General features: G+C 39.1%; 1 protein-coding gene and 1 pseudogene across 3 annotated transcripts; both read left to right on the plus strand.

The window, feature by feature from the left end:
* Nucleotides 1–421: 421 nt before the first annotated feature.
* Nucleotides 422–30,847, plus strand: LOC138224129 (cytosolic phospholipase A2 gamma-like). Of its 3 annotated transcripts, XR_011182471.1 has the most exons (18): nucleotides 422–509; nucleotides 1,391–1,448; nucleotides 3,275–3,306; nucleotides 3,582–3,696; nucleotides 5,203–5,345; nucleotides 5,548–5,746; nucleotides 8,466–8,574; nucleotides 9,999–10,139; nucleotides 11,586–11,639; nucleotides 12,902–12,979; nucleotides 14,495–14,614; nucleotides 14,755–14,874; nucleotides 19,129–19,167; nucleotides 19,678–19,800; nucleotides 20,667–20,821; nucleotides 22,463–22,631; nucleotides 24,160–24,407; nucleotides 30,393–30,847. XR_011182471.1 is itself a non-coding variant. In XM_069180564.1 (17 exons), exons 1-17 carry the CDS (start codon nucleotides 454–456, stop codon nucleotides 24,348–24,350), a joined length of 1,902 nt encoding a protein of 633 aa, XP_069036665.1. In that variant the 5' UTR covers nucleotides 422–453; the 3' UTR covers nucleotides 24,351–30,847. The 3 variants fall into 3 exon arrangements, 2 of the variants coding, with proteins under 2 accessions (XP_069036665.1, XP_069036666.1); XM_069180564.1 differs by having other exon boundaries at nucleotides 24,160–30,847; XM_069180565.1 differs by lacking the exons at nucleotides 22,463–22,631; nucleotides 30,393–30,847 and having other exon boundaries at nucleotides 24,160–24,277.
* Nucleotides 30,848–61,155: 30,308 nt separating this feature from the next.
* On the plus strand, nucleotides 61,156–63,493 carry LOC102699117 (NLR family CARD domain-containing protein 3-like; annotated as a pseudogene).
* The last annotated feature ends 5,957 nt before the right edge of the window (nucleotides 63,494–69,450 follow it).

Below are 69,450 nucleotides of genomic sequence, written 5' to 3' on the forward strand. Positions count from 1 at the left end.
GAAATAAGAAATTGTAAGAATTAATATGTATTACCTACCAAGTCCTACATTTTGCCACCTGAGCTCTCAATTCCTCCAGCTAGGAAGTGTGATGTTGCATCTAAGCAACTATCTTTAATGCTAAGATTTTGAACAATCAACTGTGCATGACCTCAAAAATATATTTGCATCTAAATGATAAAACAATAATACGTTTTGAATTGACTACTCAGGTTAGAACAAAGCTAAAAAAAATATTAGAAGAAAGGGTGAGACGAAGGTGTGTTCAGGGATGAAACCGGGAACTACTTTTCAGTCTGGGCTTGCCTTATTTGTCACACATTTTGATTAAATAAAGATTTAAAGGTTATGGTGGAAATCACAAACTGGCTTCCAGCCCAGGACTTCCGCCTTGTATCTCATGACACATTGACGTCCACAGCTGGGAGTGTTTCAGCCTCCAGATGAGTATAAATGATCTGTGTGGAACAGTTGGACTACATCTCGCTCCTCAGGTACATCAGAGACAGGTGAGTATGTACTGGACACATTATTATAACCTGCTACTGTAAAACTGATCACATACGAACCTACTGGAGCAACATTTCTGAGATTGTCTGTGACTACTACTTATTCTTTATGTAATTTCTATAGTTCTATAGGCCTATACTTTAACTTACTGATGAATCCTCTTGACAATTAAAATCAATAATCTTCAATATAAATTGGGTGTTAAATACTGTCTGGTTCAAGGTCTTTTTTGCAATGCGCAATTATTCATGTCTGATATCTTAGTGGAATATATTAAAAATATTGCACAGGGTTTTAGGAAAACTGATTTAGAAGTGACATTCTAATGTGTCTTTAAATATAATTCACAGTAACAATGTAAATATGCCAAATATCTATTTAAATAAATGCAATTATTAAATACTTCAGAAATTGCAGGATTGCATTTGTTTTGTTGTCAAGCAATATTTTTGTAATATTTATGATGAGAAAATGATCTTTTAAAAACTGACACAGAGAACTAGGCAGTAAATTTCAGAAATGAATGCATCTAATGATTGAAGGTACTGGTTTATCATTAATATCATTAATTGATAAACTCTATTACGCTTCAGAGATGTAAAGCAAAACATCTTTTTTTTTGTGAAAAGAAGTCAAATTGCCAGGAGACACTTTTCCTGCACCATATTCAGTCCAGACTGAAAGCGAAAGAATATGACATGAAGCTCATCTTTTAATTATGTGGCACTGGGAAGTACTGTATGTGGTTGAAAATCAGTGTCAGGAAGACTGTGCCTCTCTTTATTCTGGTCTAAACCAGCCTGTTCTTGGGTGCTTGTATCCCAGTGTCCTCTAGATGTGCAGAGTTGTCTCCTGACAAGTTGAATTTTTACTTTGGCAGATCCAGTGAAGCAAGCAAACAGCACACTTTCTTCAAGAACAATATGGAACTCCTCACGGTACATTAGTATTTATCATCTTAATTACTAAAAGTTAATTTTGGAAAAGATCTAGCAAAAAAGCAAGGGTTCAACTTACTTTTGAGGCTTAGAATGTGATATTAAAATTATTACCTGATGCTTCAGCCTTCTACACTGATATGTACTTTTACTTTTTTAGAAATTCCCAGAAGTGCCCTTTAATTAGGCAAGGATGTTATTTGCTTTTAAAAAGTGAGTAACATGATACAACTCAAACTTGAAGGCTGATAAGAGTGCCTTGGTAATGTGTTTGGGGTAATTTTGTTTTCTTGGACAGTCCGATGAAAGCAAACAAAAAACGGCGATTCTGAAAAGCACCGGCACCTTCCAGAGCTACTCAGACACTGTGATAACAGGGTCTAATAATAATAATAATAATAATAATAATAATAATAATAATAATAGGGTCTGATAATGTGTACAGTACAAACACTCAGTGAAAGACACACAAAATGAACCATAACTTGCAGTTCTCTCCCTCTGACCTAGCAGTGCTGAACTCCCTGCATCCAACCTGCCTTTAAAGAGTTTTATTTTTTTTAATTTACCTTTTAAAAATTCACTGCAGTATAAGGACCACATATCAAAAAGGAAACCCAAAAAGCAATGAAAAATGGCATCAGATGCAGGATATAAATGTACAGCATATCCATGAACACTCCACTCCACTGATTGAGTGTGGATGTACAGTATATCCATCCACACTCAATCAGCAGAACAACAGGACTGCAGAAAAGCTGTTTTCGTTGTGGAAATAAGAACTATGCAATGTTATGCACCCATTTCTCTCCTATCCTTTAATACAGAAGCACAATTACGATTCCACACACACAACTGTATGTTTTGCTCTCTGTATTTAGTTTGTTATAGTCAGTCATAAGTGAAAACTACACAGAATTACATACATTTAAAATTGAGAACAGGAGTCATTTCTGTATACAAAGTGAGTATGGGACAAGCTACAGATCCATGTATTTGAGGCCAATAGCCTGACTTCATTTGAGATACGGCAAAATAAGATCCCCCAATCTAAGAACTACTGACTATGACATGGTAGATGGGCTTGACTCCTCTGAATTCTAACCTTAAAAATGAAATTTGTTATCTAATTTTTAACTTTTCTGATTATCTTGTGTCAATGAAAGACTCTCTGCTCCTCTAACTGGTACTAACCTGTGATTGCAAAATCTATTTGACACCCTACCTGTAAGCAGGGTGTGGAATACCTCTGGCAAGTGGACAAGTCAGAAGAGTGAGTCTGCAGGTTCTCATTTTCCCAGTGTGAAACAGAGGTTGAATCACGAAAGTCAGAAGTAACTGTCAATCAACACAGGAGGGGGAGAAAAAATTAAAATATACATAACCATATACATTTTTTTCCCAAAAAATAATATTTAATACATATAGAAACTGCAGAAAGTCGAACACCTTAACACTCCACTGAGGTCTGGAAATAAGATTAAGAACTGTAATAAGATAAGATCACTTTATTGCACATATACAAGTTCTTCTATTAGGAAATTATCTTTTCACATACCTCAACTTGCTCTTCATGAGACACACAGACAGGGGGAGAAGCTTGGGGTCAGCCATTTATACAACAACCCTGGAGGAGTTGGGTTTAAGGGCCTTGGTCAGGGGTCCAACAGCGTAGGATTCCTCTGCTGGCCACAGGATATGAACCAGCAACTTCACAGCCACATCTGCAGATCCTTAGCCACAGAGCCACCGCACCGCACCACCCCAATCTGGGAATAATAATATGGAATAATAAGAACTGCTTCTTTATTTGTGTACCATTACAGGCAATGAGAAGGGAAACCACACCAATTGAAAAGTAAGTTTCTTTAAATTTAGCTAAAATATGGGAAACTGTTACCTGGCAGTAGGGCACTTACCTGTATATGTCTCAATTTGGTCACTGTGTGTGTGTGGAGTTTATCACAGTGATGTCACTGTGTTTATGTTCAGTGCTGTACAGTATATCACAGAGATGTAATTGTGTCCATTACAGTATATCAACAGTGAGGTGAAAGCGGGGTTTGTGTGCCACACATGTGACAGTCATGTTTCCACAGTATCTTCTCACTGTCACTTCACTCATTGTTTCAGTGCTTCTTACATCCGAGTTGCTCACACTCTCTGTGAGGGGGAGAGCAAAGCCATTAAAAAGAGAAAACTCAAAATTCAGAAAGCCCTGAGCAGCCTACAGATTGTTTGTGATGAGGTGAGGAGTTTTGATATTCCATTCTGATAGGTTTTTTTATCTGTATTGTACAGTACTTCTGTTTTACAGTGATTTAAATTGTGATGTGTAATGACTTGACATAATCTCATATATAGTTATTAGTTTCACAATATCTTGAAGTGCAAAGGCAGGAATGGTATGTTTTTTCAACATGGAATTAACCTACTGTATATTTATTCCTATACAGTATTCAAATTCTAATAATATTTCAAGTAAGATGATTTGATAGATTCCAATAGAGTTCAGTGTCATGAAATGTGATAAATGGGCAACGTGGGAGTCAGGCTGATACAGAAGAATGTACAGGAATTACTGTCAACATACAAGTAACATACAGATACTGTACATGTAGCTGATTTATTTGAACTCCTAATCAAATGTTTTTTTTGGCATTTGAAAATAAATGATTTATGAGAACGTCGTTGAAAAATACCAACAAATATATACGTATATATTAATAATAAAGATACTAATTATTAATTATAATCCGCAATATGGTACAGCTACAGTATAAACCACAATGATACTACAAAACTTTACACATTACTCCAAACAACAACCTGAACTTCAGTCATATCAGCCCAAATAGAATACTGCCTTAACTATGCTCAAAGTAGTCAAATGAGCAGTTTAAGAAAATAAGGATGCACCTCGCTGCATCTCTAAAAATCATTTTACAATATTTGCTTCTTTAATCACTCCAGAATGTACAAATTCTGTCTTTAGACAATGTAAGCACTCTGTGTGTTATCTGAATAACTATAAAAGAGACAGTCCATCCCAGAGCCACAGCAGCTCACTGGACCAGTTCTCATCCTGCTTTCTATAGCATCAAGCGGACTAGAAACTACATGACTCCCCTACAGGGCTTACCCTCTACACTACACCACCCTATACTGTATGCGGTGAGATAAAGTTCCCACTCTAGTCTAACAGCTGCTTATGCTCAAGCTCCCCCTGGTATCCAGACTGATAAAAGGTCAGAAGGTTCTCCTTCTGGACTGGAAGCCAGTCTGCCACAGGGTCACCCTCAGCAATGCTGCACCCATTTGTACAGCTGGGAGGACTGGAGCAGTACAGGTGAAGTATCCTGTTCACATATAGCAGCAGGACAGTGCAGTAATGGGACAGTGATCACACAACCCTCTGTTTGCAAGACCAGAGACTTTGCTGCACACTGACTGTGTGAGATATAGAGGCATACTGAAGCAGAACAGTAAGACTTCAATAATAACCAAAATTTCCTGGTAGAAGTGTTTTTGGGAGAAAAAGAAAGATAAAGAGAAATCAGATTTTAAGCTTTACAATATATATTTTTTAAATATCAGTATTTTAACACAAAGCATCTATAAGAATCACAATGGGCTGCTATATCTGAAAACCTCTAACTGAAAGAGCGAGTAAGTAGCAAAAGAGCAGTCACTATCCTGGTCCACATAACCTCCCCTGTGTTAGATTCTGTCTTCACCTCTCTTCCTCAATCAGGCCTGTGTTCCCCCCATCGCTGTACTGGGCTCTGGGGGGGGTCTGCGCGCCATGGTGGCTCTTACGGGGACTTTAACTGAGCTGGGGGCTCAGAACCTGCTGGACACCATCATGTACCTGTGTGGAGTATCAGGATCCACCTGGTGAGTCTGAGACACTGGGCTGCGAGATCAGATGTGAGCCTGTGAATTCAGCTCAGATTTAGTGTAATGTAACCCAGGATATTCATAAGGTAATCCAGAATGTTGAAAGAGAACTATAGAATTAGCTGCAGAGAGTGGATACCTTGTTGAAATGTTTTCAGTTTCTTTCCTAATCTGTGTGCTTGTGTGTCTAACTCTGCAGGTGTATGTCCTCTCTGTATCGTGACCCACAGTGGTCCTCTCACGTGGAGGAGGCAGAGACAAAGATGGTGGAAACACTCAGCATGGACAATTTCAGCTTTTTAAAAATGAGGCAAAAACTCCACGAAGCAACAGAGGATGAGAAGTTTTCCTTAACAGATGTATGGGCTGCAGGTTTTGTTTACAAAGTGGTGAAAGAGGTCAGTATTGCTTCTTGTGTGTATCGGTCTCTATGTGAGTCCAGCTCTCATTCTTTTCTCATTCCTCAGTGTCTCTTTGTATCTGGCTGGTTGTGTTTGTGAACTGGCTTTACAGAAGTCCTTAGGTAATACAGCTTGTTGTAGGAATCTATTGCCTATCTCTACATGATCAATACTTCTTTTCCTAAAATAATTCACAAATTTGTCTGTGAAGGGAAGAGATTGATTAAGTAATCAATTGCATGTGTTCAGAGATAAAATGAACTAAATAAAATATCATTAATGATAAAATAACAATGAAAACATGATGATTCTATAAAACACTGCAGCAAAGTAAGACATTTGGACAATGAGGGAAAGGGTGTTTAAGAGAGTGCAGTAAACAAGAATAGTCACTAGATGTCAGCATGAGACAGTTCTGTGTTGATCAGATTCTGGAGAGTTAATCATTCAAGAGAGATTTGGCTTGCAGGGAAGCAGGATTGAAAAATCGCAGTTTTGTGTCAATTGTTTACACCTTAAACAGATGACCTACCTGTAATCTAGCAAAACGGGATCTCTAGCTGAATTTGAAGTGTGAGAATCCCAGCTACCCTACAGATATCAGAAATCGCAGACACACAGTAGACACTGATTGCAAAATACACAACTGGAAATACTGGTAAAAATGTATATTCCCGTTAATGCAGAAAAATACAAAACTAATTTTCTGTTAGAGACAGTTATTGTTCAGGAAACTGCTACAATTGCTATTATTGTATTAACAAACACAGCTCATACATTTTCAAGCTGTAACATCCATTAATTGGATGGATGCTAAATTCGAGTTGCATTTCTTGCACTTAATTAACAAGTTAAGATTCTCTTCAACCTCACTGTCATCGCTGTTCACCTCCTTGAATGTGTGCCCAAGCCAGGCCAACACCTGCAGCATTGTGCTTTGAGAACTTCATCTGGTTTACAGTAAATACAGTGTTGTCGTGCCCAACAAAATGACAGGAATTCAGATGTCTATGTAGCAGAAGTCTTCTTTGTTACATATACATACGGGAGCCCAGCTCTCGCAAGCCAGACTCAAAGAAAAACAGTACAAAGGTGATCTTTTATACAGTGTAATCAAAACAAGTTAAAAAGCACTCCCACTACTTAAAGTATGGCTATGTATGGTCTTATTGTGTGAAACTTCTATGCAAAATTCTGTAATGTGGGATATTCAGTACACCTCCCATGTGATTGATGACAAGCTGCCTTTATGCTAGAGTTCCTTGTGTTAGCTAGGAGGATGAGTACAAGGCACAGTGACTCAGTCATGTCCCTGGGAATACAGCCAGGGTCAGGTACCGTCTTCTGTTCTGAGCGCGTAGACACAGATAGGAAGCAGCTGCACTAAGCTATAGCAACAGGAAAAACACATTATAAAACAAAACAGGACAGGACAACCCTTTATGCCTTCAGTACTGTATATTCATGAGGACAGAATGAGACCAATATATAATAAGACACACAAATACTGTAAAATGACATTTACTTTGATGTTGTTTTAAGAACAAAGCTTTCTATAAACACATTGTTTTGTTAATAACTATCTTCAGTGCTCTTTAAGTTTTCCAAAGTTAAAAAAAAACAGTAAGAAAAAAAAGAATGCAATGTGCATATACAGTATAACCATTACATAACATATAGTTAGATGCTGGGATGCTTGCAACTTCTTCTGTATTTTAGGATCACACATGCCTTGTGTAGTTTGAGAAAAATACTACTCAAACTGTGAACTGTGAGATGTTTTGAGAATTATTAATATTGTGCCAAAACCAACCCAAGCAGCCATCATTTTGAAGTACTTGTCACTTTCAAGAACCAAAACACAATACAGTAACAGGCAATTGTTTTATTATTATTATTATTATTATTATTATTATTATTATTATTATTATTATTATTATTATTATTATTATTATTATTATTATTATTAAGAGTGACAAACCTGATATAATGGCATGGTGGTAAAATGGTTACCACTGCTGTTTTGCAGTGCTGGGGTGCTGGGTTCAATTCTGGACCTGGGGTGCTATCTGCAAGAGGAAGGGAATGTTACTCTGACTTGTCTGAAACGATGAGTATGGTGATGAGGAAGTAGTGTTACTTGGAGCTCCTGAGAGGAGCAAAAAGGAGAAAGGCCTGTTGTGTTTTTCTGTCAGTCTCCTTTCACTGTACAGCGGTCTCCATCTCTAGGGGTTTCAAAATACATTGTATCCAAATCCCGGTCAGGTCATGTGGCAACTTGTTGCAATGTTGATTCTAGTTCTCCAGGACAGACAGCACCCTTACAGGCGGTTAAATCCAGATTTTTATCACCCATTGTCAGCAACATGTGGAATGTGTTTCTGGGTCTATAGGATGTAAGCCTTTTGAGACTCTTGTTTTGATAGTGTAGCTGGTGTTTGTGTTTTATTAGAGAGGTGTGAGAGCCAGCTGATAAACCACGTCACCCAGCTCACACTGAGCATATTGGTCTCCACCTTCATTGGCATATGTGTGTTTATGTCTCCATACCACCATTAAAATCTAATTTCTCAGAAAGCGTACGCTGCATATTTGTAGTGTTAGTCCTCCGTAGCTCCTTCAGGCTTTTATCATAACTGATCTTCAGATCTGGGACATGTCTTGTGGCTCATCTATGGACTTTAATGTTTATTCACACATGCTTGTCTCTTCCCAGATGGATGACCGCAAACTTTCAAAGGAAGAAGATGTGGACATGACCAATCCCTACCCCATCTACGCAGCTGTGGACAAGTCACAAATGAAAAAGGAAAAACACAACAAAGGCACATATTTGTTCTAGAGGCCATAATTCTGTAATACTGTATATTTTATACAATTATGATATTTTATTAGGATTAATCTAAGTTGCAAAGTAAATGCAACAATAGCAGTAGTGAGACATAACATCAATAGTAAATTGTTTTCCATAACATTTTGTGCTAATACAGCAGGGCACTGAAGAAACCTGAGTAAACTATCTTATTAAAGACATAGCTGCAGTGTCTGAACTCCCAGTCTCCCTGAGAGAATTCCAGAGCACTAAACACTGCTCTACGCTTCCCTGGTAGTGCTTATAGAAGTGTTAGTAGCCAGTGCTTCAGAAGCAGCAGCAGTGAAGTAAGCTGTTTTGTGTTTGGGAAAGAAGATGGAGAGTTTTGAATTCACCATAAAACAGCCAACAGATTTCTTAGATCAGAGGAAGTGGCATAACTTTACTTTAGTGAGAAGATTGCAGTGGACTGGTGATGTCTATCTTTAGAACTATTCTAGTTTCGTCTGCCCCACTGCAACAAAGCAGGGCGTTTTGCAGCTGCAGCAGCGGGCGGCCACATCTCCGCTCTGCCTGGAACACTGAAGAGACAGGATATTGCAGAGCACCTGGCTGTAGTGAGAAGTCACACGGTACCAGGTGCTCTGAGCCATTACAACCTTTTCTGTCTCTCCTTGGAAATGACCTTTACAACAGTTCACTTCTGAGTTATCTTCCAGCTTCCCAGGTGGAGCCCTTCCTGTTCTTAGTTTCCAGTTCTCCTGGGCTCTGCTTGGGAGCTCTGCTCACAGCTATGATGTCCAGGGCTCCTCCTGGCTGCTGACTGTGGACCAGAGGTCTTGACCCAGCTTTGTACTGGACCTCAGCAAGTGACCCTTGGCCCAGCCTGACAGCATGGTCAGCCCAGCAATCAGCATTGTGGATGACCTCCCTGACTGGGAGTATCCTGCCCAGCCCAAGGGTTGGACCCCTCAGATCTAAACTGTGCCCTGGAACAAAAAACAGTTCCAGGATCTGGTGGCCTTCCTGCACCTGCTTTCCCTATACTCCTGTCCTACATCCAATTTCATCCCCTTTCCTGGGCAGTCCCAATGGACTATTCGATATCCGAGCGATCCCTGCTCCTGGAGCCTAGTTGTTAGGAATCCGGACAATGTAGAGTCTCCGATGAGTCGGGTGGTCCCTGCTCCTGGAGCATGGTCGCTAGCAACAGATCCACATCAGGCTGTCACTGCTCTGCGTGAGCCTGTCTACCACTCAAGGAGCAGTGACCGGCCACTCCCCCTGAACTGTTATGCCCTTAATCTTGGGTCCATTACACCTCCACATCATCCCCCGTTTCCTGGGGAGGGGGGCTGCGTGGTCATAACAATTCTGAGGAGTTTCTCGAATTCTGTTTCTCTGTCTTCCTTTCCTTCCTGTCTTTTCCCTTTGCAGGGATTTGGTTTGAAATAACCCGTCATGAAGCAGGGTACCCTGAGTATGGAGCCTTTGTAGACACCAGTGTCCTTGGGAGTCAGTTCAGTGGAGGAAACAAGATAAAACACAAAGATGAGATGGACATTCTATACTTGCAAGGTCTCTGTCTCTTCCTTCTTGAAACACTGTGTCCTCTCAAACAGCTCATCTGTGAGATTTAGAGACAGAAATCTTACTGTCGGGCAGCTGATTCTGAGAGAGGTTTAGACAGAGCAGTGTCATGCCAAACAGATGTAAACTGTGTTTCACTTTACGGCTCTAGAGAGAATCTCCAGCTTTGAGTTCCATGTTATTTCAATATCATGGTTTAGAGGTCATTTTCCGTCTGTCAGGAAGGTGCTTCTGGTGGGTTTGTAGATACTGGAGCAGTGGCTCTTTGGCTAAGGATCTGCACTTGTGGCTGGATGGTTGCCGGTTTGTATCCCGCAGCTGGCAGCAGAGTACTATGCTGTTGGGCCCCTGAGCAAGGCCCTTAACCCCAACTGCTCCAGGGATGCTGTATAAATGGCTGAACCTACATTCTAAGCCCAAGCTTCTCTCCCTGTGTGTCTCATGGAGAGCAAGTTGGGGAGTGTGAAAAGACAAATTCCTAATACAAGAAATTGTATATAGCCAATAAAGTGATCTTATCTTATATTATTTACGTGACCTATTTTCAGAATGTTTTTTGTATAGGATGCCAGGCATAATGACATCTATGTGATGAACATTTAATAATATCAGGGTTTATTGTTTATTTATTAACCCTTTACAATTTCTTGCATTAGGAATTGTCTTTTCACATACCCCAGCTTGCTCTCCATGAGACACAGAGAGGGAGAGAGCCTGGGGTCAGAGCACAGGGTCTGCCATTGTACAATGCCCCTGGAGCAGTTGGGGTTAAGGGCCTTGCTCAGGAGCCCAACAGAGTAGGATTCCTCTGCTGGCTGTGGGATTTGAACTGGCAACCTTTCAGCCACAGGCACAGATCCTTAGCCACAGAGCCACCGCTCCACCCCGAAATTTATAGTCATTGTCTATATTTTTATATTAAAAACTGATACTAACACTTCTTTAAAAATGTGACAGATACACACTATACAAATTTATAAGTTAAAGAGTTTTTATACATTTGAAATCTGTTCTGGACATTTTCATTTGCTGCATCAAATTGAAATCCAGGGATTTATTGATTGATGGTTAAATACATTTCCTCATTATGTATGTACAGTAAAGTGGCCTGCTGTTTTAAGAAGATTAGAATATAGAGGTGTTTAGTGCTTTATAAATACTTAGTAATGTATCAGTAAATATAAGTGACACATTTCTCATGGGAAAAACCTATGAAATGATATAGCTAATAAAACTGAAAAGTGTGCAAAAGAATGCGAACAAATCCAAGTATTTCTTTAGGAAGGACTTTACAGGTGTAATTGAGTGACAACTTCAAAACAAGTCACTGCTGACCGTCACGGATTGCTAGCATTCATGTGGGGTGAGGAAGTCAAAGTTAGTTCAAATCCAAATCTTTGTCATTCAGTTCATACTGTTCTCTGTTTTTTTCAGGATTGTGTGGCAGTGCAATAGGCGATATGGAGCAGAACATAAAAGTTGTTAAAGGTATTTTTATTTTTGTGCATTTTATTAAGCAAAAATCCATGGTTTGTTTAATGACCATCCAATTTGTAATTAACGTGTGTTAGTCAGGCTGACACACTTCTAAATCCCTGGTAGCAGCACAGCAGAAAGAGGGACAGTGGGCTTTCTTCTAAGCCCCACTATGAGGACATACATGTATAACACACCCCAGTGTCCAATCCACTCCACAGCGATGCACAGGGTATGACAGGAGCAGTGGTGCTGCTCTCAATTAAGAGCACAAGAACAGCTACAGTGGAGGCAACTGGCCCCTCCAGCCTGTTTGGCAGTTAGTAGCTACAGTATAGTATTTAATCCAGGAAACTCATCCAGCTTTTTCTTGAAAAAACAGGGTATCAGCTTCAACACCATGGCTGATACCTCACTCTATACGTCCTGAATAGTAGTGTTGTGGAGGCCTGTACCCCAGATTCCCTAAGGAAATAGCTGGATAAGAACGCTGGATCATTTAGAACAGAACACTGCAAACTTTCAGACACAAGACAAATTCTAGTACCCTAATACATCACCCTGCAACCCACTGAAGCTAAGCAGGTGTGAGCCTGGTTAGTACCTGGATAGGAGACCTCCTGGGAAAACCTAAGGTTGCTGCTGGAAGAGGTGTTAGTGGGGCCAGCAGGGGGCGCTCTCCCTACTGCCTATGTGGGTCCTAATGCCCCAGTATAGTGATGGGGACACTGTACTGTATACAAATATGTGCCGTCCTTTGGACGAGACGTAAAACTGAGGTCCTGACTCTCTGTGGTCATTAAAAATCCCAGGGCATTTCTTGAAAAGAGTAGGGGTGTTACCCTGGCTTCCTGGCCAAATTTCCAATTGGCCCTTACCAATCACAATCTCCTAATAATCCCCATCTATCAATTGGCTTCATTACTCTGTTCTCCTCTCCACTAATAGCTAATGTGTGGTGAGTGTTCTGGCTCACTATGGCTGCTGTTACATCACCCAGGTGGGGCTGCACATTGGTGGTGGAGGGGGAGTCCCCATGATCTGTAAAGTGCTATATAAGTGTAAGCAATTATTATTATTATAAAATATAGCAAGCTGAGGCTAACCTGGTAAATTCACTTATTCCTTCCAGTATCGCATCTGATTTGATTTTCCAGTAAAGCTCAAGGAATTCCTGGTCATATGTGGAAGACGACACAGACTTGATGGAAACTGGAACATCTGAAACACTGGATCAGACCTTGAAGTCTAATCAGAAGCTCTTTTTGTTCCAGATACAATATTCAGCTTCTTATCCTTCCATTCTGAAACCAGGGTGATGGCACGTACAAGATGCGCAGAGATTCCTGCAGGTGAGATGCTCTTATTTTCTGTTGCTTTTCCACAATTAGTGGCCTGATTGCTTTTACAGTGGTACTGTAGCCTTTACATATTGCAGCAGGTGTTGGAGTTACAGTAGGTATTCAGTGATGTGGAGGAAAATGAGGATGACCGTGCTCCAGGTAAAGGGGGCTTAGTGTAGGTGTTGTTGTTTAGGGGAAGGTCTTCAGATAATCCTGAGCAATCCTTCACCGAGCCTCTCTCATTCAAGACCAGACTCCTTAGCAGTGGCTCCCACTCTTGTCTGTCCAGCAGGGTCAATACTAGCCAATAAAGACAGAATCTAGACTGGTACAAGGTTTGACCTAATATCCTTCAGAAATGTAAATCCACCCAGTGCCAGGCCCAAACAATCCTAAGTTAAAAGTATATTCTTCTGGATTCTGATTGATCCAGAAGAATATGCCTGTCCCTGAATCCTGAGATCTACATGTTGGCTCAGTGGTTCCTATTCCTGGTCTCCTGCACTGAAGTCTTCACACCTGGATCAGCTACTGATCAATTCTGCTGGTTTGAAGACTGGAGTTTCTAGGTTACCTAGAATCCTAAGGGCCCTGTAATGATATTCTGTGGAGCAAGAAAGAATGCCAGTGAGGCTACAGTGCTATTAAAGCTATTCTTATGTATTATGTAAGGTTTTTAAAATAAGTTGCTGTTTTTTATTTCCATTGACCAACTGGGACAAACATGATAATTAACTGAAGAAGCTTAAGTAACTTTCACTGTCCAACAATCCACAAAATTCCAGAACACCACAGTTGTTTTGCTGGAATTTGTTTAGAAATCACCTTACAAGAGAAGAAGCCACTACCAGGGTTCACAAATGCCTGGTCTTCTGCAAACACCCCATTAATATTGTGTTTTCTCTGGGACAGATCTGTACTTCATAATTTGCAGGCCCTAACCTGTTCCCAGATCTTTCTGGGAATCTTTTTTTTACCACTTCAAGGCTAATTTATTTGAGAATAGGTCTGCTGTATCTAACATAACTGTAACTTAAACTTAATCTCCCTACTAATACTGTATTTCCTTTACAAATAATATTTTGTTCTGCCTACCCTAAACAATTGCAATCTTTTCAACCACCTCAGTTACCTCCTCAACACATGCCCAACATCTCTCTGTGTAAAATTATGGAAACAGCAAGAGTGACAGTAGTCAAGTCAGCAGTAAGACATAGAAGACACTCTTAATGCAACTCCATAGGGAATTAATGTATTTGCTGCTTCTTATAACCAAATTTTTAAACATAAGTAATGAACTGACAGATTTAATTTAAATTGTGATAATTTGCAATTGCTTGCACATTTCATAATTTCATTATTTGCTTTGGAATTGTCAGGCCTATGTGTAGGTAGGCAGAACACTGACATTTCTTTTTAACTAGTCACTTTTTAGCTCTCCAGGAAAGTACACAAAATGTGACCTTTTCTTTTTCCATTCTAAAATTGTACCTTTTTGTCCTGGACGGTGGGTCTCATTCACAGGTAAACGGTGTAAATGTAAAAGGTGCAGTACCCTGCTTTGCCTGCTAGACCTCCATGAGAACCTCTACTGTGGCAAAGACTGCAAACCCATTCTCAACTCTATGAAGATCATTTTTAAAGGTACAATAAGTACATGTGAAATACTGCAACTTCAGAATATAAGGAGGATTACAAATCGAAGGGAGTCTTTTCCTCCATCTGACTCTTACAGTATTCTTGGCTCTTACCTCTTGTTTCGTCTTGATTTCTCTGCCTCCCAGATGAAAAGGTGGTATACGAGTTGATCTCGCAGTTGTACGATACATGGGACACTGATGGAAAGGATGTCCAGCAGATGAAGATTTCAGCTCTTTCAGATATTATCTTTCAACTTTTCCAAGGTACAGTAATTGGATCTCACTGGAAATACAGATTCCAGTTTCTGTAACACTGTCAGAGTTCTGAATCACAAAGTGTTTTTTAGAAGGTACAGTGCTGAGTAAATGCATGTAAATCCCTTAACCCTCTATGGGAGTAATTATTTGAATGTGTTTTTTTTCTTTTAAATTGCACTTTTTCTTCTGTCATTTCTAAATGACAAAGTCCCATAGAGGGTATTTTCATGTATTTTACATATTTGAAAGCGTTAAGTGTTATTAGAGCTCTGAATCTAAGTAACAGATAAAGTTAACCTGATTAAACAAATGATGCAAAATAAGATTTTCTTTCAACCTTTATTTATTCTCAAACTACAGTATGTAACATTTAATACCCAATAAAGGATGTGAACCTTTTGATTCAGTAACTGGTGGCACTCTCTTGAGCAGCAATTACTGTGACAATTTTTTTCCTGTAAATGTAGTTCAGTCTCTCACATCATAATTGTCCCATTCTTCCTTACTGAACTTCTTTAATTCTGTTACATTTGAGGGTTGCCTTGCATGGACAGATAATTTCAGATTCTGCCACAACATGGAATTTCTTCTTCTGCAGAACCTAATATTTCTCTTTGAGGCCAAAAACTTATATCTTTGACTCATTTGTCCAGAGAACATGGTTTCAGATGCCTTGGGTACATAATCTTTGACGAACATGGACAACAGTGTTCTTTTTGGAGAGCAAGTGGTTTTCTCCAGCTGTAAATGGCCTGCAGTTTCTTTGTTGTAACTCTGGGGTTCTTTGTGACTTCCTTGTTGATTTTCTGGTTTGTTCTTGGAGAGATTTGAAAGGATGGGTAGGGTGAAGATGGTCTTAAGAGAAGATCACTAAATTGGCCATATACAATTTCTTGTATCAGAAATTTGTCACTTTACCCCAACTTGCTCTCCATGAGACACACAGACAGGGAGAGAAGCTTCGGGTCAGAGTGCAGGGTCAGTCATTTATACGGTGCCCCTGAAGCAGTTAAGGGCTTTGCTCAGGGTTCCAACGGAGTAGGCCAAGGGGATATGAAACGGAAACCTTCCAGCCACTGGCACAGATTGTTAGCCACAGAGCCACCGTACCGCCTGTGGTCTTTCTCCATTTATAGAGTATCTGCATGACATTGGATGAGTGGAGACGCAAATCCTTTGAAATGGTTTTATAACTCTTTTCCAGGCCGATGAGCATCAACAACTCTTTTTGTGAGGTCCTCAGAGATTTGCTTAGATTGGTGTATGGTGAAAACCAAACTCACAACTTTTCTGAATTTTACTTAAGTTGGAATCTTCGAGACTCAGTCCCCAAGATCTAATTATATAGGTATATAGGCACCTGATTCTATAATTCTCTTAATTCAGCTACTGAAAATAGGAGTTCACTTACTTTTTCACATCCCCTGTACTTTATGTATTCATTGTTTGCTCAATTCATACATTATTTTGTTTCAAAGGCACAGAACTAGTTAATATAATCCCTATTGGATATTTTAAGACTGTGAGGGATTTTAATTCAAGAATGCTATTATGGCAATTTTACATATTTATCTTTGGGGTTCACAAACTTTTTCTCAGCCCTGTAAATCATTGCAAAACACTTTCACACCTGTATTTCACATCTATATTCTGAGTTGGTGTTAGTGGAGATCACATGAAACTAGTCTGCCCACAGAGAAATCAGGTTGAGTTTTTGTTATTCATTATAAAATAGAATATGTCATGTACAGTACTTTACCACATTAAGCACAGAACTCCCCAAAATACAAAAATGTGCAAAATAGATAAAAAAACATTCTCTTCCATTTCCTTATACATCAGATATATTTAGTTTTACCCCTCTTATGATTTACAGTAAGATAAAACTAAGAGAAGAGACATTAAGAGAAAGAAGTTCTTATTTCATTATTTTAATATTTCCTATTGCAGACAGCTGGATCACCTAGGAGAAACTGACCAGGGTTTAAATGCAACAGTGTCAAGCTCCACTGAGGTGTATAGAGGGGGCAGGCATAGCAATGAGCATAACACAAGTCTTATGACCTTTGAGAATCTCCATGGAGCTACCACAAGACACTTTAACACAGGAAGAATTGAATCTCAACAGCTAAAATACAATTATCTATACAGATAGATATTTTGCGCACAGCTTACATTCAGAAAATAAGTCATGAATAATCCTGACTGCATTTCTTTACATAAAACATGTTTGACCAGTCTTGAGTTTAATTTACAAACAGTATTTTGACATTTCATTTATTCCTTCTTCAGCGTGATCTAATCAATAGAATAGTGGTACAGATTCAGCAATTCAGTTTCACTTGTGTCCTCTGGTCACTGTTTATTCTGAAGAAATGTAATGAGTTGACTTTGCCCTTTAAAAATTCTGAATACTTGATCCAAGTTCCCTTTAAATTCTCGTGTGCTCAAGACTAAAGAGGTCCACATTCTTCAGCCTGCCAGTACAGGGCATTCCTTTAAGCTCTGGACTTGCATCTGGTTACTCGTCTCTGGACTGTTTCTATCACATAATGTGTTCGACTTTCCCTGTTCCAGGAAATCAATAATTCAGTCTCACATGGACACATATGCGGCAACATGTTTAGTCACTTTGTTAAAATTTCTTTGTTAAAACATCTTGCTGTTCTTTCTCGTCTTCAGACTGTGTTTGGAGTTTCTGACACTAAAAAGGTTCAAATCTTACCTCACTGATCGCTGTCACTTTGTCTCTCTTAAGGGGTACAGGTCTGAAATTGGTCTTGTTAAGTCTGGTGTTCCTCTGGGCCCCTTGATCTTCAGCATTTACATGTTTCCACTTGGTCAGCTTTTAAGATCACATGGCCTCAGCTTTCATTTTTAAGCTGAGGATACTCAAATATACATCCATACCAAACCTGACACTGATGTGGATGTCTCTATTCTATCTAATTGCATCTCTGACATACAAATTGACTCAAAACTCCCTTCATCTTAACTGTGACAAGACTGAAGTCATGCTTATTGGCACCTCCCATCAACTTCGTGAAGCCAGTCCTGTAACCGTATCTGTAGATGGTTCTGTACTTGAGCTTCAGTCTAAATTGAAAAACCTTGGGGTTATATTCGATTCTGGCTTAACATTCGACGCACATGTATAGCATATTGTCAAAACATCTTTTTTTCACCTCAGAAATATCACTAGACTACGCCCTATGATAACACTAACTGTGGCTGAAAAGCTGATCAACACAGTTGTGTTCTCTCGAATTGACTACTGGAATGCCCTACTCGCTGGGGTATCTAAATCTACTTTGAACAAACTACAGTATGTCCAAAATTCAGCAGTCAGAATCCTGACCAGGTCTAGTGCAAGTAATCACATCCTATCCTAGAGTCCTTGCACTGGCTTCCGGTCAAATTCCATGTAGACTTTAAAATCCTCATGCTCACCTATAAGGCTCTGCATGGCTTGGTACCTGTCTTAGTACCTGTCTGAACTATTATCGCCCTACTCCCCACCTCGCAACCTTCACTCTTCTAACTCTGGTCTCCTTACTGTCCCCCAAGCCCATCTACATGTAATGGGTGACAGGGCCTTCTCCTGTTATGCTCCCAAGCTCTGTAACTCTCACCTCAAGTATTTTAGAGAGTCACCTTCTCTAAACTCCTTCAAATCCAGACTCAAAACCTTCTTCTTCAGAAAAGCCTTTACTTAACTGTTCCATTCTTCACCCCTCTGTTTTTCTTAGTACCACCATCCATGGTCTCCCCTGTATATTGTAATTGTGTTTTATCTTGTGTATTTTTTTATTTCTTGTTGTTGTCATTCTGTAAACCTTTAAAGGTGCTTTATGAAATAAAGTTTATTATTATTATTTCATGTTCATGTGTTTGCATATATATTATACAGGTAAATACAGTACATATACTATGTGTATATAGTTGGTTCCAAATTGCAATAGTTAAAATGCCGTTATTTAGGACTTTTTTGTTTTTTTGTTACCAATTATTGAGTGTCTTATATTTTTCAGGTTTTCATTTCAGCAGTGTACACTTTTTGCTGTACATTTTGCTGTTAAAAACAACTTTCAGGTTGCAGTCATATGTTTTTATGAAAAGTAGCACAGCAGAGAATTTTTTGTTTACAAAAAGTCAAATTCTGAAATTGCACCGATATTTCCCTTTGGTGTTTCCAGAGGTCTGTTGGAGAAAGTCCATTTTCAGAATCAAAATCAACATATTTTTTCTGCTTTTTTCAAGCAACTGCTGATACACATTTGGAGGGAATAACTCTACCATGTAAGTGATTCCACAGAGAGTTTATCATGTATACACTCCCAAATGGACTGGGGTATTTCGGTTTAACCTGACATCAGTACAGTTTGAGGTGCAGGACATTCTGGCTGATAAAGAGGCTCTGATGATGTTTATTTGACAAAATGGCCATGTGTCTCAAAGAGTTTTCAAACAGATGTCTATCATGCAATTAGTAAACACAATTAAGACAGGTAAGGTGTTGTATGAGTTAATTTCAAGGTCGATTTTCAGCGAGGCAGACATATACTTTATTAGCTTAAATGCCAATTGTCCTTATAGGTTTAAGTGAATGCTGCATTTTACTCACAGAGAAAAGGCTGCAGGTTAGAGGTCCTTATTGGTTGCACCAATAATTGGGCTTTAAGGTCAAAATCAGACATTAAGAAGATCAAGAGACCAAGAGATTAAAAATTCCATTGGGAATAGTAATTGGTTACCACAGCAATACTGTGTACTGGATTAAAGCACTCACATTTTTTTCTCTTCTTCCAGCTAATCCTGAATCTAGGGTGCTCCCATTCTTCAATTTCAATGCACATGCTAAACTATTAAAGGCCTCTTCTTCCTGGACCTGGGGATCCAGGTACAACTTCCTGTACAAGCACCCCAATACAGGTGAGAGTCCAGTACAGTGCAGCTGCACAGACGATGCAATACCTGTAAGAGTCCAATATAAAGTAGATGTTAACTTGTTGGCCTCCTAAGGCTCTGTACCTTTAATAGTGTTCGCTTAGTCCCCTCTGATCCAGTCATCATCATCCAGTGATTCAGGATTAGAGAAGCGGTGACAGCAGGACACAACTGGCCAGGGGCCCATGAAGTTGGATGGACTAGTTGGTTTAGGTTTCCATTGGGTTTCCATTTGTCTTTGGCTCAACAGCTACTCAAGACCTACAAGGCACCTCACAGAGAAACTCTTCTCCTCCCATCAGCTCAAACTATACTGTAAGGCACTGTGGAAAACAAGTTAAATTAGTGAATGGCCCCAAGGGATGGACATGTTAGAGGAGCTTGTCCATTGATCTTTTTTCAACTCATTGGAGAGGAGCTGATGGCTGAAACCCTGAACTGAATAAAAGTTATATATATTTAACACCCCATAATATGACACAGTATTATTATTATTATTGTGGAATATGAAAATGTCGTATGATGGTGAATTTATCCAGGACTGTAATTCAGTTACTATAAAATTGAGCAGGGAAATGTTGTACATCATAGGGTGGTATAGTCAGAGAACTCAACACAAATATAATAACAGACCAACCTGCAACATTATACCGAATAGTGTTAAACTGTTTTTCTTAATAAATTGTCTTGATACCAACCTTTTCTGTTTTTCAAAGTGTGAGACCCTTCACTATGTATGTTTTTGTTTGTCTGTGTGGTTTTGAATTGAATAACGTCTTGTGTCATTATAACAGATCATGTGATTCCTTCTTGCCATCTCCTGAAAACTTTCTTGTTTACACATTCCCCAGATAACAGCCTCCCCAGTGAATTGCTCAGTGAGGACACAATCTACCTCCTAGATGCTGGTCTGTCCATCAACAGCGCCTACCCTCTGGTCCTGAGAAGAGACAGGGGAGTGCAGCTCATTTTGTCCTTTGATTTCAGCGCTGGAGACCCATTCTTGGTAAAGTACATAAAACTACAGTGAAGTCCAGCCAGTGCATTGCATGATATTAGCATGAATTTAAATTGTGCACTATTACCTGCATATGCAAACATTTGGTTGGTGTTTTAGTAACTGCCTTCAAAGCAGATCACACAGCCATGGGTACGGCTCAGACTGCTTTGTAGGAGGTCCTGTGGTCTACAGAGTTATTCCCTCAGTGAAGTGGGCCAGTGCCAGATCTGTATGTCACATTGCTTTTAACAGGGATTCACGCAGCCTGATTTTCTAATATTGGGTACTGGGATACTGAAGTACCTATTGCTAAGAAGTGTTGCCCACATGAGTGGCGAGGGCGGGCAAGGAGGAGATACGTGCCCAAGAGCAAGAGCTTCACAATTCCATGTAGGGGTAGAAGCCAACGTTCTCCAGAAGGGACTCTGAGTTGCTGAAAGGAGTGCAGGGAGGAGATTCAGGGACAAGACTGGGCTGGGTGCACCAGGAACCAGGCTGAACTGTGCAAGTGGTATCAGGACTGTGCTAAGAACATACTATCAAGGAGGTACTGAAGAGAGTGTGCCTGGGACTGGGCTAATCTGTGTGCACACTGATGATCGGAATCAGTGCAGAGTTCCACAGGCAGGTCAGGACAACGACAGATGGAGGGGTTGGCAGGCTGAGGCAGGTAGTGTCCATGTGGTAAGCAGGTTGGTGGGTTGGTGGGTAAGGGGGCTAAAATGCAGGCAGAGAACAAGGCTAGAGTGCAGAAGAGCTGAAGGAATGAAGAATCACCAGGACCATAAGATGTCCTGTAATCCTGCGTGCAGGGCTGAAGATCTCAGCGATTGGGCCCACAGACAACAACAGCATCACACCGGGACTGTGGGTCTGACACAACACCAGGGGAACTGAAGTGTGTGTCAGGGGACAGAAGTGTAAATTGCGGGCAGCTGCCACACCAAACCCACAGAAAAATGTGGAGCCGCAGCTATCTTGAGACCCAACCACACTGCCACATTCAGCAGGCAGGATCAGATCAGGGGAGCACAACATCAGACAGTACAATCCTGGCAGGTCAGGAAGCAGACAATCAAAGGGGGAAATCCAGACAGGCAGGGGAGTAGTATAAAATGGGCTACATGAGGGATTCAGGGAGAAAAGGAACAGGAAGAAAGCAAGAAGAACTCTGCTGGGAACTATGGTGGTTTGTAAGTGACACAGTCCCGAATTTCTGAGCAGAAACTTAGCAGGACTTACATAACCAGACCACCAGATGCAATATGACTTCTAGGTGAAACAGCCCCTGAGGAAATAACACCCATCTTTTATGTTTTTGCCAGATACACATTTAAACATCAATCTCTGATAAACATGAGTATAATTTGTAAATATACTCTTTTATTCAAATCATGTTAATGCAGTACATATAGTACATACTGTGCAGTACATTCCTTATGGTAACTTAACATTGAGTCTTTGCATTCATTTTATTTCATATGAGCATTTCCACTATTTGCCAGGATAATGAGTGAGAAATAGTTTTTTTTTTCCTTTTATTGGGATGTAATGAGACAAACAGATACTGCAGATTGATAGGTTGAGGACAATGAGGGTGGACTTAAATTTATTTCTGTTCTCTTCACCTTTCCACTCCCATCTCAGACTGTCACTGAGACAGCTGAGTACTGTGAGAAGAACAATATTCCCTTCCCACCCATCCCACCAGTGAGTAACAAGGAGAAGAACTGTCCCTCAAGCTGCTACATCTTCCAGGGTGAAAACACCCCCACTGTCATGCACTTCCCTCTCTTCAACAAGGACAACTGTGGAGGCAAGTGAACCACAGCCAGCAGGCATTTTAGATTCCAGCTACAGGATTCGTGTCACCTTTGGTTGGTGAAGAATGCAAGGCGCTGGCAAGGTGGCACTATGGGTTTACATATGGTTCATTGAGACTACTCAAGATGGGCACTGAGAGCTACCAAAGAAAAGTAGCTTGAGTCTGGAGTCCGACTGCACTCACTTACTGTAGACGTTTTGGGAATTACATGATGTAAGGAACTGGCAATGCTGTCCAAATTTCTGTGAAATGACTGAAGAACTCTTAGATACTGACACTCAGAGCCCTTTGCAAGATCATTGGATCAGGAGTCAATCTCAGCAGACTCTCAGCCAGTCTCCATTTCATCTCATTTTCTCATTTCATTTTCTAACTGAGGATCATGGTGGTGACAGGCTGAGTAGGACAGACCAGAGTTCCCTTTCCCCAGCAACAGTCTCCAGGTCCTCCTGGTGCTCCCAGGACCTCTGAGAGATACAATCCCTCCTTGTATACAATCCCTCCTGAAGTTTGCCCTGATGTCTCTTCCCAATGATCCATGCTTGGTATGTCTCCAGCAGGAGGTACTCTGGGGACAGCATTCTCACTAGATACTACTCTGTACCCTGTAACAGAAAGTAAGCCCAACAGCCCTACAGAGAAACCTAATTTCTGCTGCTTATAGCCATGATGCCATTCTTGTGGTCACTTCCAATATACTATATTCCAAAAGATCATCCACAGATGAAGACATGGCCAGATTGAGTAGAAAACTGACAAGTTTATGCAAAAACTCAGCTTTCTTTTGCCACTGCATTATTGCAGCCACTAAACTCACGAGCCACTCACAATCTCCTCTTCCCTCACCTGTGAGCAGCAGAGGAGTCAACAACATATACTGTATAAACAACAGAGATACAAACCGCAGCTCCCCAAACTTCCAAACTTTCAATCCTGCTGTTTCACTAATCCTTACAGTCACCAGCCCTCCTGTCCATTCCTTCAGTAGATAGGTGTTATTAAAAAACAAGGACTCTTAGTCTAAGACTATCCTCCAAACCTGTTCACTTATCACAGAGTGCATGAACTGTAATATCAAATTTTGCAACAAAATAGTACACACACATACCCCTATTCCCAAGGCATGGTCATGCTTTTGTTTTGGAAATTAATATGCTACAAACACTTAACCCATTATATATAGACATTAATTCACCATTGATTGTCATGGGTTAAAGTATATAAAAGCAAACAGTGTCAAAGACTTGATACACTTAAGGTATGACTTTCACCTTCATGTAAATATTGAATGACAGCAAACAGGACAACACCATTCTAACATTCTATTGAGACTACCTTCCAAACTTGTCCATAGCCCTGAAGAGACAGGAAAACAGACCTGTCTTAACTAATGATCTGCTAAGCTTCTAAAGTCAGTGCAGACTCTCAAATTAGACTACAGAGCAATGATGTCTGTGTGTAACTTTTGGGTCAAGATAGAAGATCCTCAGTCTTCTAACCATCAACATTCTTCTCACAGGTGAGGAAAAGGTCAAAGAGATGAGGAAGACCTACACAACCAGCAATACATCCTACAGTAAACAGGAGCTCCAGGACCTCCTGAAAGCAGCTAAGGAGAATGTCAGGATCAACAGAGATAAGATCATCGCCAAGATGCAAAACGCTGTGGATACTGAAACCAAAGATTCAGTGATTCGCTTGAACCAGTAGTCTAGAAGAGGCTGGGGTGCTAGGGGATGTTCAACATGCTGTATGGTATCATAACATGTAAGTCACTGAATTATTATTTTTTAAAACATTTAATATTTTTTTCCAGCAATAAAGACAAAACACATAAAACACTACAAAACACAGCAGATAGTGAAATATAATGAATCAATTGCTGAACTGAGAATATTCTAAAGATTTATAAAAGACAAGGAATCTGCATTTAACACAGATACCAGAAAATCTTTTTGCACACAAAAAATGATAAAAAAACAGAACTGGTTTCTGGACCATGTTGTAGAGAATGAGACACTCAAGCTGGTGCCACACAGAGATGGAATAACTAAGTGTAAGGAGATCCCAATGAAGAGATATGTGGATCCTGTGCAAACGTAGGAGTAGGTAATGTCGAGGCAGGCAAATAATCCAGAACGTCAGGCAAGATCGTGGTCAAAAGGAGAAAGGTGATTCGAAATCCGGGAAGTACAAATAGAGGCAAACAATCAGAATCGAAAGGCAAGGGCCAAGGTCAAGTGGCAAAAGGGGAGTCCAGTATCCAGAAGAATGCGAAGTACAGAATAAACGCTAGGTAGAGCTCTCAAACAGTAGACTCAATACCGAACAGCAAGAAGCGGGTTTGAATGGCTTACTGTAAGTACTGCAGCCTGCCGCACGGTGGAGCATCTGGTGCTGAGTTAACACATGCGGTGGCACTTGCAATTATCGCCCCGGTCCTGGCACTGGTTAGCTCTCTTGGGGATGGTCTGGGCAGGTTGGCAGTTGTGACAGTACCTCCCCCCCTCACGGGTGGCTCCCGACGGACGAGACGTCCGCTGGGGAAAGTCACTGTGAAAGGCGTCGATGAGTGCAGGGTCCAGAATATCTCTCTCTGGGACCCAAGATCTCTCTTCTGGGCCATAACCTTCCAGTCCACAAGATACTGGAGGGTACCACGGTGCCATCTTGCGTCGAGGATCTTGTGGACCATATACACCAGATGGAATAGTACACGGGGGTGGTTGGCAAGTCTGGGGAGCCACGAGGGGCAAGCGGTGGAACGGTTTCAAGAGAGAGACATGGAAGGAGAGGTGGATTTTGAGGGTGGTGGGAAGTGCGAGACGATAGGTGACCAGGGTGATCTGGGATAGGATCCAGAAGGGACCGATGTATCTAGGACCTAGCTTCTTGGAGAACAGGCGTGGAGGTAGGTTCTTAGTGTCTAATCAGACAAACTTTTCTCTCCGAAAACGAGGGGCTGGTCCTAGCCACTTTCCAGGTCCTCCATAGTTTTGAAATATATTGTCGTAGAGAAGGGTTTTCCGTAACCAAAGGGGTGTCAGGAATGAGAGAAGGTTGATACCCCAAAGAACATAGGAAGGGAGAGAGGGAGGGAGTTGTGGGCATAATCTGCCCAGGGGAGCAGCGACAACCAGTCATCCTGTGAAGAGGAGGTGAAGGCTCTGAGAACGGAAAGGAGACTTTGGTTAGTTCTTTCTACCTGCCCATTGGCTCATTGGGTGATATCCAGATGAGGGTGGATCCAGAGGTTAGAGACACACGAGTCCCCAGAGCTTGACAGAAGGCTTTCCAAAAGGCCGAGACAAATTGCGGGTGCCTGTCGGAGACCAAATCACTGGGCAAACCGTGTATACGAAAGACCTGCTGAACAAACAACACCTCCATTTCCTGGGCTGTGGGTAATGCTGGGAGAGGGACAAAATGGGCCGATTTGGAAAACCGATCGGGGACCACCATGATTACCGTATTGCCTTGACTGTTGGGGAGATCCGTGATGAAGTCCACAGCGATATGAGACCAAGGGCGGTAGGGGATCCAGAAGGGGGTGAAGAAGACCAGTTTTCCTGGCCAAAGGAGTCTTGGTTCTGGTGCAGATCGGACATGCCCGAATATAATCAGCGACATCAGTTCTCATGGTAGGCAGGTTGGCGGTCATGACACTAAATAAACAGCACAACTGGAACATCTATGTTCAATGTACTGTTATCTCACTTTTATTATGTCTTCTTGTGTTAGACATCTCACCAGTCTGTAAAATGTATAATGTGTGTGGGGTATTTGGATATACATTTTATCTGCATCTTCATTGTTTTCTTGTTTTTACTGTAAATTGGCTATATTGTGAGTGTGAGTGAGTTTGTGTGTGTCCTGCAATGTCCAGAGTGTATATTTCCTAATACTGTATGTTAATAGGCTATGACAATCATGGGCGAAGGTATCTTCTATTTTTCGTTCTTCAGCACAAGCTAATTGACCTTACGTTTGTATGTACAGCATATTTAGAAACTGGCATTCAACTCTGAATGTTGAATGGAATCTGAAATTGTAATGGGTTTTGTCAAATGGGTTCTGGAATAGTTACAAAGTTTCAAAATATCCCCCTCCTGTTCACGTGGGTTTCCTTTAGGTGCTGCATTTTCTTCCCACAGTCCAAAGACATTCTGGTAGATAATTTGGTTTCTGGAAAAAAAATGGCCCTTTTGTGAATCTGTGTGCCCTGCGATGGACAGGTGTCACATCCAAGGTGTTCCCTATCTTGTGCCGGTTGCTCTCCAGCAACCCTGTACTGAAAAAGGGGTTTGATGATGGATGGGTGGATTGAATTATCTCTATTTTAGAATTTTCCGAACAGGACTAAATAGATTACAAATAATAATCAGATGTGTTCCAAATATGACATGATTAAAATGTGCCTGAAACATTAAAAATGGTTCGGACTCAACAATTCACAAAAATAAATTTAAAAAAGCAAACTAATTGCCCAATTCAAGCATTGCTTACTGCAATAAAAGACTGACATTTTTTTACTTACAGCTTATTTGAATTTGTTCAATGATTTTATGAACTGGCAAAAGTCATCCCATTGTTTCAAGAGAGTGGGATTCATGTCAGGAAATTAGCTCTGTTAAGTTGGTCCCCCACAAACGGCACAATCAATGAAACCAACCTCATTCATTAATGTGCCAGTTTTTGCTGTTGAAAGTAGCATCTACAAGTATTTGTAGTATTTGTAGTAATCATGTATTTTCAATTACTTTGCTTTCTCAGCCTGTCCAGAGGGGTGGTGGTGGATATTTTGCATTTGAATACCAGGATTTTTCATGCATTTGTGTAAAGAGTAAAATTAAATATGTCTCCGATATTTTAATGTCATCACAAGAGTTAAAGATTTAGCCTTAAAAAAGGAACATTAGCATACAATTGCATTTCCTTAAAAAAGAGCTTTAACTAGCATGTCACAATACTAGCTGTGTCAATATTTTTTTTTTAAATGAAGAAGTAATCTAAGGAGTCCCTCATTGTATTATAGCAGGTAGTTAGTAGTAGTTAGTTATAGCAGGTACTTATTTAGTAAAGTTAATTGCATGTTCTGTTGAATTTGGTTACACTATTTTACATACACTGTAGCATGTCCTTGTAGTGTAGAGTCTGTTTTGTGTCATTTGCTTTTCCAGTGAAGCTAGAGAAGAAAATGATATGGCATAAGATCTTGCTCTTCCTCTGTGCCTCAATTGTATGAAAGTATGCCCTATTTCTGGCATAATACACACTCGCTTGCTGTTATATGTGGATCTCATCGCATTCATTAAAATCCACACTAACAGTATCTTTTTTTAAATAAATAGGCAATTCAAAGGACGTTTAAAATTTCAATCCCTCTTTGGAGCTATGTGTTTTTAAAGGTTAGTATGTGCAACTTCCTGCATTAAAAGACCATTGTTGTACTATCTATCTGATGCAAAATAAACGTGAAATATACTGTAGCACAAAAAGGCTAAGTGCAGCTTTTGTCCTTATGTGTTACATAAAAATTTTTCAGGATTAGAAAAGTGGAAGTTACTGAGAGATAGAATGACTAAGCATTAGAAAACTGAAAATGCATGAAAGTTTTATGTTTATTTGCTCAATATTCAAAAGATTTTGTACTATCGTTACCTAGCACAAGGCAATTGTGAGTAATGCCATTATAATTATTCAGATTCTGAAAGTATTGGTATGTACCTATCGCTTGTTATGGACAGTGGGGAAGATCACCTAATCCTTAAGGAATTCTTCTGTGTGAGGAGCAGTGTAAGCCAGGTTTTGTAGTTGATCCAGTGATTTTCAAGAGTGCAAGTAGGTCTGTTACTGACAGGGTTCTGGTTGGCGAATTCAAAATGGAAGTATTAATTCCCAGCCTTCAGAATTTTTTATTTTCATCAAGAGATCTTCGCAGAATGTTCAGTCTTTGTTAATACCTGTAACTAACTGGGTAATTAGGAGGATCTGCTACTGAAGGACAACATGTACAAACCTCTTGTTTCATATGGTAAAGTAGTTAATAGGCTGTGATTGGATCATCTCTGATGTTTCAAACCTTTCTTCCTGGTTTGTTCCTCAACCTACTGCCCATTCACCTACCCTGTTCTCTGCTGGCTGATCCTGCTTTGCTAGGTACAGATATCAAATCTGAGATATTGTGGCCCCTGATATAACAACAGTCAGTAAGACAAATTACTATTCTAGACCTAAACAACATTTAGTTTAACTTTGAAAGCGGTATAGTTTATAACCAGTTGATGTCTCACCAGGAGGCATTTACAGTCCTGCATATACTGTAGATCAGACAACCTGGCTTGTGCACTAACCTCTGCTATAGCATGAACTCAGCTCATTGACAGGTGAATCTGATTTCAGATGTCAAGATCTTTGTTGAAGCAAATGTGCATGTTCTTGTGCTTTTTGTATTGAAATTGAATCAATGTGCCTGATCATTTTAAACACCATATCAAAGTACATTGCAGGAGATTATTCCTCAAAAAGGAGGCTGTAGGAATTCAAGATAATACAGTATTTATTTTTGGAGTGACATCTAGTTAATGGATAGAACAGAATACAAATAAGGATGCTCAAATGCTGAAATTAAGGTGTAAATAGTGGGGTACCACAGGGATCTGGGTTAGGACCATTGGTCTCCTAATTTTTAGCATTAATTTAAATTCAATTATAGTTAAAAATAGTCCTGTTTGTGAATTTACCAAAATACAATGATCAGCAGAGAATGTGTAAACAGTAAAGGAAATTTCAAAAAAAGTTTGGTAGAATTCAAGTTTGGGAAAACATTTCACAGTTATCTTTCAGTATATCTATATAGCTATATTCATCTTTAAAAAACTGAACATTTACAGTGTTTACCAGAGTATTTAAAGAGAATATTTAAAGAGAATATCACAAGTACTTAAATTCCTGAGTATCAAACCTCTAACCAGAGAGAAACTGGAAGCATACACAAACCATAGTAATATAATCAGTATACCCGATGTATTGTTTTCATTCCCTAGATTTATTAAGATAGGTATAACAGAAGTTGGGTTGAACAAAAAATGTATATAAGAACCAGAAAGCAAGTACTCTACAGCAATTCTGCTGCAGTAGTTTGCTGGTTATAACTGTTCCAAATGACTTTTGGGGGATTTTCTACAAAAGTTGCAGGAAATTAAAAGAAGGTTTTTTGTATCCCTATATCCAGAAAGACATTTATTCTACTTCAAATAGTAATATACTGTATAATGCAACATATGCTTTATTAAGATCTCAGTATTGTTTAAATACTACATCAATTTCGCTACTGTATGTGCACACCAGGAAAAAGATTATTAAATGGTTAACAGCAGTGGACTAAAGAGAATTGGTAAATGTGAGTGCCAATACAAACCACTCTTTGGCTTAAAGTGTGTTTATGAAGAAAAGTTGAGACCGGGTGATTTAAATCTATCATTCACATCAACTAATATAAATAATAAACTAGCTAGTTTCTGTTGAATCTATCAGGATCAGTAATCAGAGTGTTTGCATTTTTTTCTTGGAGTAACTTCTATTCTCTGACTTCCACTTGAGGGGTTCAAGATTGCCAGAGACAAGTCATCAATTGTCACGATTGTCATCACTCCTCTAGGGGGCGCTCCTACCCTTTTGTATTTTAGTTTAGTTATTACATGCACCTGCCCCCTGTTTGTCGATTACTATTTAAGTGTGGCATTTCCGTAGCTCTCGGCTCAGCATCTGGAAGTGACCCGACGGCATAGGTTTCAGAACGGCATCCTGACTATCTGGGTCCGGGGCTTGGAGTGCCTGGTCTCGTTATCCTTTTAACCTCTGTGTTCCTGATTGGGTTCCCCCTTCCGGTGATTTTAATCGTCCTTGACTTGGATGGACATCCCAGTTCTGGATTATGGACTGCGCCCTGGCTTCCCTTTTTTGGACTGCGATGGATTTGTTTGCCTGCGCCACGCCCCCAGAGCACCGGATCACAGCCATCACACCGTCATGCCCCCCTGTCTGTCATCCCATCCCGTTTCTGCCGTGTTTCCCCTGATGTCCAGTCCAGTCACTTCCGGATTATACTGTCTGCAACAACCTTTTCTTTCAACCTTTTATTACTTCCAAAGACTCTGGGAAGCTTTTGCCAGAGTAATTCTTTGTTATTAAATAAATAAAATATATATATTTTCTTGGTCTATCATTAATTTCCATGTGTGCAGGCCTCACAAGAGTGGTAGGTGTGTCTCAGGGACTGTGAGAGCCACATACATCTCCAGCAGACTTGAAAGGTTTTGAGAAGGATCTGCATATGAACATTCCTGTTCATCGACATTCTTGAGAATTCCTGTAAAAGGAATGAACCTTCCTTTAAGCATCTCAACCAAGGTACACCCCCTCCCCCTACACTTTTTTACAGAGTACAATAGTTTCACTTTCAGTCTCAGACACACTCCACCAGAGAGCACTAATTAGAAAAAGAGTCTGACCATTGATTTTACATACCTCTGCCAATGAGTCTACAATATATTCTTCAAGACAGAATGCCTGTCCTACCTGCAGTTTTACACACCTCCCACCTGAGTGTCCACACTTTGCAAAGGAGAGTGCCAATCTGTCCTCATGCACTCCTTACAGGATAGTATGAACTTTTCATCAGAGATGACACTCAGGCTATCAATTTAACACACTTCACGGGAGAGTATACTGTCTGACCATCCCTCTGAGCATTCCTCTCCCAAACTCAGATTAAAACTCAGTTCTTTAAATTAATCCCTAAACATTTTGGAATTCAATTCAATTGGAGGATATTTTTAATTGACAGGAATGTCAGCTGGTTTTTCTTAAACTTCCTGCTGATCATATACAGATTTGCTCTACTGATCCACTGCTTCGAAGTCTCTTAAAAAGTAGACTGGACGTTTTGACGTTTTTCTTCCACTTTGCAAACAGGGTGGTGTTAAGACAGACCATGACTGGTACTGAAAAATATTATTTATCTTGACTTTGTAAGATTAGGACAACAGAAATTTAGCAACATATTCGAGTTTGACAAGATATCTCTTTCTAAATTCATGTTGGCTGACAATATATACAGTGGGTGTAGAACATATTGACTCCCTTTGGACTTCTACCACATTAAGCTGTGTTGCAATTTGAAATTCCTAAACAATTGAACAGGATTTTCTGTATGATTAACAATATATGGATAATATTTTAATGGGGATTAAACGTTTTCATTGTAATAAATTATGAAAGATAGAAAACTGAAATATCCAGCTTGGACATGTCTTCATCCCCCTGAGACCTTAAGCATTCAACATTTAGTTTTTACCCCTTTTGCAGCAATTACAGCCTGAAGTCTTTTGCAGTATGTTGTCATCAGCTTTTCACATATTGTAGATTTCATTTTCACCCGCTCTTCCATGTAAAAATTGCTCCAGCGGGTTGTAGGTTACTTAGGGACCACTGTTACACAACAAACTTTAGGTCCTGTCACAGATTTTCTATGGGATATTAAATCTGGAACAGCCTATATTTTTTTCCATCCACTCTGCCCTCTATTTTGACAAGCCTACCCGTCCTGGCTGATGAAAAGCAACCCCACAAGACCATGCTTTAATGTGGCAATAGCGTTTTGTGAGTGAAGATCAGCGCTCTTCTTTCACCAGGCATAACACTTGGCATTAAGGACAAATAACTCAATTTTTGTCTCATCAGACCACATTTATTTCCACATTGTTTTAAAGGCGCCTACATGCCTTTTTGCATATTTATGTGAGCTTTCATTCCAAATATGGCTTCCTCCTCACCACTAACATACAGGCCAGATTTTTGAAATACCTAAACTATTGTTGATTTCTCCCCGTGATACAGTTTCTCCCCGTGTCTCAATCATGAGATATTGTAGGTCATTGATGGTTGTTTTCAGGCTCTTGACTGCTTCTCTGATAGTGTCCTTCTTGCACAGCTGCTGGGTTTTGGAGGACAACCTGATTGTTGAAGATTCTGAATTGTTTTATTTGTCCTGGGGTACTCAGTTTTTGAAATCTTTGGTATCCCTCACCTTCTGTCTGTCCACAATTCCTTAGTTCCTTAGTTGTTGAAGATGCTGGTTGGTCTTTATATCTTTATATTGCTTTCTTTGTAAGTCCCAGTTTAACCTTACAAAGGGAAGTGTGCTCAATCTGAATGATTAACCAGTTTTATTTCACACAGATGGATTCCAAACAACATTTGGTTGAGGCAGAGATTATTAAGGAGTGCCAAATGGGTGAATTATTTTCCCATGAAGAGTTTTATTGTTCTTATCTAGATATTTTTTTAGCTCCAAACACATTGATATTGTAGTGGAAGTTCTATGGATCAAAAGGGGAAAGGATACGTACATCTGTCAAGTTTTCTGGTTGTAACACAACAAAATGTGGAAATATCCAGCAGGGGAAAATACCTTCTCCATATATTATAATTCAGCTACAACTACTGCATAAATGTCCATAATTTCAATAGTTGTGTAAGAAAAAGAGACATCCTGTAATCAACAAATGAAGTGGCTTCTAACTGCAATTTCATTTTGCCATTTTATTATAAACTCCTTAAACCAGCCCAAGGTTCCAAAATAATTTTAAATGCAGACCTTGAGTACTTTTAAAAACATAGTAAAAGATGAATGGAAGTTTTAAAGGACCACAAAGCATGAGAGAAAAACGGTGACTTTACACTGTTCTTTACAATTTCACAAAAATTCTCATGATTCTTTGCAAGATGTTATTAAATATGCAAGGCAAGACAGAGAGAAACTATGTGAAAAATGAAAAGGCCTAGAAGATCAATTTTTACACTGCGTGTGATAACTACTGTATAACTCTGTTTATCTAACACAATGCTGCAGTAATGAAACATGTGGGATGAGTTCTGACTTCTTGCCTTGTGTGGAGCTGCTGGTTCTGTTTGCTCATGAGGAGGCATGACACTGGGAAGAGTCTCCAAGCACAAAGTTTGAGAGGAAAGATAAAGCAGTTCAACTCTGGCAAGAAAACATAGACATTTCAGTTCCTATACATCCTACAGTATTTACCAGAACACTGGGAGCAGTAATGGATTGACTGCAAGGCAGAGGGGTTGCATCATGAGAAATCAATGAATTATAATCCACTGTAGTACTATTAGTGTTTTCCACCACACACCATACTTTAAAAAGAAATAATTAGTAAAAATGACATTGTTTCAGGAATATAGCCATCTTAACCAGTGGTCATGGTAGTAAATTGCAAGTATACTTTTGTAGCTACAATTGGAGAGTCAGACAACACAACAAGCAATATCTGTGCATGGATATATTATATATAAAATACAATTTAATTACTATAATAACAAAACATGCATAGGAAGTCAACACGAGTAATGATACAGTATTTACTGTACTGTACATGAATCATCCTGCCTTGAGTCTAATGGCTGATCCTTCACTCAGGAATTAAAAAAGAGATTAACAACATGAGGGTTAAGCATACCCCTGACTATAACATTTGATATGGTTTAATTTGTAAACTAAATTTCATTTTATTAATGTGACTAAATGTGATTAATTCATATAATTCATTTGATTATTAAGCCTCATAATACGTCAGAATCGATATTCTCCGAACCCAATACTGTTACTTACTGTCACAAACTAACCTTTGTAAAACGTGATTGGACAAGCAGTCTAACTCTGGAGGGTTATGTTGTGAACATAAATTTTATTCTCATCTAAGCTACCCTTAGCGAGGCCAGTGTGTGAAGTTGAAAGTCCTGTGCCGAGAGTGAAATGATTGGCTTGGTTTATCAGGGTGGCATTGCATTTTCTCCCTTTGTCTGGACTCCAAAATCCGTAATGCTGGTGTTGGGAAAAAGATAGAGAAGGCAGCTTAAGCCTCATGCTGGATGCAGAAGGGGAAGGAGGGATTTCTTGCTAGCAACCTCTGGTGTTGCAAGGAAGCACTGAGTATCAGGCACTTCATCACTCGAGCTGACAAGACTGACTAAGATTAGGACAATAGCAGGAGCTGTTGGAACACAAACATGCTTGTAATAGAGGCCTGTCACAGATAATAATAATAACTCCTTACACTTATATAGCACTTTTCTGAGCACTCCACTCCACTCAAAGCGCTTTATAGGTAATGGGGACTCCCCACCACCACCACTGTTCAAGCCCACCTTAATGATGTGACGGCAGTCATAATGCACCAGTACACTCACCACACACCAGCTATCAGTGGGGAGGAGCACAGAGTGATGAAGCCAGTTCATAGATGGGGAGTTTTTGGGGGAGGCAATGATTGGTAAAGGCCAGTGGGAAATTTTAGCCAGGATGCTAGGGTAACACCTTTACTCTTTTTGAGAAATGCCCTGGGATTTTTAATGACCACAGAGAATCAGGACCTCAGTTTAATGTCACCTCCAAAGGACAGTGCCTATTTTTACAGTAAAGTGTCCCTGTCACTACACTGGGGCATTAGGATTCAGGTACTCAACAGGCTCGCACCCACTTAGTTTCAGTAGGTTATCCGTTGTAAGTTGTAGGCTGCTGGCTATTCTTTTATTATACAGATGCATTCTTAAGACTTGAAGCAGTGGAGCTCTGTGCTCTGGGTTTAATTGCAACTCAAGGCAATACTTGAAAAAGTATTCTGACACTCCCACAATTTTTTACATTTTGTTAGTTTAAAGCTTGCAGTCATATCACTTTGAAGTAGTATAAATATTTGTTATACGGTACAAACTACTTACTCCATACATTCAAAACATAAAACAAGAAGAAAGAAGTAAATAATAATAGGAAAGAAAAGGGGAAAATTCCTGATTTCATAAATATTTAAATTCTCTTTTGTTGCAATACAATTAAGTGTGTGTTTTAATATTGCTTCCCTAGATTTCAATAGACACTCCTGTATCTGTGAGATTCCTTGGTCAGGCAGTAACTTTTTGATCAACGACTTAAACAAATCCAGTATCTCAACATTGAAGCTCTATTGGATCTCAGAATAACAGTGTGTTTTGATGGAACAAATCATATAATCAGATATACAGTATGTGCATTGAAAAGGTGTCAATTTCCAGAACACTTAGTAACATTCACAATATTTTTTTCTAGAGAGAGAGGCTTTCTGGATATTCTATCAAGAAGTGATATCAGTGGAGTTTCTGTCTAAACCCCAACTGTACTGTTTCAAACAGTATGCAAAATAAATATACTGTTCAGACACAACCAGCATTTCCACAATTTCTGCACGAAAGACCAGGGTAAAAATCAATTAGTAGTTACTGATCAGGTTTCAACACTGGGATCAATATACTGTAGTCATTCACTTCATGATTAAAATATAAAGTGAAAAATTTCATAGCTAAGGCAATTTAAAAATATATTGAGTTACACTGAACAGACTTCTGACTTTTTTCTTAAACCTGAGATTTCAATTTTAAAATTGTCACTCATTTCAGAGTTGTAGTAAGTGTTTTTTCTTTCCCTGGATTTGGACCACAGTGCCAGATGGAGATCCTTGTGAATGATGCTTGACTTGAACTTGTCTTGTCTGTGGTGCACAGAAGAAGATATTTCCATTTTCAGACCTGTCATAGTCCATTCATTTTGTTTTGATTTGGCCACACTGTTCTGATCACCAACATACCGAAAGAAGAGAAACAAGCAGAACAGGATGTGATTACCTTGGCTAACAAATCAAACTGCAGATTGTACCCAGCTTCCTTAATTTTTGTTCTTTATAATCTTCATATGATTTCCCTGTGCAGTTGTTGTCTGTTGTCGAAGGAGTGAAAGGCCAAGAGTTGTTGCTCAATTTGTTACAGTAGGTGAGTAATTCTGGTTGAAAATTGTTCCATTCATAAAGATTTAAGTTAAGGTCCTGGTTATAGAATAGAAACAGAACAAAAATGATGTGTTTTAACAAAAAGAAGACTGGAAATAGCACAGTTTAAGTAATATGTCAAGTAATGCATTTTAACTGGTGTATCAGGTTATTAAATGTGGTCATCAATCTTATTACCTTAAATACCTTATTACCTCTTTTTAACCTTAAATACTGTTAAACAGTTATCTAAACTATTTAAAAAATGCAATTGGATAAATTACACTTTTGGCATTAAAAGGTCACTTCAAATCTAAAAATGAAGACATTAATTTCAGGCTGTTTGAAGAATTTACATGTAAAGCAGTTATCTGACAGTTACAGTGCTTTTCAAATTAAAACTTCTCTGCTGTCCAAAAATGAAGACGCTTGAGAAAGTAGTTCTTCTGCAATCTTCTGCAATCTGAAAAGAAAGGTTATAAGATGAATCTACATACAGTATAAAATTCCTGTTCCATTCCTGTTCATCTAGTTTCTCAAGACTTTCTATATGCGCTGTTCTCTTGCTTTTGAATCCAGCCTTCAGACATTGACTGCTGCACATTTACTAGTAAGTTCAGTGGCATTACCAATTCCTTCTGGATAGCTGTTGCCTTCTTAGTAGCTTGTCAAATCATTCCCTGCTATTTCAAGCAATCCGGAAACTGGCCTCCATCTCTCGCACAAAAATCTAATAACGATATCCTTCAACAAGCATTCCTCCATCCATAGTTCACTAGTGTTAGAATTCAGAATTTGTTTTCTCAGCTTTTCTCTGTGTTTTTTCCTGTATTATAATTTTGGGTGGTTTGTAGTTCTATTTTTAAGCCAAATCTTACAATGACTGAACACTCAACAAAAACTTTTCAAAACTTTTAATTCTTTGGTACTATTATTCTATACAAAACAATGTCTATAACAAACATTCAGGAGGGATGACATCAGCCATGTTCAATATGTCACTGCTGCTCTAACTCAATCATTTCTGATCTCCTATTTTAAATGTATAAAGTGTATAAAGTGTATGCTCAAGCCGTTTCTCCTGCAAGCTAACTCCACCTTTGCAATGAGATTTTGTGCCAAAATGGATTATATCCATGGTTAAGACAATACATGCTGTATATGGAAGCAGCATACAGTACTTGCCATTGGTCTGAAGATTCCTAATGTTTAAGTGTTAAAACTTCTATTTATTTGTAAATATATTATTGTGTTTGTGTCTGTGTTTTATTGTTTTGGTTAGTGTGCGGGGTAGCATAAGAGGAAGTAAGAACCATGACTAAGATCAAAGGTGTCTGATAAAGGAGACCTTCAGTTCAGTACCTGAATAGTCAATAATCTGGGATAACGTACAGTAGGTATCCTGACCGAGGATTTAAAGATAAGAAAAAAAAGGAAAGAAAAAATGTGTATATACATATATTTGTAATGGGTGGTGAAGTGGGGTTATAATAAATAGTTTTTGTGTTTTACTAGACCTTTAAGCTTTATTTGACTCAAGGAGACAGAACTATTGAATGCTGTCTTTTTTGTTTTTTTAATAAATTTTGCTCAGACTCATGACTATGATCGGTTTTTAAACTCCTGACTACTCTGTTCAGAAAAATCAAAGCAGCTTTCCTTTGAAAAAGGTGGACTCAGGGTTTATTGTTGCACTCAGCAGACAAGCTTCCCAGCTACATGGAAGTGATTCTAGCCTACTTGCCCAGGCAAGTTGAGCCAAATCATGCAACGACTGAATACTCTTTCAACACATGTAATTCCTAGGTGTCATTATTCCTCTTTAACTATGAGTTTTAGTACCATTTATGTTCTTCTGTTTAAGTATAAAGGTTTGGAATAAAGTATCTAGTTTCAAAACATGTATATGCATTTTTAGCTTCATAAACTGGGACATCTAAGGAAGAGTGTGAATAGATTTGCAAAACACTGTAGATTAGGACCATCATGGATCTCAGATTAATTGTTTACATGCATACAATCAGAGGCTCCTGACTTTTAAGATGGCATGCTGTTTCCAGTTCTGAGTAAATGTAAAGACTTCAGTCTGGATGACAGTTCATACAGTTTGGAAATCTATTGCCATTTCAAGTGCTTATTAGAATATTATAGAATATTAACAATAATGCTGCTGTATGGTAGTTTTCTATTCACCTGGTAGTCACAGTTTGGGATTTTTTCTGTGCATACATCAGTCTGTTGCACTATGTTTTTAATTACTAACTTTCGAAATCCAGTTATTTTAGTTGTGTGTGAGAGTGTGTCAATGTTGTAGTGCAGTACAATGTGTCAGTGTTGTTAATGTCCAGTACAGTGTGTGAGAGTGTGTCAGTGGTGTTAATGTGCAGTACAGTGCGTGAGAGTGTGTCAGTGCTGTTACTGTGCAGTACAGTGTGTGAGAGTGCATTGTTGTTAATGTGAGAGTTTCTCACTCTCTGTTGTGTGTTGGCAGGTTTTGCTCGTCTGGATCAGATATCTGTCCTTGAGTCCCTCTGCTGATCCTCAGGAGGGGAGCAGCTTCTGAAATGTATCTCTCTTGGAGGTATGAGGATGAAAATGAAGTCATGGTCCCTGAAATTGAGAGGTAGGGTTTGAGGAACTGTCTCTGTCAGAGTGTCTTTCTGGTTTGGTAGCTGTGGGGGTGTGGCTGGGTAAAATAACACACTCCTCTACTGTGTCATAAAGAATGTGTGGAATGCTGTTTATACTGTAATCAAATACAGTTTGTTAACACATATACTCTGTGTGATATTGTGTTCAATGGACAAGATAAAACAAGGGACAGACTGCCCGACACTCTGACGGACGTCCATAGCCTTGGTGATACATGCCACTGATATTGTAGATGTAGGTAAACACTTAACACTGCCATTGCATTAAAAAATATAATTTAATTCTTCTAGGCCATGTGGGGAAACAAAAAAGCAAATGGAATGTTTGGTTACAAAGTTAAAAATAAAGAACTAATTCATGAATGTTCTGTTAAAATTGCATAACACACCAGTGAGGCTGCATTTATAATTCTTTACATTTTTAGTTATAGTTTGGTCATTGCGTATAATTTTTTGGTTACAGGCACAGATTAGGTAATTATGGTACAAGCCTGTGTTCAAAGGAATGTTTAATACTGACATGTGAAAAGACCTTTCTGTTCTCATAAGAGTGATTAAGAGAAGTCTGATTCAAGTTCACAGACACTGGCACAGTCAACCCAGTGAACTGAATCAATATCAGTAGAAATACACAAACTGAGAGACATGAGTAGAAACTACAAAGAATCAATTAGCTATTGCAGTTCAATTAGCTTCTATTTACAAAACGTAGTAAATGCTGAATGGCCTTCTCTTCTGTAGATGACAGAAAATCTGGAACACTTTTTGCACCTGTTGGATTGCAAGATTTTTAGATTCAGGCTGTTTTGAAGACCAAACTACACACACACTATGCTTTGAGTATATTGTGTATTTGTTTGCACAAACTATACTTGAAGTGGACCAGAGAAAGATTTTAATAGTCACCTTAACTGAATACATGATCTGGACCAATGGAAGGTCCAGTAAGAGATGGAGAAGATCCCAGGTAAAATACATTACTGATTCATCGCTTATATCTACAACAGCAGCAGCAATATGATCAATGTGTGACTTCAGCTGAACAGCTCTGACTCTCCAGTAGAAAAGTGACTCCAGACACTCTGAGCTGCTCCAGTCTGGAAACAAGCAGAAACTCCCTGGAGTCCAGGCTCATGTTCACACACTGGGACTGTGTGCTGCCCCCCTCTTTCCTTCAGCTCATGAAGAGGGAAAGGGGATGTGAGGACTGGAGGCGAAGAGAGAGATCAACCCCAGTACCAGCACAGTCACACATGAACATAACAGCAGCAGAGAGACCCTTGAACACTGAGCAAGTGTGACTGAAGGGTGTGACAGTGGGAAGGGATATCCCCCTTATTACCACTAGAGGGCCCTCTAATCTGTTCTCTCTCTACCTAACTACCGTGTGAGAATGTATATCAGCACCACATAAGTTCTTCTTTAGAAACCCTATATTACATTCTCGTGTATTTCCCTGTGTTTGCCATAGAAACACGGCATCAGCTGAAAAGCTACAAGAAGCCCTTTCTCCTCTAAAATGTCTTTAGAGAAACTATACTTGCTTAGAACCCCACTGTTCATTCTGTTTCACATACTGAAATCTTAGCTCAGAGTGACTACACACCAGCTACCTACCTCATCCCATGGTATCGAACTCCTGCCAGTGAAAAGGCAGCCCAGAAATCCACACAGGGGACACACATAGTCACAGTACTTTATCCTAGTGTTCAGGTGTTGAGAGAGGGGGTTAATGGAAAAACAATTTTAGGATCTAAAGCAGAAATCAGAGCCTTAAGAAAGAGAGTTCAACAAACTTTGTCTTATTCACCTTGCAGAACAGGAGAATAACAGTGACAGAATCTGCTGCCTCACCAACAATTCTCAAAATTCAAAAGCAGACACTTATGGAAATGTACAAAAGCAGAAGCTATATCACACTGCAACGCACAATTGACAACCCTCTGAAGCTGGTGTGAGCCTGGTTAGTAACTGGACGGGAGACCTTCTGGGAAAAACTAAGGTTGCTGCTGGAAGAGGTGTTAGTGGGACCAGGCTGTCTATGTGGGTCCTAATACCCCAGTATAGTGATAAGGGACACTACAGATGCAGCCATTCAAAGTGCGCGGTACAGACACGTACCGGAGGTAATTGGCTACGGCCAAAAGTATTACAATATGTATCTTTATAGCAGGTGGTGTACAGCTTTTTAGTATAGATTACACTTTTCTAAAATGTATTTAAAAAATAAAAACGATTACAATCTAATCTTTCCACGTTTGATCCCAAGATCCCAAGAAAAATAAATCTAAACGGGGAGAAAGCTATGCTGAAAGTTTATTAAGATACTTAGAAGATAAAGATATCAATTTATGTTGCATTTGTCTGATTGTGAATAAAAAAACACATATATTTAAACACGCGTTTGCGATTTAAATCAAAACGTGATTTAAATCAATATAAATGCTTATATTGTAACGCAAAGGTGACTATTCATTGTTATTAAAATGACTTAAATTCAATCATGTTGTGATATTTAGAAATAGAAAAGTAAATTAATTGTCCATAATATTGCTATTCTATTTTTTCAAAGAAATGTCGCAGTACATGAATATAATCATATCGTTATTAATTTCTTTAGATACGCGATTCCATATTGTATTAGCAGAAAAGCTTAAAACTACCGCTTTTTTTACACGCTATTTCACATGTTAGTTAAAGACTTCGATGCTTTAAATGTTTAGGGAGAAATGGAATACAGGTGTATTCTTTAAAGTACCAATTCCTGGAATCTGACTGGCTGACACCCTTCTGAAGTGGTTCCATAATATCTGGTATACGGAAAAGAAAGCGTTGATAAAAAAGCCTGGATTCCCATGTATCTCAGAGAGCGAGTGATACAAGTATCTTTTAATACAGTCTTTGCTGTGCTCTTGAGGATCCTTGTGATATTTTGAGCTCTGGTTGAATGATAAGTGTCGCAGTTCAAATAATTTTCGTAGTTAGAAATTATGAAACGCTCTGTTAAAAGCAAGGGAGTTTTTATGTCCGTTGCAGTAAAAGAAAATGCCTGACAAAGTAGGGCTTTGACAGATTCCAAGTGCTTGTACAAATGTGCTAAAGAAATTATACTTTGAGTTTACAGGTTGTACAAAGTCATTCATTATTAATACTATTAGTAATATCTTCGGTAAAGGCTTTGATGCATAAATATTTCTGATAAAGGTAGGTTGTGTACTTTTGTCAAACTGAGCAATCTTGCTTTCATAAAATATACTTTTTAAGGACTGATGATTAACATGCTGTAATACACAGTTTAAATGTAAAAGCTCAAATGCTGTACATGAGAGGTTAAGCTTTATTGGCTCTTCCTGGCGGTTTTACAAGGTGATGCCGGATACTTTCCGGCATGACGTCAAATGACGCGATTAACCCCGTGATACTGCGCGATACTGCGACACGCCCACCGGAGTATACCGCGAAATACCCCACCCATTTTGAATGGCTGCATCTGTATATTGTAAAAGGGCAAATGAGACATAAAACTGAGGTCATGAATCTCTGTGGTCCTTAAAAACCCAAGGGAATTTCTCGAAAAGAGTAGAGGTGTTACCCGGTTGTCCTGGCCAAATTTCCTATTGGCCTGTATCAATCATGGCCTCATAATAATCCCCATCTATGAACTGGCTTCATCACTCTGTTCTCTTCCCCACTGATAGCTGGTGTGTGGTGAGTGAACTGGTGGATGCTTCACATTGGTGGTGGTGGAGAGGAGTTCTCATTACCTGTAAAGCGTTTTAACTGGAGTGTCCAGAAAAGTGCTATGTTCAGTGCCTTGCGAACAATTCACCCCCCTTGGACTTTGTCACATTTTATTGTGTTACAGCATTGAACAATGACGTATTTAACTGAGAATCTTTGCCACTCATGAACACAAAGGACTCTACAATGTCAGAGTGAAAAATTCTTTGTGGCCTCCCTTACTATGTCTCTTCTTGCCCAGACACTCAGTTTTGGAGGATGCCCAGTTGTGGGCAGATTCACAGTCTTTTAAATGATCTTATTACACTGTGCTTTGAGGCATATTCAATGCCTTGGAAATTGTCTTATATCCTTGCCCTGACTGGTATTTTTCAGGAACCTTGTCACAGATCTGCTTGGAATGTTCCTTGATCTTTATGGTGTAGTGTGTTTTTGAAAATGCACTAAGTGGGGAAGCTCCCAGACAGGTGTATTCCTTCTTTAATCATGTGAAACACCTCAACTGCACACAGGTGGACTCCAGTCAAGTAATTATGTGACTTGGAGAAGAGAGTTGGTTATTTCAGAGGTAATTAAGGTGTGACATTATAGAGTACTTTGGTTGATGAGTGGCACAAATGATCAGTTAAATACATCATGGTTCCATGCTGTAACACAATAAAATGTGAAAAAGTCCAAGGGGGGTGAATCCTTTTGCAAGGCACTGTAAGCGTAATGAATTATTATTGTTGTTAACATATCTCAAGAACCCATTCAAGCAGATTTTGTTTTCTACTTCACTGTTTCATTGCCTTTCTCTGTTTTACATGTTTACATGTATTCCACATCAATTTCTCATTATGCAGCCTGATCTTTCCATCTGTGTTTGTGCTGTTCACAGGCTCAAGCTGAACAGACCATCGTCACCAGCGCTCAGCTGTGTGTCCATGAAAAGTGACCAGTCGGAGATGAAAATAATAGAATTCAGAGATGAGGACTTTGCCAATGATCCCAGGTGAGTTTCCTGTCATCCATTGAGTGCTTTGGGTGTATTTGTAAGCTGGTCATGAGATTGTGTGACTGAATCATCTCTCCGTTTTTTTATTTTCTTAATTTTGTGAAATATGTAAGAAGAATAAAGATGTTAAATCTAATAAAATGTTGAGTACAACCTGGAACATTCAATCCCACATCTAAGGGATGAAAGACATACAGATACAGCCACTCAGAATGTGCGTGAATTCACTAGCCAAAGATGATCAACAAGAGGCACTGGTGGTCTGTTAGATGTTAGTGAAAAGATTGCTTCATTTCATCTGTTTTCCTGCTGTGATGTTTAAATCCACTTAATATGGAATTTGTAACTAAAGAGAAATTTAAATCAAATAAACACATTTTCTTTAAAAAAATAAAAACTATAAAAGTACAACATCTAATATAATAAATTATATTAATTTATAAATAAAATAATAGTACACAACAGTATTCTACCTACTACATAAACATTTATGCATCAAAGTCTTTAACTTGGTCACTTAATGTGGTTATTTCAGAAACATTTTGTCATACTTAATCTAACTATATAAATCTTACATACTTCATACACTTATAAAACATTATAATGGTATAAACTTTTTTAAAAATACTTATTGTCATTATTGTAAAAAAAAGTTGTAATAATAAGTCCATGTTACAACCCCATGTGTCTAAGGCTAAAGGGGAGTAGCATTTAGGATGGTTTTGGATGCAGGCAGGTTTCTGGTATGACTGGTATGAATACAGGACACAATAACACACAGTGAAAGGGAACTAGAGTGGTGCCAAAGGAAAGAAAATAACAAGCAAACTGAAGCTGGCTAATAAAGTGAGGGAAAGGTGACCTAACTACCAAAACAAGACACGAAACACTCAGTCTTCAGCGTCTTCAAACCCCTAGCTAAACCTTCACTAACTACCCAAAACCATACAAGACAAAGACCAACTACGTGTGCACAACATACCTGACAACCTAAGCTAACCTTTACACAAAAGTTCACACAAATATACAAGTGAACCACGAATACAAATAAGGGAAACGAGAGTAGACACAAGGAACAGGGTACGAAAGAACACAGAGGTTGATATAGTACGTTTTGGCAAGGCAATGGCGAAATAAAGATAATACAAACAAAAGAAAGTACGAGGAGACGAACACAAACCAACAAAGCCGAAGCTATAAGAAAACACACAAGAGAAACGAACGAAAACAGAAAGACAAAGGTGAAGCAAAACGAAAGCGAAATGAAGCTGAGCCGAGCAGAACCGAAGTCAAGCGAAAAGGCTCCTTCATTCAAGTTAAATACTGAAGACGTTGAGTTTTGATTGGTCGAAAAGCTGATTGATGATGATGTCACAACGGCAAGTTGGATGAATTCATGAACCAATGGGGAGGGAGAACAACCAAAGCCAGGATGTTTGCAACATAACATCAAAACAAAGACAGGGACCACACTGGGACGTAACACTACCACCCATAAAAATAAACATTAAAGCAAGGAAAAAAAAACAATAGGCTATATTCTACCCCCTGCCAAGTCATTCCCTAAAATAAAACTTATGCCTTTAACGGGTAATAAAGGGCGTACCCCAGCTTTAACAAACCCCTTTACTAGGTCTCATTGCAAATGTACACGATGTAAAAGCACTTTCATAAAACCCATTTTGATGCCTTGAACTAATACACCGGAAACCGCAGAAAGACTGATCAGACAAGGTCAGTGCATCCGCAACAGTAAACGACTGGGCTGCATCTGTATCTCTTAGTATTTGAATTGTTCACCCGTTAGCAGACAAAGTCTTCTCCTCGGGCGCAGACATGAAAACATTTTTGTGCGTGAGCACAAACTCATCTGTCAAAACAGCTGCTTGTGACAAGAAAGATACTGTAGAGCTTTTGGGTTAAAATAAGTATCGTAGCGCTTGTCTCCACCGCTGGGGGCTCGAACCCAGGCCACCAGCTTTACTCAACAGGGAACCAGCCAGCTGAGCTAAAAGGAAATCTCCCGTCAGCCCGTCGGCTGAGGTCCCTGCTATTCACAGGGAAGGGCGGTGACGTCACCGCACTGGCAAGCAGGCTCACACAACCTGTAATGTCGGCCCTACAATACTACAATACTTTCTGTTCATTCAAATAGACAACAATGCGTTCAGTTCAATTCCTAAATTCTTCTAAAAGAATTAGCTCGCGCATTGAGTTAAAGTCGCTCACTTTACTCGCTACACACCACCGTTTTTAACTTTTACTTAATTGATGAAATACAGTGCTCTTGGATTTGGTAAGGTCCTTCATAAGTAAAAATTGTTCTTATTATTAAATTATTATTCAGTGATGTTCTGTTAAAATTGTATAATGCATTAAAAAGCATAATTACTTCATCACCTCTTTGTACAATTGGTTGTAAGAGCCTGGAACATCTTTCAAGGAAAACATAGGATGATAACCTTGGATCAATTAGCTACTAACTACCAAACTGGTAATACGGGATGAATGGAAGCTAATGATTGTAGATTAGCTACAGTAATTATACAACACAAATTGCACCTGTAAGAGTATGAAAAAAGCAACTCAGCCATGTCACCCACAGACACTGAGTAGAATAGGGATCAGTAGGGATACACAAAATGAAGGACATCAGTAGAAACTACACAGAGATGCATTTCAAACTGAGGACAGGAGGCTCTTCTTTATACAAAGGGTTGTTGGGTATGAAAAAAGCAACCCAACAATGTGATTGATACTGATACTCTCGTGCCTTAGGATCAGATCCTTGGATCAATTAGCTCCTAACTATCAAACATAGTATAGGCTGAATGGCCTTCTCTAATGACTGTAGATTACAGTAAATCTAGAACACTACTTCCACCTGTTGGATTGCAAGATTTTTACATTCAAGCTGTTTTGAAGACCTACAGTGCCTTGCAAAAGTATTCGGCCCCCTTGAACTTTTCAACCTTTTGCCACATTTCAGGTTTCAAACATAAAGATATAAATTTTTTATTTTATGTGAAGAATCACCAACAAGTGGGACACAATTGTGAAGTGGAACGAAATCTATTGGATTTTTGAAACTTTTTTAACTAATAAAAAAATGAAAAGTGGGGCGTGCAAAATTATTCGGCCCCCTTGCGTTAATACTTTGTAGAGCCACCTTTTGCTGCGATTACAGCTGCAAGTCGCTTGGGGTATGTCTCTATCAGTTTTGCACATCGAGAGACTGAAATTCTTGCCCATTCTTCCTTGCAAAACAGCTCGAGCTCAGTGAGGTTGGATGGAGAGCGTTTGTGAACAGCAGTTTTCAGCTCTTTCCACAGATTCTCGATTGGATTCAGGTCTGGACTTTGACTTGGCCATTCAAACACCTGGATACGTTTATTTGTGAACCATTCCTTTGTAGATTTTGCTGTATGTTTGGGATCATTGTCTTGTTGGAAGATAAATCTCCGTCCCAGTTTCAGGTCTTTTGCAGACTCCAACAGGTTTTCATCCAGAATGGTCCTGTATTTGGCTGCATCCATCTTCCCCTCAATTTTAACCATCTTCCCTGTCCCTGCTGAAGAAAAGCAGGCCCAAACCATGATGCTGCCACCACCATGTTTGACAGTGGGGATGGTGTGTTGAGGGTGATGAGCTGTGTTGCTTTTACGCCAAACATATCGTTTTGCATTGTGGCCAAAAAGTTCGATTTTGGTTTCATCTGACCAGAGCACCTTCTTCCACATGTTTGGGGTGTCTCCCAGGCAACTTTTGGCAAACTTTAGATGAGACTTTTTATGGATATCTTTGAGAAATGGCTTTCTTCTTGCCACTCTTCCATAAAGGCCAGATTTGTGCAGTGTAAGACTGATTGTTGTCCTATGGACAGACTCTCCCACCTCAGCTGTAGTTCTCTGCAGTTCATCCAGAGTGATCATGGGCCTCTTGGCTGCATCTCTGATCAGTCTTCTACTTGTCTGAGCTGAAAGTTTAGAGGGACGGCCAGGTCTTGGTAGATTTGCAGTGGTCTGATACTCCTTCCATTTCAAGATGATCGCTTGCACAGTGCTCCTTGGGATGTTTGAAGCTTGGGAAATCTTTTTGTATCCAAATCCGGCTTTAAACTTCTCCACAACAGTATTACGGACCTGCCTGGTGTGTTCCTTGGTCTTCATGATGCTCTCTGCGCTTTCAACAGAACCTTGAGACTATCACAGAGCAGGTGCATTTATACAGAGACTTGATTACACACAGGTGGATTCTATTTATCACCATCAGTCATTTAGGACAACATTGGATCATTCAGAGATCCTCGCTGAACTTCTGGAGTGAGTTTGCTGCACTGAAAGTAAAGGGGCCGAATAATTTTGCACGCCCCACTTTTCATTTTTTTATTAGTTAAAAAAGTTTCAAAAATCCAATAGATTTCGTTCCACTTCACAATTGTGTCCCACTTGTTGGTGATTCTTCACATAAAATAAAAAAAATTATATCTTTATGTTTGAAGCCTGAAATGTGGCAAAAGGTTGAAAAGTTCAAGGGGGCCGAATACTTTCGCAAGGCACTGTATAGTTTGAAGAACTATAATTTAAGTGGACCAGAGAAAGATTTCAATAGGCAACTTAACTAAATACATGATCTCACCATGGGAAGGTCCAGAATAGTAAGAGATAAGAAGATTCCAGGTAAAAAACATTGCTGATTTATTATTTAGTGATTTCTGCACTGAAAAGAAGCTCAAGCTGTGAAACAATGTGTGACCTGCACTGTCTCCTACTGTGAAATACATGCCCGACAGCACTACATAGTCCCAGTGCTGCAGAGACACAGACTGGTGGACATAAGTGAAGACCAGGAGCCCAAACTGTGTCAGCAGCACCACAGAGCTCTGGAGCTGTTCTGTAAGACTGACCAGACTCTTATCTGTAGTGTTCAGTGCAGGAACACAGGGGCCATGACACCATCTTTATGTCTGAACCAGCACTGACACAGGTAAGAGACTTCATTTACTCAACTGCTAGCTGATATCAGACCTGTACTAAATATTGACACTCTTTACACCAGCTGATTAACAGTGAAACTAGAGATCTGGAGAGACCATTGTGACTGAATTAATACACACATTGTTGAGGGCAACTGGATGTCTGTGTGCTGTTTTATTTCACATGTAAAGTTGAAAAAAGTAGAGACCACAACTCAGTATTTCAGTACAGACAGATTGAGGGATGGTCTCTCATTTGTACTGTATAACTGTTGTCACTATGAATGTTGTCACTGAGTTTCTATAAAATCTTCAGATTTCTTGATTCCTTTGTACTCTGCCAATTTTACCTCTTCCTGAAGTCTCACCCCTCTCTCTGCTCTCTGTGTCCAGGATGTGAGGAGAGCTGTCACTGAACTGACAGAGGAACTTCAGGATTTCTGCACAGCAGAATTGCAGGAGACTGACCAAACAGGTTAGTATGTGAGAGTAAGTGTCTGTTTCTTTGGATTGTCCTTCTCCAGACAGGCACACATACTGTCTCACACATTGAGTTAGAGCAGGAAAGAGCAGGTCAGTGTGTGTGAGAGTGTGAAGGATTTTAATTTACTGTAACCAACAGAAATTGGAATAATTGTGAATTTACTTTGATGATAGTTATCAAACATAATATGTTTGATATTATGTCTCACACATAGGTTATAAATATACAGTATACAATTTATTGATACAATACCGAAATACATTATGTGTAACAAACCAACAAGAGTAAAAGAATATATTTGTGGATCGATCTGCTGTGATACACATTGTTGATCATTTAATCAGGGATTAAAAACAATAAATTACTACAAAATTAAAACATATACACTAATGTACTATTGTCTACCTTGTAGGTTATATCAGTCTCCTATATCATATATCAGATCTCATATATATATCTCATATATAAGATGATTTGTTTGATCCCAGATCCACTACAACTCAGCAAACACCTCAGTTGCTTTCTTGGTTTCAATGAATGTTGACACTAGATGCTGACCACTGTCTCAATCTATTCCTACACACTTCAACAGCCATATCAATACTATACAATGTACTATTCAGTATTTATACACAAAATAAAACACCTGAGTGAATGTATTTGATCATTTACTTTGTGTTTCCCAGACATGACTGCATTATGCGTTACTCACAATTTTCCACATAAAAGCACAAGAAGATACACAGATACATGTGTATGAAAACAGAATGAAACAGAGTAACATGGTGTCCTGTGGTGACTGTGTTATGTGTACTCTACGTTTATAACCCACAGAAGGAGTTCATCACACAAATTGTTCTTTACTTGTCTAAAGTAACTTAACTTAGTTACAGAAGACAACTTTCAGAAACGTTTTTTTTCTATGGAACTTATGGGAGGTTCTTACATAAAGCTAAATCTTACACAACAGAGGGAAAGCTAGTCCTTGTATCAGGTCTCCTCATAGTTTTCTTTGTTCAGGACTAAAAAGTTCAGGACTAAAAAGTTCAGGGGCTCCCAGTGCAACACATTTCTTTTAATTGTCACTTGCTAGAGGTTGTGACAAAGGGATAAATTGATCCATAAATTGGTTCATTTAAATGTGAACCAATTTTAGGTTTAAAACCTAAGGTGACTGTGACAGATTCCCTTTAGATGGTAGCTGAGCACCTGCACACATTAACCGGACACTGGATTTTGACTGGATATTTTGTATTCTAACCCTAATTCAGTCCCTAACTCTTTGCCTTCTTTAACTTTTTTGTACCTTACAAATGAGTAGCAGTGGAAAGAGACCTCAACTTGATTATTTTCATTTTGGCCTATCAGCCTACCCTGTCTTCTTTTTTAACCTGTTTTCTTTATTAACTCCAGTAGTTACCTTCTCCCAAATAGCTCACTCCCTGATGAGACCAAACTGAGGCACCATGTCTGCAGTACACAAATACATGAATAAATCATAATCATAATTAATCAGGTTAATTTTCACAACTTACAAGTTATCAATATTTTCTAAAACAAACTGAGAAAAAGGAACAGACAAAAAGCCTTTTTTCACTTTCATTAGTAAAGGCCTTTCTGATGTACTGTGGGTGCCTTCATCATAAACCAATAATAACAACTATCTCACAAACCTAAATATAACCTAAAAATCAAAAGCTGAGCAAAATATATACAATTAGATGTTGTATGCACTGAATAACAAGTTATGTACCTGCTAAACTGCTGCTAAACCAAACTCATTGTTATGTCAGTACCTTTCTTTAATTCTCTTTTATTACTTCCTTGTATTTCCTGTATGATTTTACATACATGAAATAAATCACTACTTTCTAGGGCAGGCCTCTTCTACGATGAGAACTGTGGTGTCTCATTGGTGCTGTGCTGTTCACCTTGTTCCGTGCTGTACATGGATTTCTGCTGGAATTCCTGTTGAAACTGCTACAGATTTGAGAGCATTTTCATCACCACATCTAACTCCTCTTAGTTTTTCCAGTTTGTTCATCTCTGCCTCCACAGCTGCTTCCAAGTCACTCACATCACAAACACTAAAGTAACCACTTTATTAAAGTAAGTACTGCTGCGTAATGAATAGGACCCCATTCAAATCAAATAAAACAGGATATAACAGTAAGACTTCCTTATTTTAAAGGAACAGGTAACAAAGCACCTCACAACGAAAAAGGCTCCACAGCCAAAACGTTGTGTTCCCTTTCTTTTCTTTTCAGCATGGAATAAACCCATTACCTGTTCCTTTGCAGCCTACAGATGCAGCCATTCAAAATGCGCGGTAAAAACCCGCGGTACGGTAACCTACCCACAAGCCACCGCGGGGCACCGGAGGGTACCGCAGGGCAAGTGATTGGCTGGCCAAAATGACCGACAGGGGCACTCGTGGTGCATTGGTTGGTAGTGCAAAGATTTAATCATTTAATGTCTTTACTGTGCACATTTTAATCCGCTTAGTTTTGAATATTTATATGGATTTTACCACTAAAGGGAAATTTTAGTAGCTGAGCATAAAAAGAAGAGGAGCATAACGCATCTGAAGGTCATAAACGATATTAATTTAAAACATTACTGTATGTATGTAAACTGTACTGTGTATGGCTGGTCTTGGTAGTTTAAAGAAAAAATACACACCAGTCTTCCATTTCTCCCTAAACATTTTAAGCATGAAAGTTTTATGAAACGGTACTCAAATATGCGATTGCTGTATAGAATGAATTTTAATTAAAAAAAATATTTAACACGAACATTAAGCTGTTTACATCTTCCGCCTGAGAACAGTCACCCGTTGCTACCCAACGCAGAATGGTGATTGGCTGACACCATCTGACACCCCTCTGATTGGAGAAAAAAGACGTGCTGGTTTGCTATACCAGGAAGAGGATTTCTTTCGATTCAAAACGTGTATTTTAAAAGTTTAAGAAGTAAAAACCTTACAGCGTACACAGATTTCTAAACTGATCAGGATCGTTATCTTTGTCTTATGCATAATAATGTTCACTGCTCTGTCCAGCAAATTAATAATAAACTTTATTTTATATAGCTTTTTAAACGAATAAGTAATTAGATTGCTCATAAACCTAATCACTTGCTTTTTCTTTTTATTTAGGCTCAGATTTCAACTATAGATCGTATTATTAATAACCATAATAACAACCAACCAACAAAAACAACCATATAAACATAATACCAACCAAAAACATAGATAACAACCACAATACAAAATCAAATAATCAAACCATTTTACACTCGCAAAGTCCTCCAATTATCATAATCCCGCCCCTTATGCAAAACCAAACCTTCCTCCCATCCCAGTTTATCCTGTTTATCATAAACAAAATCCACCTCAATTTTCAACATAAAGCATTACACAAAATCAATACCTCAACACTCCATACTCAACAACGATAATTCACAAACAGCCAGAACATGTAACTACACATTCCCAAACATACCTACTTTCCATAGCCCCGCCCCTTATGCAAAACCAACATCCCTCCCCTGTTCTCTCTCTCCCCTGGCGGTTGTAATTGTTTTTATTTTCAAATAAATTTTAGCAAAGTCATGTATTTTAAAAATCTTAAGATTTTTCTATATATGTCTTTAGTGGTTTCATTAGTGACAAAGGCTAAACTTTCTTGGAAAAATGTCTTTTATGTAAACTATGTTTGCTATTAATTCATTCAGGGCTAAAATATGTTCATTGTCTTCTAATGAAAGAAGGGTTCCTTTCGCCGTAGTCGGGAGCCTAGCCTTTAACTAGTAAGTACTGTATTTACTGGGTTTTTGAGGGGGGTGTCTTTCGCTGGAAATCTCGCCTCCTACTTTGAAAATACCCGTAAAACCGGTTCAATTCGTCACAGCCAGCACTCCTGCGGAGAGTTGGGTTGTACTTGCAGTGTATACAGTACACGCGTTATGCTCTTCGTTAATGTCTGTGAAGTTTTATTTAATCTCTGAGCCATACTGATTCTTCTGGAAGCCAGTTTCCGCCAGGGAGTAAAAAAAAAACACACTATGGTATTCTCTCCAATGCAGTGCAGTTAAAAACATACCTCTGATGCTGCTCCTAAATGAATATCGTTTATGACCATCAGAAGCTTTATGCTCCTTTTCTTTTTTCCAGTGGATTGAACAGGGAGAGGCATTTCATGATGTACTTTTCACTGATGAAACAACAGTGGCTCTGGAACAGTTTTCAACCAAGTCGTTTTATAAAAAGGGGAGATATGTACACGTTACTGAAGCTAAAAGTTTAGCCTTTGTCGCTAATGTAAACACTAAATAAAGACATATAGAAATCCCTACGTTACAGACTGTATATGGCTGGTATTGGTAGTTTAAAGAAAAAATACACACCAGTATTCCACTTTCTCCCTAAACATTTTTAGGATCAGAGTCTTACATGTGGTTATTTCGAAAACGTTTGTACGTGCTCCTTCTTACCATGTTACTGTTTACCGTTACTGACCATATTAAGTTTAAGTGCCTGTGGGCACTTTTCCTGTCCGTGGGGGGTGGACCGTCTTTCATTAGAAGGTTAGTCTGTTCTACTCTGAGAATGTAGTGGGGGTGAGAAGTGCCCGCGGTCATTTAATTAGTATTAAAATCTTAGTTATCTTTCTAGTTCACAGGTTTGCATGCATAATTTAATTTTGAAAGCCACTGAGACATCAGGTACTACTGTTGTATTTATGAAAAAGAAACAAAACAAAAAACATACTAACAACTGTGACATCCTACTCCTTAGTTAATACATTTTATTATTCATAAACAGTTAACATTGTTAGCAAAATATTTTTAATTATATTTAACCCTATTTTTTCTTTAGTTTTGTATTTAACTTATTATATGATAGTCAGACTTAATGTATATTAATGTATATTTGAACAATGAAAATATATTTTTACAAGATTTTACATTAAGCACTTAAAATTAATATGGTTAATAATAGTAAACTGTAACATGCTGTAACAAGATCGGTTAAACTCCGAAGAAAATCCTTTCAGAGAAAATGTTTCAGGTGTGAAGAACAAACCTGTTCCCACACACCCTGCCCCCACTACCATTAGAATATACACAAACATTTTAGCGTTTCATTCTGAGCAGAAGACCCTCACACCTGAAGAGTGCTGGCTGTGACGAATTAAACCGGTTTTACAGGTTTCAATCACAGATTGGGACTCAGTAAAGTAACACACAGCGCCACTGGATTTGATAATACTGTACCTAACCAAAATCCGCAATATGGAAACAGAACCTGTGTAATTGTTGATAGATGATGTACTCGTAACATTTTTTCAAGACGAACTACAACATTTAAAAAATGACTTGTATGTACTTGATATCTCTAATCAATCCACGGGTTCCAGCACAAAACGAAACTAAAACGCATACCATTTAGCGCTTCTTATTAGTTGCTCAAAAGTAATTTGACCGTATGAAATGCATAATATAAACCTAGAAACATATACGTGAGCAGTACTTAAGCACTGTAGTATCGGTGTTAAGACATACCTCTCAAATACTGTAAATCAAGTTAAAAATATCTCAAGACCGATTCTGGTCGTAATGAAACCATGTTTCGTGTATGTTTTCTTTTTCATCTTGAAATAACTCATTTCTAAATACCTTTTTCACTGTTAACATCTTGTAGCAACTTTGCGACAAAATATACACTCTGATAGTTCATCCTGCTACCAACATTAAATAAAACAAATCTTAAGATTTCTATATTTATGTCTTTATTTAGTGGTTTCATTCGAAGCTTACAATGTTTAGGGAGAAATGGAAAACTGGTGTGTATTTTTTTCTTTAAAGTACCGAGACCAGCCATATACTGTATGTTTATGTTAAGATTTCCCTTCAGTGGTAAAATTAGATATGAATATTCAATACTTAAACGGGCACAGTTAAGACATTAAATATACATATACATATTGTATACAGTACAGTTTGCATACGGTAATATGTTTATGTTACGCGATTAAAAAATAAATAAATAAAACCAAAAGGTCCAGCACCAGCTGGATTCGAACACACAACCTGCCAGTTGGTAGTCACGCACCTAGACCAGTAGGCTACAAGACAGCTCGCATAAGCAGGCAGGCGAAACAGCCCTCCCGCAGTACACGGATATAATCATACCGTTATTAAATTCTTGAGATACGCGATTCCATATTATATTCCCTTTAAATCAAATTCTAAAAGTATGCTTGTTGACTCCGGTATCACGTTAGTTAAAGACTTCGAAGCTTACAATGTTTAGGGAGGAATGGAATACTGGTGTGTATTTTTTTCTTTTCATGATAGGTGTCGCATTTTAAATCATTTTCGTAGTTAGAAATTATGAAACGCCCTGTTAAAAGCAAGGAAGTTTTTATGCCCGTTGAAGTAAAACAAAATGCCTGACAAAGTATGGCTTGGACAGATTCCAAGTGCTTGTACAAATGTGCTAAAGAAATTATACTTTGAGTATACAGCTTGTCCAAAGTCATCCATTATTAATACTATTAGTAATATCTTCAGTAAAGGCTTTGATGCATAAATATTTCTGATAAAGGTAGGTTGTGTACTTTTGTCCAACTGAGCAATCTTGCTTTCATAAAATATACCAACATTTGAATGACTGATGATTAACATGCTGTAATACACAGTTCAAAATTAAAGGCTCGAATGCTGTACATGAGAGGTTAAGCTCCCCCTGGCGGTTTTACAAGGCGACGCCGGATAGCTAGTCACGTGACACACGTGATACCGCGTGATACCCCGGTGGGCCTGTCGCGGTATGCCGTGAAATACCTCACCCATTTTGAATGGCTGCATCTGTATGCATGCTGACAGAGCTACCTACTTGAACTACTTTCTTATTTTAATTCTCAATATGCACATAATGGAAGTTCCACAAATGAAATCTCAGAGAAGAAAAGAGTTTCCATTTTTTAATTCATTTCTAATGGCAGGTGGCTAAGTATTCTTCCACCTACAGTAACTCAAAGAAATTGACTTTAGGTTACATTTGAGGGAGGGGATCCATATTAATGAAATCCATATTAATTAGCACAGCATGATTAGTGTAGGAAAGCACTAATGGGTCAATTAACATTAAATACTGTACCAACTTAATATTTGTTGTTTTAATATGTTGTAATCCATGTGTAGGATAATAGTGTTATATAGTGTTTGGTTTTTCTGTTCCAGTATCTAATGGTTTCAGTAAATTTAATCACATCACTACAGTGGATAACTATTTAAATATTTTTTTAATAGTGAATTGCTATGTGTATTATAGCGTGTATAGCTATTCTCACAATTCCTCTGTCAACATCTTGAACTAATTCATGCAAGATGGGAAAGAACCAGGAAATAACCTCTCTGTGTAAACTTATGAAAGGGTGGGTCTATGAAGCTGTAAGAGTGCAAGACTTAAAATTAATCAGCAGCTATATCACTCTGCAACTGACAAGTGGCAACCCACTTAAGCCAACCAGGTGTGAGCCTGGCCAGTACCTGGATAGGAGACTGTCACATCATCCAGGTGGGTTCTACACATTGGTGTTGTTTGAGGAGCACATTAACTTTAAATTGCTCAGTGTTCAGAGTGTACAGGAAATCAGTGATATTTACTGTAAATGTGAAGATTATTATTATAAACTACTGAGACACTGACTGAGGACACCTGGGTCCATCTGTTTTGATTGTTTCTCATTATTGCAAACCTATACACCTCAGTATCAAAGGGCACAGGTGACTCTATAAAAAAGTGATCATCATATTACACTGTCAGGATTTCTTCTGAAGTCTCACAGCAGACTGTACCTTTATCACGTGTTCTGTCTGTTTTAGGGTGGATGCAGACACTGAAAGACAAACACAAGGAAGTCTTGAAGAGGAAGTTTGAAGTTGTGTCTGAGGGAATTGCTAAGCCAGGAGAGCAGACCCTCCTTGATGATGTCTATACACATGCATGGAAAACTGAGGGCAACTGTGCTGAGGTCAATCATGGACATGAGGCCAGGCAGGTAGAGACAATCTCCAAAATCACAAAATCAGAGATCCGCTCCATCAAGTGCAGCGATATTTTCAAGCCACTGCCAGGACAGAGTGAATCCATCAGGACTGTACTGATGGCGTAACAAGATGGCGGCGCGCATGGATGCAGCGGCTTCATTAGCTCTCAAACAATGCTGCTTTTTGTTCGTTATTCTTATGTTTTTTATCATGTTATTTACTCAAAACACTGAAGCTTACTCCTCCTACAACTGGAAAACATTACTGGACATCAGAAACAACTGCAGGGATTTCTCCTTTAGTTCACTCGACCTGGATTACATCAGCTCGTCCATCCTCTACACCGCAGACCCGGAAGCCGCGGAGCCACCTGACCGTGACCGCCGGGAGAGGAGACGGCACAAGCGGTGCGAGCGCAAACAGAAACGCGGTAAGAGAGCCGTGCTGTAAATAAGACTAAAAGAACAGCGGAACAGACCACCTATACCCAGCCTGTTCCTCGCTAACGTACGGTCCCTACACAACAAACTAGACGAAATAAAACTCAGGCTCACTACTCGCCAGGAAATATAAGACTGCTGCACTCTTGTGTTTACGGAAACGTGGCTTCACAACAACATACATTCAGCTGGATGATTTTTTAACTCTCTGATCGGACAGAACAGCCGCCTCTGGTAAAAATAAAGGAGGAGGTCTGTGTATTTATGTCAACCAAGCATGGTGCAGAGATACTACAGAAATCGCGATCCACTGCTCACCCGACTTAGAATATTTCATGGTAAAATGCAGACCCTTCTACCTACCTAGGGAATTCACGTTGGTCATTATTACCGCTGTATACATACCTCCTAACGCTAATGCTAAGGAAGCAGTCAAAATGCTATCCAAAGCTTTTAGTAAACAAGAATAAGCACACCCTGATGGTGTTTTTATTATTGCAGGCAATTTTAATCAGGGAAATCTGAAATCAGTTCTGCCTAGCTACAACCAACATGTTGACTGCCCCACCAGGGGAAACAACACACTTGACCTTGTTTATACTAATGTACCCGGTGCTTACAAAGCAGTACCTCACCCCCCTCTTGGACAATCTGACCACATCTCCCTGTTCCTACTCCCAGCCTACAGACGACTTCTCAAAAGCACCAAGGCTCCAGTTATAACTGTAAAAACATGGACCAAAGAGGCAGAATCAATGCTTCATTACTGTTTTGAGTGCACAGACTGGAGTGTGTTCAAAGATGCAGCCTTCCATGGATCCCACACCGATATTGACATGTATGCATCAGCAGTCACTAGCTAAGTCAGCAAATGTGCTGATGATGTGGTGAGCGTTAAAAAGATATGCAAACTCCCGAATCAAAAACCTTGGATGAACACTGAGATCCGCTCCCGTGATGCAGCCTTCAAATCTGGTAATGAGGAAGAACTGAGAGGGGCAAGGAAAAGAATTAAGAGCTGGCATAAAATCTGCCAAGAAACAGTACAAATCCCAGATAGAACACCACTACAACACCAACGCTAACCCACGACGCATGTGGCAAGACATAAATACAATCTCAAGCTACAAGAGCAAAACAAGCCCTGTGATGGCTACTGGCCCCTCTCTTCCAAACAAGCTTAACACCTTCTACGCACGCTTCGAAGCTCAAAACCCTGAACCAACGACCTGGACCACTGACTCCCCTGCTACCCCACCCCCCACACTATCCAAGCTAGATGCGTGGAAATCACTAAGTAGAGTGAACACACCTAAAACTGCTGGACCTGATGGTATCCCTGGCCTGGTACTCAGAACATGTGCCTGGCAGATAGCTGATGTCTGTACCGACATCTTCAACCTGTCTTTGGCCCAGGCCACTGTACCTAGCTGCTTCAAGATGACCACCATCGTGCCAGTACCGAAAAAATCAGCCCCCACATGCTTGAACAACTACTGCCCTATTGCACTCACCCCCATCATAATGAAGTGCTTTGGAAAACTACTTATTCTACACATTAAAGCCAGCATTCCAAAAACACTACATCCTCTCCAGTTTGCCTATCGCACAAACCGCTCCACAGAGGATGCAATCTCTATAGCTTTACACACCACACTAACCCACCTGGATAAAAGGAACACCTATACAAGAATGCTGTTCATTGACTTTAGCTCAGCATTTAACACCATCATAGCCATAAAACTTTCTACCAAACTCAGGGCTCTAGGTTTAGATACAACCCACTGCAGCTGGATCCTAGACTTCCTCACCACCAGCAGACTCCAGACTGTCAGGATTGGCAACCTCACCTCCAACACACTCACCTTTAACACCGGTGCCCCTCAGGGCTGTGTGCTCAGCCCACTGCTTTACTCCCTGTTCACCCACGACTGTATTGCCAATTTCGGCACAAACACCATCATCAAGTATGCTGACAATACCACAGTCTTGGGCCTGATCACTGACAATGATGAGACTGCCTACAGGGAGGAGATAAAACAACTTGCAGACTGGTGCCGAACCAACAACCTATGTTTCAACATCAGCAAAGCCAAAGAGCTGATTGTTGACTTCAGAAGACAAGGAAAAGTTCACTCCCCCATCTACATAGAAGGGTCTGCGGTGGAGATGGTGAATAACTTCAAATTCCTAGGTGTTCACATCTCTAAGGACCTTACATGGACACTGAACACCTCCAGTCTCATCAAGAAGGCACAACAGTGGCTGTACTTCCTGAGAAGGCTGAAGAAAATACACCTACATCCACAGATCCTCACCAACTTCTACAGATATATACGGTGGAGAGCATACTGACCAGCTGCATCACAGTCTGGTATGGCAACTGCACCGCATCCGACCGTAAGGCACTGCAGCGGGTGGTCAAAACTGCCCAACACATCATCGGCAGTGCCTTACCATCCATCCAGGAAATATACAACACCAGGAGTCTGAAAAAAGCCACCAAAATTATGTCTGACCCCACTCACCCCAGTCATAACTTGTTTGTTCCCCTACCATCTGGCAGAAGGTTCCGGTCACTCCAGTCACACACAACTAGACTCCAAAATTACTTCTTCCCCAGAGCTGTCAAGTTCGTGACGCCCCCACTCCCTCCCACCATATTATGATCTCTCCTAATGTCTTCCTGTACCCACAATGACTGTACTCCCACACTACTACACACACATGTAAGCCGAAATTGTACTGTCTCCTCGATAGCCCAGTAAAACTGTACCGGTCGTAATAATATATAATATTTATTAATTAACCATACTATTTTTAACCATTCTATTTTTCCACTGTTCCAAAAATTACCTTGCACTGTTTTTGTCCTGTTATATTTTCTCTGCGAAATTTTGCACAGTGTTGATTACTTGATTACATGTTATTTATGTTATGTTATTACATGTTACTGTTATTGCTATTATGTTACTGTTTATTGTCTTATCTTCTGTCCTATTTATATAATGCACCTGAGTGACTAATGAGAAACACTTTTCATTATACTATGCACCTATGTAAGTTTAATGACAATAAAGTTGAATTGAATTGAATGACGGGAGTGGCTGGCATCGGAAAAACATTCTCTGTGCAGACATTTATCCTTGACTGGGCTACTGGAAAAGACAACCAGGACTTTGACTTTATATTTTTTCTTCCATTCTGTGAAATTAACTTGATCCAAGCAGAAATGAGTTTACAGGACCTAATTCAATGTTTCTGTCCAGAAATAAAATCCCTTGATAAGATTTTGGATTGCTGCAAAATCCTTTTCATTTTTGATGGTGTGGATGAAAGCAGACATCCTTTTAACTTTGAAACAAACCAGATCTGGTCTGATCTGAAAATCATTGGATATGTTGTTAACAAACCTCATCAAGGGAAACTTTCCCATTAACACCTCCATCTGGATTACTTCCAGGCCGGCTGCAGCAGGTTTGATCCCTCCAGAGCTCATCAGCAGGGTGACAGAGGTCCAAAGGTTTGATGACAAGCAGAAGGAAGAGTATATCAGAAAAAATTGTAAGAACAGAACTCTAGCAAACAGAATTATTTCACTTATAAAGACACTGAGGAGTCTTTACATGTTGTGCTATATTCCTGTTTTGTGCTGGATTGTAGTTACTGTTCTGGAGCACACATTGGAAAAGAACAGTGAAGAGAGTCCAAAGACATTGACAGATCTCTATACAAACTTTCTACTTGTGTTACTGACAGCAAGGAAGGGAAAGAGAAGAAAGAAAATATCCTCAAATCAAATCAAGAAGCAATTCTGAAGGTGGGAAACCTGGCGTTTGAAAGTCTGGAGAAAAACATCACTGTGTTCTATGAAAAAGATCTGTGAGAATATGGCATCAATATCAACAACTCTTCTCTTTACTCAGGGGTATGCAAGGATATATTCAAACAAGATTCCGTCTTATTTGAAGAAAAGGTGTACAGCTTTTTACACCTGACAGTCCAGGAATATTTTGCAGCTCTGTATGTTTTTGGATCTTATCACAACAACTATTTTAACCCACTAAAGAAAAAAATATAAGGATTCCACTTTAAAAAGAAAACCGAAGCTCACTTTGAATAAAAATGCTCTGGAAAGAGCCATCCAGAGCAGTAATGGCCACCTTGACTTTTTTGTCCGATTCCTTCTGGGAACTGAAATGGAGAACAACCAGAAGCTTTTGAAGGGATTTCTGTCACACTCACAAGATTACCCCAGTGATATCCAGAAAACAGCAGAACATATCAAGAAACGAATTAAAAAAACTTCCTCTCCTGAAAGATGCATGAACCTTTTCCACTGCCTGAGTGAACTGAAGGACCAGTTTTTACTGGATGAGTTCAATGTGACTCTGGATGCAGTAAAGCATTCAGGACAAAGCCTCTCACCTTCCCAGTGTTCAGCACTCGCCTATTTCTCTCTGCTGTCTGAGAAAGAGATTGATGTTTTTGACATGAGTAAATACGCCACATCAGAGGAGTGTGTATACCTGTGGCAAAGATAACGACAACTCTTTGGGAAGTACCTCACATTTACTTCACACATTGCACATCAAGATAAGATGATGAGTCAAACTGTCCCTGTGAGGGGACGTCTCGTTAGCTGCTCAATGGAGTAGACATGTTCATCCTCTGCTCTAGCACACTTTCATTTTTTACTATTAAAACCCAGAATTATTTGAACAATTCTTGTATTATTATTATTGACTCCACTGTATTTAACAGAATGTCTGAACCTAAAGCTAGATACTCAGAAGCTCCAGCAGAAGGAGACTAACCAAACTGCAGCTTCTGTTTTCTTTGGATGATATAGCTGCAGCTACAATGGCAGCTGTATTGCCTTTTTTATGCTGACATTCAAACCTAAATCCACTCAGTTGTCTGTAAACTTGCAGGGCCAGCATCTTCTCGTCCTGCAACACACAGCCAAAAACACAGTTTATTGTTGTCATGGACAAACTGCTCCTGTAGTTTTAGCTCTAGTTTTTGTATAACCGAGAAGAGCAAATTTGTACTCCTCTTTTCCAAACAAAAAAAAAAAGACAAAGATCTTTTAGACTGCAGTTCTTATCTCCTCTCTGTTGTGATGGTAAGGTATTGACCAAAGTACTGGTGTGAAAGTTGAGGTTGAGGTTGAGGTCCACTCAGTTATTTTGCCATACCAAACAGGATTCCTTAAGGTCTTTATTTTAATCTGAGGCTTTTGTGTCCAAGTCCATGTCCATGGGATGATGTCCAGGTTATTCATAATCTGATTCAGAGAAAGCACTTGACCAGGTGGAGTGACATTATTTATTTGTTTAATCTGGGACTCTGGAAAATTTGAGTTTGGTCCAGACTTTATCTCTTGTATTAGAGTGCTTTATAGCTCTCTTAATGCCTTGATCTGAATTCATCATTTATCCTGCAATTACAGTACGTTTATCTATTCAATGGCACAAGACAGGGTTGCCTTGTCGGCCTTATTTTTAGGTTTGTAGAGGGGGTGAGAGATTGAAGGGTTGGTGAAGAGCAAGATCTAGCTAGAATTCCTGAAGTAAAATTGTGGAAATAAATAATAATAATCTAAAATAATAAACAATTTTGTTTGAAGAGGTCTGTTGTTTTCACAATGAGACGTGAGTCTTTGAGTCAAAGTCTCTTTTTGTTTCCCTTTTCCCATCACGTGTATCTCTGTTTCTCCCTTTTGGATCCTAAAATTTTATAATCATTCTCATTTCACCCGTGGACTCTAAGATGGGTATAGACGTGACGTGTATTATTTCCTAGGTGGGAAAGACTGGTGATTTCTTTTTTTTTATTGTTTCTATAGTGATGTTAAGACATACAATATTCCTCTTTTCACATACTGCACGTCAAAAAAGGAAACAAAAATACAAAACAAAAAAAGAAGGGAGGCATATAGAAAGTCAAGAAACTAGTTGATCATTTTTCTTGTCTGTGGCATCTTTGTTACTGTCCCACTATCAAGAGACTCAAAATGTAGTCCTTCACATTTTGACCATCTTTTTTTAAAAACACATTGCTGATTTCTAATTCTGTGGGTAAATTTCATTCATAGTCTTGATCATACCACGTTTGAACACTAGGTCTAACTTTAGGTAGCAGGTTTAACACTAGGTCTGGCTATAACCAGTTTCTACTGATTTGCGTAATGGATGCTAAATACTATTATAGTTATTAGAATAGAATTAATAAATACAATAATTATTATTATATAAATGTTTAATAATTATTATATAATAATTATTAAGAAATCAAGATATTTCTGCCTCTGAAGGCAGTTTATCTATTGTTTGTTCCTGAATAAAAAGTTTTCAGTTTTGATATAATGAGGAAATCTATTTTTATTTCCTCAAGAAATTCCTTCCACAACTTATTTTCATACCACAGCCATTCAGAATACGCATTAGAACTCATTGCAGCAATAACCTAGGGCTCAGTAATTCTATGTGATCCAATGGCTACAGACAATAAATATTGTAGGTGCTACTTGTGGTACATTAGATAATGTGAAATGTGAAAATACTCATTTGGAAACCCACTTTAAAGGGAATATTAATATGAAAACATGTAATTAAAGGGAAATCTGAGTAAAATAAAAATAAGTGTCTGAACATTATGAACAATATTAATTTATCGATATAACTATACAGTATTTATATACTGTAACTGAAAGTGGTAGTGTATTCCACTTTCTTAGTAAACATAGGCATCCAATTCTTTAACTCATTTACTTGTGGTTATTTTGGAAATGCTTTCACATGTTCATTTTAACTACATTTTGCCGTTGTTATTGTTGTACTAGAAAATGAAACGCTCATAGTTTGAAATGTACAGGGATAAAATGTTTGCCTACCACTTACAGTAGCAGGTCACATGCTTGCTTTCTGGACAATTAACAAGTTTTATTTTTAACAATGACATTTTTTTCTCTAATTATAAAATATATGTATGTTATTTTGATATTTTTATTATTATTTTATATATCACAGTATGTTATATAATATTAACATAATATGAATAAATTAATGACATGAATGAGTTAGCAAACATGAATACTGTCAATGGTGGGAGTAAAAAACTGATCTATTGGTTTACAACAACCCTTAAGCTAAAATTGCAATTGAAGTTTGTCTATGCAGTATATTGTGTACAGTGTATTTTCTTTTAAAAACTAATAACTAAACTTGCTACATATAATATATTTGTATAATAAAAATCTAGAATAATTAAGAAGAATTAATTAAGAGAATAAACAACAAAAAGTAACACCCATGTCTGATAATCTGTGATCTCTCTCCTTCACCTTCTTTCCTCCTTTGTGGACGACAAACTCTGCAGAGTGAGAAATGTGAAAAGATGAGGAGGAGTATGACAAACTAGAGTATAAGTTATAATTTACCTGACCATCATGTTCTTAAGTATGAATATACATTTACAGATTTATACAGTTTAAACCTGAAGAGCAGGATTAGGTACAAATGATTGGAAAAAAAACTGTGTAATCGATGGTAAATGAATGATTACCAGAGCAAAGTAGTATCAAAATGAGCAAGGAAAGTTGTCGAGTTAAAGAATTTCCCTAAAGTAATATCCATAGATATCCAGCCACTCTTGCAGACTGCCTTCATCTATATTCAATTATTTTAATATACATATATATTATTTGTACATATTAATATTTCCCCTTAGCAGGCAGTAGCCACTAGTTCACTGTGCCCGCTAGGGTATTGGAACAGACAGATAGCACACAGGCATTGCTTATATCTTAGGAACTTCAATTCGTACAAAATCCACTGGGCAACTTCCTGACATCTGAATCACATATCTCATTATGTGCTTTTCTTCTTTATTTTCTTACAGCAAATCATTTTGGGATGCCACTTTTAAAGACGCATATAAAATAAACATTTATGACTGGTGAATTAAAGCAAATTAAAATTAATTAAAAACGTCTCATATAATGGTACTTGGGACTAGACTAGGGATTGCCTTATTTTATTTTTCGACTGACATAAAGAAAAAAGTGAAGTTGGAAGAAATATAAAATATAAAGTGGTTAGAAAATGGAAGGGTGGGTGTATGCAAATACAATGTGGAAGACATTATCTTCATATGTTGTTTAACATATGAAACATTTTAAATATAACTGAAGTATGTGTGTGTGAAATGATAGTTTTTACATTTTGATATGGAGATTTGTTTTTTATTAACTGCTTTCATTAAGGCAACTTAATACAATGTACAGTGGTGATTGTAACAAAATGTAATTCAATTTCCTGGTACTTTTCCATGTTTGAAAGTACTCTTTAATGCAGAAAAATGCTCATTCTAAGATTTAAAAAAAAAAAGATGACAGCTTAAATGTTCTTTAAATCAACTGTTTACAATGGACACAATAAGAAACCGATTACTTCTTCAGTTTTTTAAAAACTATTGACACAGCTATGAATTACTATAATATATTCATTTTATTTAAATTTCTTCAATTAAAATGTTATTTATTAAACTTATTTATTCACTTTTATTGCTTTATTAAATAACTTACAGTTCTCCCTGCCGTTTTATTCACGGGACTTACATGACTCTTATCAAAATCACCTTATACCTTGAAGAGGCACTACAGTATATTGATTTAAAATCTGGAAAAGTACTGATGGAGATCTATCTGGATATATTACTTGTATACAATAGGTCGCCTGCACACAGGGACAACTTACATTCTCCTTTTGCTATATAAACTCCTGAAATAGACAGTTCAACACTTAGTGACAATTTCTTCTTATCTTACTTCTTCCTTCTGGATCCCAACATTTTAAGCAGATATTATCATCCTCATCCTTGGGCATTCAAAGACAGGTGCAGACATGATGTTGTATATTATTGGTTAGTTGTGTGTGCTTCTGTCGTTTTGTCTACAGGATGGTGAAATGTGGACTGACATTTCACCATCCTGTGTGAAGATCTGGTCTCTGCTCTTCAGTCTCAGTACTCCACTCTGGAAGAGCTGGATCTGAGTGAGAACAACCTGGGGGATTCAGGAATTAAACTGTTGTCTGCAGCTCTGAGGGATTCCAAATCTAAATTAGAAACATTAAGGTAAGTGAACTGGTGATTTCTATTTTATTGTTTTTTGTTGTTATGGTGAGACACACAACATTCTCTTTTTAACATGCATCACAAAAGAAGAGAGAGAGTAGAGTAGAGTTTATTGTCATATGCACAAGTGCAATTAAATGCTTTGCATGTACTGTATGCATGTATGCTCCTATACAAAGACATCAAGGAAACACCAAAACACCAAAAACAAAAACAGAACAGCGGCAGCAACAACAACAAGTTAAATAACATGCATCTTAAAGAAAAAAAAAACATCAGTGTGAGCCACTGAAAGAGGTAAACTGAAAAGTTGAGGGAAGAAGCTATCTCTGAGTGTAGACGTTTGTGCCTTTATGCTCCTATAACGCTGACCAGAGGGAAAGGAGGAGAAAAGTGAAGATCCATGATGACTGGTGTCCTTAACGATACTTCCAGCCTTCCTAGGGCAGCAAATAGTAAAAATGTCTGAAATAGAGGGGAGCTGTACTCCAGTGATGGACTAGGCTGACCTGACAACCCCCTGTAATGCCTTCCGGTCAGAAAATGGGCTGCTGCCAAACCACTCTGAAATACCACATGTGAGCACACTCTCAATAGCGCACCTGTAAAATGTGGTAAGGACGGTTGAAGACAGTCCAAATGTTTTCAATTGTCTGAGGAAGTAAAGGTGCTGCAGTGCCTTCTTTGTAGCTCCAGTTACATGTTTGGACCATGTTAGGTCATTAGCGATGAAGGTACCCAGGAACTTGAAGCTGCTAACCATCTCAATAGCCACCCCATTGATGTGAACAGGGGTGTGGTCCCCACCATGCTTTCTAAAATCAATAGTCAGCTCTTTGGTTTTGCTAACATTGAGGGAGAGGTCATTGTCAAGGCTCCACTCCACCAGGTTCCTGACCTCATCCCTGTAGGCTGTCTCATCATTAGCAGGGATTTGGCTGTAGGGAAAACCGGTTCAGGGACGCCAAATATGTAATCATAGTGGCTCTCTGAAGGCACCAGTTCTGTAGGGTTTGGGCATTTACTGAGACAATTATTAATTGTAGCAGTAAATCACAAAGTTGATTCTTTTGATGGCTTTAGAATCCAACCATGCGACATAACTCAAACAACGCGCACACACAGGTACTAATACACGAGGATACATTTATTAATACATGGAATATGCATATAAACCTAACAGATCTTATCGAGAGGGTTATCAGAATACAAAAGATATATATTCAGTCAGTTACGAAGAGTTACACATCAAGAGGACATACGTTCAGTATATCGTTCATTAAGACCGTTTCGTAAAGTGAACTTGGTTACACTTCTACATTAGATACTCAAACAAGTACATAACTCTTAGGAATTAAATTGATATCAACTGGTTTGGATAACAATTGAATTGAAGTTGAATACTCATCCAATCTTTGGGGATTCAGATCTCCTGCGGGCACAAAGAAACAGTTGCAGGCTGTTGCTGTCCAATCCGCGCTCTCTGGCTCCGTGCCAGGCTGTGCTGTGCGGCTTGCGACGGTGCGCTGCTGATGCTCATTGTTGGCTTTAACTAGCAAAGTTTGTGCACAGGAGAAAAGATGACTGTGGGTCCCAGCAAGTCAGGAAGAGGACCGGTTCGTTCCTGATGAGGAGCTAGTTCTGAATAGTGATTCAGCTTTCCACAGTTCCGACCTGTTCACGAGGCCTGCTGCTGGTTACTCTCTGGCAACCTCCACTCTAGACTCTTAGAACAAAGGAAAGTTCTGGCACTCGGACACACTGGCCGTTCCGTGGTTGTCCGGGCTGAGTCTCAGGATGGTCAGGAGGCGCGCTGCGAGAATGTCCTGCCCTTGGGAGCCTTCTGCTCCTGGGCCGTCCTGCCCTGGAATTCTCCTTTGAATTCCCTTTAGAATTGTTGAATCTGAATCTGAATCTGAATCTGAATCTGAATCTCTCAGGCTCTCTGTGTTGCCTGTTTTTACCTGGAGGAACTTCAGCTCATTGATTGGCTGAAAGTTCCATGGGCATCAGAGTCCCACGTGGGTTACTCGGCCCTACCAGTCCCTGATTGGTTGATCAAGGTGAGATATGAGTCACTTAGTCCTGACACTTAGTAATGCAGTCCAGATGTCCAACTGGCACTCCCTAGACAGATAGGCGCCAATGGATGACCATTGATCATGATAGCCAGGCTTAGCTAAGTGCATCCCCCTTTGGGAGCTGTCCTTATCAAAAGAAAACATCTTGCATGAATGGTTTCTCTGTGGCTGCACCACAGAGATGAACAGAGAAATGGGGCCTCATTTGGGAAGGCTCAGAACACTTAATTCTTTCTTATTAATAAGCCTCGCCGCTACACGGCCAATGATGGTAGTGTCATCAGCATATTTGTAGATGTAGCTGTGTCTGGCCACACAGTCGTGGGTAAACAAGGAGAACAACAGAGGGGCTAAGCACACAGCCCTGA

Source organism: Lepisosteus oculatus, chromosome 18, assembly GCF_040954835.1.
Source record: "Lepisosteus oculatus isolate fLepOcu1 chromosome 18, fLepOcu1.hap2, whole genome shotgun sequence".
Classification (NCBI taxonomy): domain Eukaryota; kingdom Metazoa; phylum Chordata; class Actinopteri; order Semionotiformes; family Lepisosteidae; genus Lepisosteus; species Lepisosteus oculatus.

Excerpts from the sequence above, each read along its gene's own strand:
- LOC138224129 (XM_069180564.1), top strand. The coding sequence starts at position 454 with ATGATCTGTGTGGAACAGTTGGACTACATCTCGCTCCTCAGGTACATC. Across the intron at positions 8,575-9,998 it reads AAAGGAAAAACACAACAAAG|GGATTTGGTTTGAAATAACC; the intron begins GCACATATTTGT and ends TTCCCTTTGCAG. Across the intron at positions 22,632-24,159 it reads CAACAAGGACAACTGTGGAG|GTGAGGAAAAGGTCAAAGAG; the intron begins GCAAGTGAACCA and ends TTCTTCTCACAG.